The sequence below is a fragment of the Lycium barbarum genome, chromosome 6 (assembly GCF_019175385.1).
Source record: "Lycium barbarum isolate Lr01 chromosome 6, ASM1917538v2, whole genome shotgun sequence".
NCBI classification, from domain to species: Eukaryota; Viridiplantae; Streptophyta; class Magnoliopsida; order Solanales; family Solanaceae; genus Lycium; species Lycium barbarum.
In genome coordinates this window covers 130969946-131030168 of record NC_083342.1, presented here as the reverse complement: position 1 = coordinate 131030168, position 60223 = coordinate 130969946, and the positions used below count along the sequence as shown (strand labels likewise).

Genomic DNA, 60223 nt, shown 5'->3' with positions numbered 1-60223 from the left:
AGAGAGTAGAGGTGCCCACTCATGAAATTTGGACCGTTATCAATCGGCCTTGCTGAGGTGCTGATGTACAAATTGTACTTTTCAGCAGCACACTTTACAGCTGTGGATTTGGACTTTCAACGCTTCAGTGACCAGGACCTTTATCTAGAGGAACCTGGTCCCTCATATGTTCTTCGAACAAGTTGTAAGTGCTGGCTACACTGTCAGTAGCTTTATAGCTGCGCCGTTGGCTGAGCAGGCTGGAGACCTGATCTCATCTAGTCCTTCTGAATCAACATATCTGGTCTCTCACATATAAGTAAATCCCGCAGGCATCTGATCTTTTAAGAAGCATGTTAGAATTGCAACATATGAGATATCATAAGGTTATCCAAGTTCAAATACGTGAACCTAATTGTATCTGATTCCTTAGGGTTTGTCACGTCATCAAAACATAACATTTTTTATCAGAGTGTGAATAATGTTTCCTCAAACTGTAGTAAAATAGTTATCAAGTCACGGTCTTTTATCAATTATAGTACACGATCTCCTTATTTTTAAGATTATAAATATCAATTTATATAGAGGGTTACCAACCATGTCGAAGGAACTCGGCAAAATGACCCCGTAACTTCGGGAGAAGAGGTGCTCTCCTATCTTTTGATTAGGAAAGCAGCACATACCAGGGGGTAGCGACTGTTTATTAAAAACACAGGACTCTGCTAAGTGGTAACACGAGGTATAGAGTTTGACACCTGCCCGGGTACCTTTTTCACAATAATCACTAAAATTAGGAGAGTGTATTACACTCTCCGTGACGTGGCAACTTTGTCAAATGAAAACATGACACGTGGCGGTGGGGGGGGGGGGGGTCCATCATAATAATTAAAAAATAAATTATACAACCCCCAATTTTCATACCCTTGGCCGCCCCCTCCCCTCGAACTGCAACCAGCTTCGCCTCCCTCAACTGCAACCAGTCGCCGCACCACCACCCCCAACCGCCGTCCCCCCACCCCACCAATAATTTATTTCCTTTTTCTTTTCTTATTTAGGTCTATCAATGTTTTTATAAGACCCACCAACCTTTAATGAAAGGTGAGATGAAAAAAAAGAGTCATAGTAATGGTAAATCTCAATTTTTTCCGATGAACAAGATGGTAATGTTACTTTTCAGATCTAAAAAAGATAAAAAAAATGGTGGTAAGAAATAACATCCAATTCACAAATTAATTTTATATAAATAATTAAAAGAAATGAATTGTTATAATGAAGAGGAAGAAGAGAAAAAAAAAGGAAGAAGAAAATGAAGAGAACTGAACGCAATGAAGAAGAAGAGAAAAAAAAAAAAGAAGAAGAAGAAGAGTTAAACAGAACGTCACAGTGGAGAAAGGGAAGGGGTAGGGTGGGGTCAGACGGGTGGGGGTGAGGGTTGGGCAGGTGGGTTAATTTTTTATTAATTTATCTATTGAATTTTATTTAAAAGAGGTAAAATTTTAATAAAAAAAAAATTTAAGGATGAAAGGGCTGTCTACGCACCCAAGAAAAAGTGGAATCAATTACTGCGCCACGTAGGAGCCACATAGGCAAAAGGTACCTAATATGATTAATTTAGACTAATTTAAATACCCAACAAATACAACCCTCAATTTAAATAGCCAAAAAAAAAATAAAAAATTTAGGGGGCTATCTATGAATTTTGCCTTCTTTTTATCCATACAAGTAGACTCCCCCTTGTGCTATTTTAAACCATTCGAATACCAAGAAAGTGGAGAAAAGTAGAAAAAGAAAACCCAAAGCCACCAAACAAAAATCATCGAAATCTTCTCCTTTCAGTCCCAACCTCAAATCAAAATAAAATTACATATATTACTACATACACTATATAAAAAAAGGACAAGCGTGACATCCACTCTGATAAAATCTCTTTCTTTTTTTCTTTCTGTTTTTGAAAACCGAGTCTCTGTGTATAGTACTACTACTCCTATAGCTTTTCTTCACACAATCAGACAAACAAAGAGTGAGATAGAGATAAGAACAATGAAAATGTACATGATGAAAAACCTCTGTTTCCCTCTCTGTTTTGTATAATGAGCCTTAAAGAACAGATTTTTTTTTAGAAGGATGGCAATAGAACACAGTGAGCATCAAGAAGCGTCTCAATCTTTCCTTTTAGATGCACTTTACTGTGAAGAACAAGAAGAAAAATGGGGTGATTTGTTAGATGATGATGATGATGAAGAAAAATCTAGTTCTTTAATGCCTTTGCTTCTATTAGAACAAGATTTGTTTTGGGAAGATGAAGAGTTACTTTCACTTTTTTCTAAAGAAAAAGAAACCCAATGTTGCTTTGAAAGTTTACAAAATGACCCTTTTCTTTGTTCTGCTCGTGTAGATGCTGTTGGATGGATTTTAAATGTGAATGCTCATTATGGTTTCTCTGCATTGACTGCCATTTTAGCCATTAATTACCTAAACAGGTTTCTTTCAAGCCTTCAGTATCAGAAAGATAAACCATGGATGATTCAACTTGCTGCTGTTACTTGTCTTTCTTTAGCTGCTAAAGTTGAAGAAACTCAAGTTCCCCTTCTTTTAGACTTCCAAGTAAATACCTTTTTTTTTTTTTTTCTTGATTTACAAATTTCACTTAAAAAAGAGTATGATTTATTATTTTCTTGATTTTTTTTTTTCAGGTTGAGGATGCAAAATATGTGTTTCAAGCAAAGACAATTCAAAGAATGGAGCTTTTGATTTTGTCTTCACTAAAGTGGAGAATGAATCCAGTGACCCCACTTTCATTTCTTGATCATATTATAAGGAGGCTTGGGTTAAAGAACAATGCTCACTGGATATTTCTTAGAAGATGTGAAAGTTTACTTCTCTCTGTCATGGCTGGTAATTATTATTAAGCTCAGCAGTTTCTTTTTTTGTGGAATCTTATTTTGACTAAAGATTAGATTTTTCGATGATAACAAGAAAAAACAAAGTAACAGAAGAAACCCCTTTTGATTTTCCTTTTTGTTTTGTGCATAATAATAATAATACAGATTGTAGATTCGTACGTTATATGCCTTCTGTATTGGCCACTGCAATTATGCTTCACGTTATTCATCAAGTTGAGCCTTGCAATGCTGTTGACTACCAAAATCAACTTCTTGGGGTTCTCAAAATTAGCAAGGTAGGTCTAAAATTAATTTGGTCTTTGCCTTTTTCTTCATACTGTACTTTTTGTTCTTATTTCTTTTATGTTGTTTGTTGTTATTGCACCTAACATGGTGAAAAAGTCATTAAAACAGCCATTAAATGCTCTACTGTTTTGTACACAGGAGAAGGTGAATAATTGCTTTGAACTCATTTCTGAAGTGAACTCTAAGCCTATTATTTCACACAAGCGCAAATATGATGAAAATCCAACAAGTCCAAGTGATGTAATTGATCCATTTTACAGTTCAGAGAGCTCAAATGATTCATGGGGCTTGGATTCTTTTTCTTCATATTTGCCTGTGTTCAAGAAAAGCAGAGTCCAAGAACAACAGATGAAATTGGGATCATCATTGAGCAGAGTTTTTGTGGAAGCTGTTAGTAGCCCTCATTAAATATCAATGACCTTATTATCTCTTCTTTGTTGCCAGTAATATTTTATTCATATTCAGAAGTATTTCCTTTTATGTCATTTTCAAAATTTACATGAAAAAAAAAAGGAAAAAAAAGAAGGGCTTAGCTGGTGGTGGTTGCAGTTGGCAGAGAAGAGGACTGGCTTTTTTGGCAACAGTGTAAGCTAATACTGGAAAGCCAGAGAGAAAGAGAGGAGTTGAGGGGAAAAGACAGAATATCTGCGCACTTTGTTTTTCTCTCTATTCATGTCAAAATTTCTATCTTATGTGGACATTTATATTTCCTTACTATGTAAACATAAATTCATGAAGATTTTGTTTATTTCCTGTATGTACTCCCATTCCCCTTTTTATACCCTTCCATATACTCGTATGCTCGTACTCTTTTTTGTGGTTCTCTTTGCGGGGGAGGAGATAACCTCAAAAAATTCATATAATATGTACAAAATTTAGCGTCCAATAACTTCAAATTTTAAATCTACCTCAGTCTTTTCGAACATGTGAACTAGAATCCAAGAAATTGTCGATGTATAGGTAATAAAAGTAGAGTTTAACCTGTACTGTCAACCGTGTAAAAAATGAATTATGAAATAGGGTTATATACCCAAGTGTAGAAATTTTCAACTCTTATAAAGGAATGGACAAAGTATTTAAGTTACAGGCATTATATATTGGAGAATTCTACATGACTAGGCCAAGTTTATTGGTTATAGTATATTCGCACTGTATTTTTTATGGTAATGAGAACATAGAACAAAGAAATACAGAAAGGAATCACAACAGCAGACTTTTAGACTATTTTGCCTAGAGAATAAGAACTTGAAGTTGATTATACACAAGAACTCATGTAATGAGAACACAAGAGAACAGACTAAGGATCTAGGTGATTATATACATTGACTGTCTGAACACAATCAAAGTTGATATGAAGAGTTAAAGTATATACATAGGTCTATCATCAATGTCACTTGATAAAATTGAAGTTGTGCAGAATTTGAACTCATTGACAAAACTGACCTTATTCTGTGACAAAACATATACTACTATGTGATTCACAACAATTTAAACTCATTGACAAAAATGACGTTGCGCAGGTCTTAAGGTTCGGCCAACGAGGTTTATGCCAATACATGCTAAATTATGGTAACAACTTTTGAAGGTTGCTTATAAAAGTTAAATAAATCTCCTGTCACAAATTCATTCCAAATCCTCTAGTCTTTACTCTTATGTCTCATACTTTTGGTCCTTTTTTCTATTATTGTTATTATTAATTTTTTTTAAAAAAATATTTTGACTTAGAAGAAGTGTAATGTTGTCCTCGAATATTCACTAAAGACGATATTAAGGTAAATAAACTACGATAGCTTAGATGATCTTCGAATAAAAATATTGATATGTTATAAGTGATTAAGTTTAGACACTAAGAAAAATATGATAAATGGGAGATCACAATTTCAATTGATTACTTTGTACGTAAATCCAAGTGTTTAAATGGTGAAAGGCCGGGTAATTGTTTAATTTGGTAATGAGTTATGCAATTTTCAGAATAGAACTAGAAGAGCAATGATGTAAAGATATTGACATGCAATTTAAGGTATGTGGACTAACTTTGCATATTTCAGAATGTTAACAAGTTAAAATAACCATTGAAGGGCTTAGCTAAAAGAACTGAAAAAGTTAGGAGTAAGAGACTTTCAGAAGTCCTATAGCATAAATTCTTTCAAACTAAAAGTAAAAATTCATACCCACTCACTACCATATATATGGTAGACTGGGATTTGATGTTGCACTTTAGTGTAACTTCACCGTATATCACCTTAATAATTTAGGTGCAGAATCCCAATTTTAATAAGGATTTAACTTATATATTTTGGCAGTGTAATAATTTAAGCTGTTTTAACATATTGCTAAATTACTTATTAGCTAAAAGTTATGGAGTGTATGATAATGTAAGAATTATTTATATTTCTACGTATAAAATTAAACTCCCCATAAAATACTTCTCCTGCTATACCTTTCATTCACTATTCACAAGTTGGCTTCCATTTCCATTTTAAGCAAAAACTGGTATCATCATTGATGCAAGAAGAAGATTTTGTTAAGAACATCGGGTTAATTATGGTATAGGGGACAAGCAAGTAATGACAAGGAAATCACAGAATTAAGCCCAAAGTAAGACTACGACAGAGGGTTTGTTTTCCTTCGATGTTTGATCTGATTTGGATCTAGAGTCTAGACTCTAGACTAATCTACAATCTACATTGACTAATTTTCTTAATATCAAGAGGTAAAATGCTCATTTTCAAAGGAATAATGCCAGAGCATATAATTACGCTCATACGTAAAAGTCTCCTAGAGAGAATTTTCTTTATTTTTGATTTAGTGTTCGATATTCATTTTGAGTCACGACTAATTTGAATGTACATTGCAAATCTCATTTTCAGGAGTAAAATGCTTATTTATTTAAAAACTAGTTTCACCAGGTTCGTGCTAAGCCCGGGCCCAATTCTAAATATAAAAAGTAATATTTAGGGAAAATAAAGTGCAGCGGATGGGGTTGTTCCTCTCTTAATCAGGGGTTTTGGGGTCGAGCCTGGGTATGAAAAAATTCTTGGTAGGGAGCGCTCCCTCGACAGGGCCCTATGCTACACGAATCTAGATTAGGCGAGCTCCAATGGGTACCAGATACCTGATAGAAAACAGGTAAATAAGGCATAATGTTCGACAGCTTTTAAAAAGTCGACCATAAGAACAAAAAATAAATTTGACTTTAAAAAATAAGATTAGGACCTAAAAGTAATTAATTGAAAAACTTAATATTTTTTGGGAAAGTTTTGTGAGGACTACAAAAGTCCTTTTGTTCTCCCTTCTACTAGTGTCACTTGGCCTGTGCTAAGCCCAGACCCAAACCGACATTAAAAAAATTACATTCTTGCTTCTTTATTCTTGTAACATCAGTTTGACGTTTTCTAAAAGCTTCTAAAATATTAAAGTATAAAAACGCATGTTAACGGAAAATATTTTTCTTAGTTTATATATTAGATTTTTTTTAGGAAAAAAATCAATTACTGAAAGCTCTTATAATTTAAATTTTTTGAGATTAAGTCCCCGATGATTCAAATTGAGCTTTCATATGTTAAATTAATTTCATTTGAGTACTTTGAATTGAACTCATATTGGCTAACTTATTTTTTACCAAAAATATTTTGCAAAATATCGGATAATTAATATGTTATATAATTTAGGACAAAATAGTTAATTTTAACATGAAAAAAATTCTTACTCCTAGATTATATAAAATATATTATCTGGTTTTTTTACAAAATATTTTAATAGTAAAAGAAGTAAAAAATATATTTTTTGCAATTGTCTAGTATTATTACTGTATCGAAATTATATTTCTTTAAATACAATGTTTTTCAAATATTTTTAGAATATGTATAAAAATAATATAGTTCCTCTTTTAATATAGTAATTTATTAGATATTTCTATGTTAAGCGCATGTAAAATTTGATTAATTAACTACCATACTTCGAATTTCATTTTTCGATTGAAACGGAAGGGCTATTAGTTACATTTTTGATACATTTTAAAAGTATTTAACAATGATATATTGAAAAAGCTTAATAATATTTTCACATAAAAAACTCAAATGTGTATGAGTATGTTTTGTGGGGGCCACTATAACATTTTCCATGACATCATTTTTTTAGTGGCATAAAAAAAGCCCTAAAAGTTCTTAAAATTTACTAAAATGTGTGACAATTTATAAAGTTATAAAAATTTCAAGTAAGGGTAAAAAGGGATAAAAAATTCATGTGAGGACTATAAAAAACGGGATTCTCCCTTATATATAGTAGTAATATAATATAGGAAGCGAAATACAAAAACTCGGATTAAAAATGAATAGTAGCTGTGACGCTACCATAACATTTGGTGGTTATTGGAGGAGAAATATGTTTGGATGTGATTTTTATGTGAATGGGAGACAAAAGGGTTTTGTCGGACATCGGGGTTTTTACTTTTTTTTTTTTTTTTCTAGAACTAGAATGATGTGTGTCTGTCTCATTCGAAGGGAGCCTTTTGGGGATTTCATTTGTAGTTATCAAGGGCTTTGACTTTGACCTCATTACTTTATTTGCCAGTTGTTCCCACTCTCTCTCTTCCTTTGCTTTTGGGGTCTCCAAATTTTCTTCTCTCTAGCTCTTTTTGTTTTTTCTTTTTTTCTGTCAACGAATAATAAAAATGTAACATATGTAAATTATATAGTACTATTAGTACAAGGAATACCAATAAAAATATAAATAATTTGACAATTAGCGTAATTTAATTGGGTGTAACAGATTACTTTTCATATTTCTCAAATTGCCAATTTATTACTATATCAGATGCTTGTAATTAGCTTTTAATAGTCTTTGATTATGTAAATGTTTTAATTGTCAGTATTTAAAAGTTAATCTCTATCTTTATTACAAGTACTGCTTTTCCCTTGGTATCGTTAAAGAGGGTATCGCTAGTACACCATATTAGAATTCACAATTATTAAAACTGTTCTTCTTTTTAAGTACTCTCTTCTAATCAAGCTGAATAATGTATTAGGAGTAAGAGAGTTAAATTATCTGTATAACCTTAAATGAGTTCTTGATCTTTTTAAAGTATGCTTTACTTATTCAGCAAAAACTTAAAAAGAAGTATATATAAACCATACGTTTTAAAGTTTTAGAATATTTTTCTTGATTATCCATTAATTGTAAATAGAGTATAATTTTGATCCTTTTGAAAAAGGGAGATTCCACTCATCACCTTTTTTTGTTTATTTCAAGGGAAAAAGAAAGAAAAGCAAATAAAGGTTACTGATTAGAAAAAATAAAGTAGGGAGCAGAAAGAAGAATATTGAAACCTATTATCACATTAATTTTTTTCATTGCTCCTTCTAATAGTTTTTATATTACTGAGTAATTTTTAATAGAAGTATCTTTCTAAATTCTAATGGAGTTAACCTCTGATCGAATTTTCGCTAGCTTGTAGCAATAAATCTCGTGCAAGAGAAATGAAAATATCGATGTTAGCACTAAAAGCGAAAAAACGAAAAGAAAATTTGCAGATTTTTAGGAACCTGCCAGGATTAGAGATACAAAAAAATTGCAACCAATAATTTCTCATTGTCTCAAAAAAAGATAATGTCATTGTCATCTTAGATTTGCATGCTGGACAAAATCATCACTTGCAATCAAGTAATTTCTTTTTTTCTTTTCCCCTTCTGTTTAATTTCAGTTTGGTAAAAGAAAATTTAACTTTATATGATAACTAGACGGTGTATGCACGTGCTGCGCACGAACCCAACACTTTGAATTATAGTGTATCTATATGTATGTAGTTGTGTTTGAGTAGTAATAATATATATATATATATATATATATATATATATATATATATATATTATGTTCAAAACATGATTAGTATAATATTGTAGTTTGTGCTTCTTATCCAAAACTTTATTATATTCGTGTTTTCTACTAATAGAAAGTTGACAAAAATTTATTAATACTTTTTAAAAGAGAAGAATTGTTTAAAAGAAAACTATTTTCCTCTCTTTGAGATCAAACAATAGCAATATTTAAGTATCAGTTAATACTTTGAGTTTTAATTCGATTAATTTAAAGGTGTAAAATATTTTATTGTTAATGTATGTAGATTGGACCTAAACAATGCTTATTATTTTTATCAAATTTTAATTTGGATAATTCTAATTCAAATTATTAAATTAATTTTACATGTTTAAAACGAAACAAAATAGAAATTTGATTTTCTATTTAAACGAAGAACTACTATTTTTTAATTTTTGGTCAATATTCTTGGTTTAACTCATTTTACTTGTCATGTTGTTTTTTGCTCGGTATTTTAAGGAAACGTCAATTAGAATTAGAATTTTACTAATTTACCTTATTAATTATTTGATCTCAATTTAATATTATTTTTTCTTTTACGACACTAATCTCTTTTCACATTTATTAGAGTAAGGGAAAAATGAAAAAATAATTAAATTCTATCTTATTTTAAAATATAGATATTTTAAGTATATTTATTTTAGTAAACATAACAAATAAATGACATGGGGAATAACAAATACAACAGTTAAATATCTAGATTAGATCTCAGACTAATATAAGAAAAGAAAGGAAACTGTATGGTTTGGCTACTTAACCTCTTGAAGAAAAGCAATAATATGGGGTCTATATTTTTTGCTGTACAATAATTTCATTTGCTCCCACTAATGGAATGAATCCATCATTATTGACTTAATGGGGATACTTTGGGACTTACATGAATATTGTTTGATTTTTTAATATGAGGTGCACGTTTTTTTTTTGACATTGCTTGTTTTTTTAATATGGGTCCCCCCCCCCTTTTTTTTTTTTTGATATTGCTTGATTTTTTTAATATAGGGTCCACTTTTTTTTTTTTTTTAAATATTACTTGGTGTTTTTAGTAAGGGGCCCACTTTTTTATTTTTTATTTTTTTATTTTTTTAAGAGTGACTACATACTATGTTCAAAACACGATTAATATAACATTGTAGTTTGTGCTCCGTATCCAAAACTTTATTACATTAGTGTTTGCTACGAATACAGAGTTGACAAAAATTTATTAATACTTTTTAAAAGATAAGACTTGTTTAAAAAAAAAATTATTTTCCTCTCTTTGAGATAAAACAATATCAATATTTAAGCATCAGTTGATACTTTAAATTTTAATTCGATTAATTTAAAAGTGATAATATTCTATTGTAATGTACGTAGATTGGACCTAAACAATACTTATTATTTTTTATCAAATTTTGATTTGGATAATTCTAATTCAAATTATTAAATTAATTTTACATGTTTAAAACGAAAAAAAGTAGAAATTTGATTTTTCTATTTAAATGAAGAACTACTATTTTTTAAGTTTTGGTAAATATTCTTGGTAGCTCATTTTACTTGTCATGTTGTTTTTTGCTCGGTATTTTAAGGAAACATCAATTAGAATTAGAATTTGACTAATTTACCTTATTAATTATTTGATCTCAATTTAATATTATTTTTTCTTTTACGACATTAATCTCTTTTCACATTTATTAGAGTAAGAAAAAAAATAAAAAAGTAATTAAATTCTATCTTATTTTACTACTATTACTACATAGATAGAAGCATGGGTTTAATGGTGGGGTTCACTTTTTTCCCTTTTTTTAAAAAAAAAATATTGCTTGGTATTTTTAGTATGCGGCTCACCTTATTTTTTTCTTTTATATTATTTAGTGTTTTTAGTATGGGGCCCACTTTTTTTTTTTTTTTGGGAGAGACTGACGACGAAGGATGGGTTTAAACCCATGTTTCTATATAGTAGTAAAATGCTATTACCTAAAGCGTCAAACCATTTTTAGTTTGACACATTCTTTTGAAATTTATTAAATTTAAAAACGGGGAGTTGCAGTTCTTTCTCTGTGGGATTTCAAAATGAAGCTTTATTTGTTTTACAGAATTATCAATTTATTGTATTATTTCACATTGAAAATTATAAATTTTGTGGTATCTTCTTAATTACGGAGTAGTTTTTTAATTAAAAAGATTTCTCAACATTATGTTACGCAATCCTTTATTGATGTGTTATTGCAAAATTAGACTAGCATAATAGTGTTAATTGGTAAAAGTTTATACGTATTATGTATTTATTTAAATCAATAATATGCCTGACATAAGCTTGCACATAAAATTCTATTACCTAATCATTAATTAATTAATACTTTATTTATTTATTTATTTATTTATTACTTAATCACGGTGAATTGAATTAATTTGAGGTAAACACTGAGTACAAAATCAACTATCCACTCCACATTGAGCCAAGAACTTCTTTTTTCTTTTTGTGTTTCACCCGGTATTCAGTATCCACTTTGGGGCTCCAGCGAATTCGAATCAGCACTGCACATGGGTCCATTAAAAAAAGAAATGCTTCCTACCGAAATATTTTTCATTCTCAGAGCTCAAAGCCGAAGTCTCTAGTGAAGAGGGGAAAGTATCTACTCATCCCACCAAAACTCATAAGTGGTTGAGTCCAGAACTACTTCAACTATATATAAAACTACGAAATCTTTAATTTTCTACTGTAATTTTTCAACCAAAAACAAATCGTTAATTGAACATTACTAAAAGATTGTTTTGGACTTACCGTAACCTTTTGGATTAATTTTACGGACTGTCGTAAAACTAAACATCAATTGTAGTAAAGTCACAGAAATATTATACATCAATTATCTTTATATTAAGCTGTCATCAGCGCCGTCTCCACAAAATTTGAGGCCTGAAGCAAAATTTCAGAGAGAGGCCTTAATTAGGGTGGGCATTCGGAATGCGGTTCAATATTTTTAAAGTTCGGATTCGATAATTCGGTAATTGAAAGTAGATATCAAATACTGAACCGAAAAAGTTTGATTCGGTTCGGCAGATTCCGGTACGGTATTCGGGATTTACCATTCAAGAAAGCAAATATTAATAATAAGATATTATCATTTACTCCAGGGGCCATGAATGCAAACCCATCTTTCACCTATTGTGTATTTGAAATTAGGTGACAAACTAATGGAATTGCAAATTTTTGGGCAGCTAAAACATTATGTGGGCTAGATATAATTTTCTTAGAAAGCAAAAAAAAAAAAAAAAAAAAAAAAAAAAAAAAAAAAAACTGAAAAAGAAAAGAATAGAGAGAAATATTTATGGTTCATAGCTCTGAAAAAAGCAAATGCATATAATTCTAAATGTCAATCTTTTTCATATTTAAATTGAAGAAGTACAGTTTTGGGACAAGCAGAACAAAGGGAAAAAACAAGTGAAGAAGAGCAGGGAATAGGAGGAAAAAGATGAAGAAACCCCATAGTATTACTAAATAATTTGGTATTCGGGAAATACCAATATCAAACGGTATTAATATCTCGTACCGAATCCAAACCCGAATATCGTACTGAATATCGAATTATCGAAATAATCGATTTGGTTCGGTAATTCGGGTTTTGATAATTTATGCCTTGCCCTAGCCCTAACACATTTTTAAAGGAAAGATCGTCATAATATTTTTATTTAAAATCTAGTTTATAGTTTTTTAGAGGTCATTAAAAACTATGATATAATCGATTTGTTCTAACTTCTACCAATTCTTTTTCGATTGATAATATAGTTAATTCATTCAATCTCTCTTGAGACATTGTTGATCTTAGATAAAATCAATTTTAATTTTGAAAAACTTCTTTCGGCTGAAGCAACAATTATGAGCAATGTTAACATTATTCTATAAGCAATATATATATATATATATATATATATATATATATATATATCAAGTCTTTTTGTTTGATTGAGTATTTCAATTAGATCATTATCTCTTAACACTTTTAATTCAAAAAATATTTCTTCAAATTTAACAGTACACACATTTTTTAAAATATTTATAAAATACATCTTTACGGAAAAAATGGGGCCCCTACAAAATTGAGGCCCAAGCGATTGCTTTATGGGCTTTATAGTCGAGCCACCCCTAGCTGTCATATAAAATTAAAATCATTTTTTTTTGCGCGGATTGCCCTTCTTTTGGGGTGGTATTTAATTTTTGTCCCTGAAATTGGTGGTCTTTAATTTTTGACCTTAGCCTAATATCCCGAGGTTCTGGGTTCGAACCTCAGCTCAGTAAAAAAAGAAGTAATTTTGCAAGACTGAATTTTGCCTTCAAAACTTTAGGCAAAAGAAAAATTTTGCCCAAAATTCTACCTTAAGGTAGAGTTTGCTAAGGTATAGTTTGCCTGCAAAACTCTACCTTAAGGCATAGTTGCAGGCAAACTCTGCCCCATCAGGCATAATTTGCCTGCAAACACTGCCTTAAGGTAGAGTTTTGTAGGCAAACTATGTCTGATGGGGCAGAGTTTGTAGGCAACCTCTGCCTAGCGATTTTTTTTTTTAAATTTTCGCCTGAACAGAAGTTTGAATCCCGAACCCTGAAATTATAAGCGAAGGAAAAAAGTTAAATACTTTTATTTTGATAGGCAAAAATTAAAGACCACCCCAAAATAAGGGCATTATTGCGAATTGCCCAATTAAAATCGCCAATAAGCACTATCACATTGTCTTTCGCTTTTTTTTCTTCTTTCACGTGTTATACACATTAATAGCAGTTTCTTTAGTGAGCCAACGCGTTGAGCAATCGCACCAGTGCCAAGTGGCTTTGAATAATCATCATCAATCATTAAATAGAACACGTTTAACAACTTTGCCTTTGTTTAGTATATTTCTGTTGTATCTTGTGGAATTTTCGCGATGAAATCAACATTCAATCTAAATCTTTGACTTTCCATTTCCACAATATTAAACTATTGTAGGAACTTTGTCTCCTTATTCAAATATAAATTTTTTAAAAAGACGTTTATTACTACATGTCAAACAAGTGAAAGACATAAAAGCTAAGCGACCTTCATTTATTTGCTAGATTCAGCTACGGGTCAATCACAGTATATGAGTATCCTACCTATTCTTTTGTGTCGATCTCGAAAGTCAAAACATTCTATTTTTGGAGTAGTAGTAAGTTGCACTTGTAACTAATGATTAAAGTAGAGCGAGGTAATTAATCGACACTTAACTGTGGAAGTTTTAAAAGTATTACCTTGTCTACTAAGACAGAAGAATACCGCAACGTTAAAAGATAGTAAAATAATTTGACAGTCCATTTAAAACCATGAACAATAAAGTTGTTCGATATCTTTAAAACTTTTTAAGGTTGGTGCTGTATTATCAACTTTGTGTACAGATCTGGGAGAAGATGCAGGTGCTCTAGTGCGTGCTAGCACTGGATATCAAGAATCATAATATATGATCCATGATATGAGAAAAAAAATCCTTTTATTTTCATTCTTTTGTAGTTATTTTATTCATAGCAGGGATGACGCATTATATATGAACCTATAAAGTCATAATTTAATGTATATAGCAAATAAAACCCAACATACATCAACGAAATACATAAGTGCATCAAGGAAAATGATCACATTAGGACACCATGAACATTCTACCTTTTTAACTTAAATAACATGCATATAGTAGCTGCTTATACGGGAAAAACTTTATTATGTGCCTCAGACAATTAACACTTGCTGTGGGAGATTTCTTTTTTGTCTCACAAAAAAAAGAAACTAAATTTTATACTTTTAGGTCCACAAATTTGGATCCACTTTTTTGAGATAAAAGAATCCCCACACACTAATATAAATTTTGTGTGAGTCACAAAATAAAAAATTTCCTTGGTTACGGATTTGATATAGGTCAGTGAATTCTCCTAAAAATAAGACTTTAGTTTGTAGTGAATACTAAGATTAAGGTTCACGCCCCAAAAAAAAAAAAAAAAAAAATAAATTAAAATCTGGTAATTCAAAGGGCTTAACATATGTGGTTCAAAGTTATTGAAATTGAAACGACTTGTTTGCTTTATTCAAAAAAGTTTTTACTAGGGTATTTTTGATTGTCCACTACTTTTCAATTATTACTACTGGCTCGACCAACTACAATATGGATGAATGTCTGGTCACTGATTTCGGACAACCTGTTTTTTTTCACCATAATCAATACACTTTTCGGTAAAAAATACTAGTGATCTTGTCATCAAGTTGAGTCACTCGATCTTTGAGTATTTCCTTAACAAATAAGTAAGTCAATAATCGACACTAATACTAGTCGTTATGTACATGATACAATAAGGAGAGGATTAACAAAAATAAAAAGGTTTTACCCAAAATTTAGTTATGGACCAAACATATTCTCATAGATCTATTTTTGCGATTTGAGAATTTGCTGATTTTTATCCAAATAAAGAAAAATGCTCTAGTCCTTAATACTCCCTAAACTTTTCAAATGTCGATGAGATCAGTGTCGAGTCCCCCACCAATAATTGTTGAATAATACGATAAGGGGTACTAGCTACACTACACTGGTAGTGGAAAAAAACTTTGATCTTAGTTTTGATGATTTTGTCTCTACTCAAACCACCAGCTTTTTGACTTGGTCTGTTTTTTTTGTTCTGTCTTATAGTAGGAGTACTTGTTATTGTTTCATAAATAAAGTAAGGCAAAAATCTCTCCACACTATAATTAAAAGTAAAAGTAAAAACAAGCCTTCCTTCTCTTTGCCTTAATTTCCCTATTCCACATACTTTCTTTTTTGCTTACAGCTGTAAAGGAAAAATACAGCACAATAAAGGGACCCATTCTATGATCATCTTCTTTTACCAAGAAAAAAAAAAAAAGAGAGAGAAAAATGAATGTGCAAATTTGACCTTTAGTTGAATTCTTATGATATCTACTGCTCATGTAGAAAAGGTGATCTTCTAATTTGACCTTTGGAGTGAATTTGTAATACTATTATACTAACAACTCTTTTGTCCATGTCTATGTAATTCTGTACAAACAACTACTACTACTATTGTGTTTGTTTATTCGTTTTCTTGGCACATCACCAATACATGATTTGTTTCGCATACTATTTAATAGGAGTACTAGTTATGCATGAATATATACAACTGATATTCATGCGCAGTTTAATAATGTAGAGATTGTTATGTCGTGATTAATTTCTATTATATATAAGTGTGAAAGAGGGACCAACACAACATTGACTGTTTGTACCAAAAGCTTTATAAATTGTACACGCAATGAATGCTTGTATCAAAAGCTTTATAACTTGTACACTTTAACCAACTACTTTTTTATCCATCTGGACATATGCCATAATACTTAATATTTATTCTCTTCTCATGTATAAACATATGCACTTCAATTTTAATTCTCTGACACATTTATTTCCTCCGTGCACTTTTACTTGTTCACTTTTGACTTTCCACGTTCTTGCTGAATATTTATTCTCTTCTCATATATAGACGTGTGCAGTTCAATTTTAATTCTCCTACACAAATTTATTTCCTCCGTGCACTTTTACTTGTTCACTTTTGACTTTTCACGTTCTTTAAGAATTAATAAATCCCACGTGGACATATGTCATAGTACTGAATATTTATTCTCTTCTCATGTATACACGTATGCACTTCAATTTTAATTCTCCGACACATATTTATTTTCTCCGTGCACTTTTACTTGTTCACTTATGACTTTTCATGTTCTTGCTGAATATTTATTCTCCTCATGTATACATGTATGCACTTCAATTTTAATTCTCCAACACATATTTATTTTCTCCGTGCGCTTTTACTTGTTCACTTATGACTTTTCACGTTCTTGCTGAATATTTATTCTCCTCATGTATACATGTATGCACTTCAATTTTAATTCTTCGTCACATATTTATTTCCTCCGTGCACTTTTACTTGTTCACTTTTGACGTTTCACGTTTTTTAAGAATTAATAAATGAAGTACTCTCTCCTTCCCATATTAATTGGCCACATTACTTGACTTTTCACATTCTTTAAGAATTAATAAATGAAGTAATCCCTTCGTCTCATAGTACTTGGCCACATTACTATACTTGACTTTTCACGTTCTTTAAGAATTAATAAATGAAGTAATCCTTTCGTCCCATATTACTTGGCCACACTAATACTTGACTTTTCACATTCTTTGAGAATTAATAAATAAAGTACTCCCTTCGTCCCATATTACTTGGCCACATTCCTAAAAATATATGTCTATTTTTCTATTATATATTTTTCTTTCTATTATTATTATTATTATTATTATTATATATATATATATATATATATATATATATATATATATATATATGTGTGTGTGTGTGTGTGGGGGGGGGGGGGGGGGGGAAGAGGGACCAACACAACAACAATAAGTTGTACAAAAAGCAACTGAAATTGTACTCTAAGTAGGGACTAACATGTGTACATTTCAGAAGTTGAACATTAATTCTACCCCTTGTGTGTTTACTTTTTAAGTCCCCATGGGTCCGCAGTTTCTTAATTGTCCTTTCGTTTCCTTCATTTGGCATATACTCCCGCTGTCTCAATTTAAGTGTCTACGTTTGACTAGACACAAAATTTAAGAAATGAAGATAGGCTTTCAAATCTTGTGCTTCTAAATTAAAAATGTGTATAATATAATAAAATATCCTTTGAATCTTGTGATTATAAACTTGACATATAGAATATTTGAATTGTCAACTTACTAAATATAAAAATAAGCGGACATAACCAAAATAAGACAATTTTTTTTATTTAACAACAAACGCCCAAGGTGGATGAACACAACAACAATAAGTTTTACAAAAAGCAACTGAAATTGTACTATAAGCCGGGACTAACATGTGTACATTTCAGAAGTTTAACATTAATACTACCTCTTATGTGTTTACTTTTTAAGTCCGCATGTGTCCGCAGTGTCTCAATTGTCCTTTCATTTCCTTTATTTGGCATATACTCCCTCCGTCTCAATTTAAGTGTCTATGTTTGACTAGACACGGATTTTAAGAAATAACGATAGACTTTTGAATCTTGTGGTTCTAAATTAAAAATGTCTATAATATAATAAAATATCCTTTGAATCTTGTGATTATAAACTTGACATGTAGGATATTTGAATTGTCAACATACTAAATATAAAAAGAGGCGGGCATAACTAAAATAAGATAAATTTTAACAACAATTGAGAAATTAAGGGGAAAGATAAGAGGAAAAGAAAAAAAATATGGAGACTCACAAGGGAGAATCGCAATATCCTTTGCAAAATATACAAACCATAAAGACTAACTAAATTGAGTAACCAAATTAATTATGTTAGACCCCGTGCATCGCACGGGCATAGTTTGCTAGTAATATTACTATGCATGAATTAAGGGTACTTTTTGCTTTAAATAGGGGATCTGCCGTGATTAATAATATTACTATGCATGAATTAAGGTATTTCTCGCGTTAAATAGGTTGATCCCCTTGTTGCTAATTTAATTAGCTATTCTTGTTCTCTATTATATCCACACAACTTAATGCATGTATTAGTTAGTTCGATCAACCAAACGCAGCATTAGATATTCAACATTTTTTATTATGCTATCAATCCAATACTATCATATATTTTATACCGTATAGTTTATATTGAGATTAATTATTCCAAACCAACAACCAAATCACATCATTGTATCCATTGTATCCAGAGGCGAATTTATGTATGAAATTTGGGTCACGTGAACACACGGTCACTCGACTAAACTCGATATATCATATGTATAATTCTAAAAACATATCTAGTATTAACTAAAGGAATACATAATCAAACTAGGTCAAGTGGAACACTGATTAGGAGTTGTGTTTATCTCCTCAAGGTCTCAAGATCAAACCCAAGCTCTTGAACGTTTTATGCTTTTATTTTCTAAAATAACCTTTTAACTTTCCTTTTTATATTATTCTAAATCCTTTTTTCCCTATAATTACCCAAAAGTAAAAAATGTGTTTCTTTTTTATATTACATCTAATGAATTGTTTTCCCCTTTATTTCTAATTACTCAAGTCCCAAAAGGCAAAAGAAATCAAAAATCCCATAGGCGCTAAGTTGCAACGAACCAAAAGCAAAAGAAATAAAAAATCCCATAGCTAATGGTGAACCCATCCCGAATTCGCCTCTGATTGTATCACGTGTATAGTTATGTGTTTAGTACAGTCGTTTTGAGAAGCAGACATGCAACGTTAAAAGTATTTTCTTTTAAATCTTGGATACTAAAAAAATTCGCAAGAAAAAAAAAAAAAGTAAACAGAAAGAAGAAGAGAGAAGCAAACATTTATTACCCTTGGGTTTTCTATTTGTTTCATCTTGTGATTCAATTGAACATGAACAAACTCAGCAAGCCTGGCTTGAAGTTGATGTAAGGAAATGAGTTTCAAATTCTGCCTGCTTTTTCGAGACATCATAAATAATCTGCTGACATTAACAGGGACCTACATTCGTATAATTTAAAACAAATTCTGTTGATTTATTGTTACAATTTGACTTTTAAGTGATTTGTATCCCAGATTGTGATAGTTTTAAGCTATACTTTCTCTTCTAGCTTAACGTTTAAGTATTATTTACACGTATGAAATAAGAAAATTAATTCCACCTATGTGCGCTTACTCACATTATCAAAGTCCCAAGTCTGAATAAAGTAAATAGAAAAGAAAAATAACACAAAAATTTAACAAGATTCGGCTAAGCCAAATCCTCGAGGCAAAAGTAGAAGTGTAGACTTCTTTTCTTTCATAGTGGAAAACTCTATCTTCTTCTGTCCTCAGGATTAGGCATAGATGAACCTCGTTAAATCATTGTGTTATTTTTCTTCTCTATTTTTTTTTGTGTGATTGTGTGCTAGTTAACCCACGATCCTTCCGCAACAGTAATTTTAGTGAAATTATAATAAATCATTACAATTTAGAATATAAAGTTCAAATGGAGCGACATGATCGGTAAGAATCCATATTACCAATCCAACTTGTTTGTAATTGAGGCGTCATAATTATTTATGAGCAGCATGTCAGCATCATCATCGTCAATTCATCACCATTCGTCGCCATGGAAGGTCTCAAGAAGCAGAAGCTTTGGCTACAATGAATAACATTATCTGTGTCAGTGGGCCTTGTAGAACAATTAAACCAAAAGATGAAAATTAAAAAGAAAAAGGACCCCATATCTCAGAGAGAAAGAGTCCAACTTGCTTACATTGCATACCCTTCGCGTGAGTTAAATTATTGTCTCCATATGAATGTAAGTATTAATATGGTGCTCAAATATTTGTCCTTCCAGAACTGCAGTTTTCCATCTCTTTCTTCTGCTACTCTCAGTTATTGCTTCGCAGCTTCTATTATGATTCATCCCAAAAAGAATCCGAAGCAAAACCTCTGTATAATTTTATATGTACTTGTCCTAGCTAGGCGGCTAAGTCATACTATATGTTTAATGCTAATTCTAATATGTAGTTAAAATAACGGTAAAGATGTACACTGTAAAAACATGCTAACCCGTATATATCATTCGGTTTGATTATAATGCTAGAACCTACCAAAAAGATACGTGTTAATGTGCAGTACAAATCAAAACATATGCATGTGACATTTAAATTGCTCTAACAAGTTGATAATTTGATTTCACTTAATTCTTGTCATTGTGGAACAGCCCGTCGCACGTATGATGTTTTATTATCAGAGCAAACAGAAGTGTTGTGTTCGAGTCTTACCGCAAATAATTATCAAGAAAGGAACTTCCACATGCTTGCTTCATGGAAAGAATCTGGTCGCACGCGAGGGGCATGAAATACATAATTAATTAAATAAAAGCGTGTTCTATCTAACAGATTAAACTTTTAAATGAGATAATCACACACTTTCACATCCTTATGTCATGTTTACTCATTGTTTAAGGTTTTGGCGCAATCATTAAAAAAAAATTAATAGCATTAGTTACTTATTTGACGAAGTTAATCTGGCTGTTCATTTGCGCACATTGGGTACAACTAATGCATCCAAAGAGGGTTCATAATTAAAGCCTTTCTTTATGTGTGTGATTAAATTGTACAAGTAGTATATAAAATGCAGCCTTTTCTAAGACTTCTTCTCAATTGGATTTCAATTCATGTATATCAAGAACCCCTTGAATTTCAAGAATTTAGGTACCCATATGTTTTTACAAACAGGTTGACACACTTAATCAGACTTTCAAATCAAACAACAGAACATCCAATTGAATACCCAGACATAAATGGGTGCCCACAAATTCCCATATTGAGGTATATTTTGGATTTTAGAACAAGTAGACAAAATAACCAGTGTCTTGGATAGCGTGGTCCTATGATTTTGCAAAGTGAAGAGGATTCGTGTAGATAAAATTTCTCCACATATCTGTGGCCATATTTTAAAGAGTTTTGGCAATAGAAATTCAAAGGGTCACAAGAAAAAAACATTTTAGACATTGGACCCAACATCTGAGAAAACCTTTGCAGCCACATTGGAAGCATGTCTTGTTTTACAGACAAAGATCTGAGTATCTCTTTGACAGTGGCTATGCTGTGACTATGATTAATTGCCCTATCTATAAATGGTGACCACTTCCATATCCCACTACTCTAAATAAAAATATACATTTTTAAAAAGACATGGCTTTGGACATTTGGACTATGTAACCAATTATTATCTTGCAATGAAATAAAAAAAACTTCTTCTAAACCACCATTAATGCTTCATCTAGGGCATTTGGATCAATTAGAATTTTTTTTTAAAATTAAAATATTAAGCGAAGCATAAGGAGAAGAAGTATGTGTACATTAATCGAAAATTGAATATTTAGAAAGGATGGTGGTGTAAATTGACATTGTGTATTTCCCGTTATGTCTTTTGTGAGAATCCTTCCTTTTTCCGCCTACATATGTGGGATATTTTAAGCAGTGAACGTCCTTCTCAATAATAGGATCGGGAGGAAAATAAGAAAGATTATTTCACTATATTTTCTATGGATAAGGTTTTGATGGGCTTCTAACTATCACTTTTTTACAATATTCTCCCTTCCAAGAACACTACTCCGATGATTCAAATCATCTCGTATGCTCGTTTTTCGTGAAGATTTGAGTTTGATTATTTGTTATCAAAGACAAGAAGTCATCGTTTATATTCAACTTCACCCAAAAAAATCGAAATTAGTTCTTTTGAACTCATAAGAGTCGGAACTAGAGGTGGCAAAATGGGTAAAAAATATGGTTATCCGCCCGACCCAACTCATTTTAAGTGGGTTGGATACCCAACTCATTTAAAATGGGTCCAATATGAGTCAACCCATATTATCCACTTAAAATATGGGTAAATTAAAGGATAAAATGGATAAAACCCACAACATATAGAGTGTGTTTTGTATGGAGGAAATGTTTTCCAATTTTCTCATGTTTGGTTGGTCAAAATGTTTTGGAAAACATTTTCTCTAGCTCCTACCCCCCACCCCACCACCTAACCACCCCTACACCTTCACCACCCCCACCCTACCCCACCACTTAACCACCCCCTCCTACCCTCACCCCCACCAACCCCACTATCCCCAACCCTCACCCCTACCCCACCACCCCCACTACTTCCCTCCCCACCCCTATAACCACCTACCCCCAACCCCACCTCTCACCTCCCTACCACCACCCCCTATCTCTCAACTTTGCAAAACTAGACATTTTGTGAAAGTAGTAACTTTCGAAAATAGCAACTTTACAAAAGTAATCACATTACAAAAGTAGCCGCTTTTTCAAAATATTACTTGCGAAAAGTAGCTACTTTTCAAAAATAGTCGTTTTGCAAAAGTAGTCACTTAAGAAAATACTCACTTTTAGAAAATAGCCACATTGTCAAAGTAGATACTTTTTAAAAATAGTAACTTTTTGAAAGTAGTCAATTTTCATAAACAGTTATTTTGTGAAAGTAGTTACTTTAAAAACTAACTATTTTGCAAAAGTAGCCATTTTTAAAATAGCTTCTTTGTGAAAGTATTAAAATAAACATTTTTACAATGTGCCATTTCTAAGATAGTGGTCACTTTTGTAAGTAGCCATTTTTTTAAAGTGACACAAAAATGGCTACTTTTGTAAAGTGGCCATTTTTTGAAAAATGACAAAAAGAAGTTGCTATTTTTGCAAATTTGCATTTTCGGTCGTTTTGCAAGAAATATATTTTTGCAAAAATAACCATTTTTATGTCACCTTTCAAAAATGGTCAATTTACAAAAATAACTATTTTTTGTGTCACTTTTAAAAAATGGCTAGTTTACAAACATAGTCACTTTTTTGGGATTGTCTTCAAAGTGCAAAGTAGTCATTTATGAAAGAGACGCTTTGGGAGGGGGGTTGGTGAGGGTTGGGTGGAGCGGTGGTGTGCGATGGGGTAGAGTTGGGGTGGGTAGGTGAAGATGAAGTGTGTTCGAGGGTGGTCGTTGGGTGGGGTTGGGATATGGTTGGGGAGTGGGTGGTGGGGGGTGGGGTTGGATGGGTAGTTTCTAAAAAAGATTTTCTTGGAGGTCGTGTCATTGAAAAGTTTCGAAGTTCTATTCTTCCCACAAATGTTGAGGCGCAACTATGTACTAGGGATTGGATTTGTGGACAAAATGGTAAATTAATCTTCTCCATATTAGCTACATGTAGGGGCGGATCTAGTCATTGCCCAGGGTGTTCACCTGAACACCCCGGGCAAAAAATTACAGCATATATTTAGGGTAAATTTTTTATGTTCATGTACATATATTAACTTTTGAACACCCTCAACAAATGAAAAAAGCTAGCTCAAGTGATTCAATTACTTTTCCGAACACCCTGAGTGAAAATCCTGGATCCGCCACTGGCTACATGAAGCCAACATCTTTGAAGTAGTTTTGGATAATATGGATAAGATGGATATCCATATTATCCGTCGGGTAACCCATTTTTAACTGTGTTAAATATGAGCGGATCGGGTAATTGACCCGTTTTTTGTCAACCCATTTTCGAACCGGCCTATATCCGACTCGAGCCGCCCGTTTGCCACCCCTAGTCGGAACCATAGTCATGCCATATGGTTTTCCATACTGAATAAGACACTAAAAACTTAAGGCAAACAGTTTCTTGCTTCATTCATTATGCCCAAATGAAATAAAACACACAACATTGCCTTGATTTTATCTCAAAAAATACCATGTAAAGTTGTAAGGGCGTATTCTTTTTTTAACTTGAAAAACATTACAATTTGAAAAGCCAAAAAAATCTATGTAGCTGGTGGCGTAAAGTTAAAGACAGTCCGACCAACTGTGGAATAAAGATGAAAATGATAGTGACAACACGAAGACCTTGTCAATCTAGAATATTTTCCATAGTAAGGTAAAAACCACAAACAAGCATTTAAAAGTTGGAATGTGAAGATTTCCATAAATTGTTACCTAGACTTAGAAGATAATATTCCATCTCCCTTTACCTTATGGTACATGTCGAAATTTAGTGCCCGTGACACTGTCCTTTTGTGCCATGATTGAAAAAACACAAATTAAAGTTCAGTCTACTTTCAAACAAATTTGAAAGCTTCTTTCTTTGAAATTTTAATCTAGTATCATCTTTTGGAGGCTTCGCTATATATGTTTTCTCTTTAGGGCAACTTACAACTTACATAAATAACTATTAATGTTTTCTTTTTATCTTGTGTAGTTGAGTTTTACATGCAGTGCAGTGAAAAGAGACAGCAATTAGAAATGCAGTATTAGAAGTTCCATACTCAAGTGGGCTTTCGTTATCGTTATGCATTTATTTAAGTGATCTTAACATTTTAGTTAGTTAGTTAAAAAATATTTCAACAGCCTAGCCACAATAGTTTGTATCTATCGCTGATGTATATTCGGTGTATGTATAATATAATTAGTGTACAGACCGACAATATACATTATACACTGCATGCAGATTAAAGTTTGTAAAAAAGAAAGATTGGGAATTTTTTTTTTGTGGACTTTGTCGCACTACTGTGTAACATAAAAGTCCCTTATGTTAATTACTTGTAAAAACAATTAGTTTCAAATGTTTTTTTTTTTTTGGCTTCAAGCATCTGGTGTCCTGAATCCATCAGCCTAACTAATTTAGATTTGTGCCATTAAAAGTTGGTTGTGTGTCTCCCCTGTATTCAATTCAAGCTAAAAGTTGAAATCTCTGATCAAGGGTGAAGAACCTTTACCATTCCATAACACTATTTGATTAGTGATAAAGTGAAATATTTGAGTATGTAATATAAGTGCCCAAAGGCCTGAAATCAACACAACTAATAAGGGCAATTCGCATGAATGTCCTTATTTTGGGGGTGGTCTTTAATTTTTGCCCATTAAATTGGTGGTCTTTAATTTTTGCCTTCGTTAGAACCCTTTGGTTTCGGGTTCGAATCCCCACTCAGTCAAGAATTTTAAAAAAATTCTCAAGGCAGAGTTTGGTTTCGCAAAACAGAGTTTTGCATGATTCAGACAGAGTTTCAAACTCTAGAGAGTTTTGGGTAAAACTCTGCCTTACGAAATTCCTTCTTTTTTTTTACTGAGCTGGGGCTCGAACCCAGAACCTCGAAGTATAGGCGAAGGGCAAAAATTAAAGACTACCAATTTGAGGAAAAAAAATTAAAGACCACCCCAAAAGAAGAACAATCCGCGCAAAATAATGACATATTAAGCATATGTGGCCTTATACAGAGTAGTGTGGCCCATAACTCTGGGCTTACTTCTTCTTGGCCCGTTACAGGTCTTCCTAGCATGCTCTAAAGGAAGTTTGCCATTTCATCGAATATTTCATCACGTTCCCTACTTTAACTTTGAAAATCAGCAAACATGAAATCATAAGAGTAGTAAGCAAGACATTCTACTTTAACATGAAAAATAAATAGATAAAAAAATAAATGAAAGGAAAACTAAAAGGTTCCCTACTTTCTTTCAATGATTATCCTCCTGTCTAAATTATACAGATTGTGAATTTTCTATTCGCTAATATGGAAATCTTGAATTTGACCTATATTATTACATTTGGATTTACCGATAATACGTACTCATTTCTTGCATTAGGACCTCAAGTATGAATTAGTTCGTTCAGAGAATTTACCTTTTAAATTACATGCCAGATATTGTTTAAAGTCAAAGAATCTGATTAGATATGAAGCAGGGAAAACAACAGAGCACCATGGGGTGGTGGCGCAGTTGGCTAGCGCGTAGGTCTCATAGCTTCTGAGTTATCCTGAGGTCGAGAGTTCGAGCCTCTCTCACCCCATAAATTTTTCTTGCTTTTCCCCATGAATTTTAGAGTACAGCTTTCCCAAATAAAAGAAAAAACAGTGAGCTGATTTGATAAGAATGTTATAAGTGAGTAATTACTTTTGCCCAGCTTTAATACATATCCGTTGAACATAGTTTTTAATACATTTCTTTGGTTTCTAACCTTATTTTCCAATTAACTCTTTATTCGAGCAACAATTCATTAAATCTGTTAAGAAACTCTAACGCTTGCAGACAACTCCACGTCCATGAATTCCACTGTTGCATTTCAAGCTTGGCAGCTCCAAATTGTTCAACGAACCCACATTCTCATTTTCTGCTTGAAACTTAGCAACAGAGCAATCAGCATTAAAGAGTCCTGAAGCTAAAAATTCCTTGTCACCTCCCATTATAGGCATCAAAGCACCCATCTTCACTCTGCTCACATAGTTCCTTCTATAAGTTTGACCCAAAACACCACTCACTTCATCACTTAGTGACAAGAACTTGAATCCAAGTTCAAGATGAGCAAAACAATCGTCTTGTGTTATGTCATAGTTATGAACTCTAGATTCTTTCTCTGTAATAGGCACCACCTTTGCTATAATCTTGAAAATACTTTCAACTTCGATTACAATTTCATTGGTCTTGCCGGTTCGAGTGATGTATGTTGTTGGTCCAGATTCAGACATCCAGCTGTTAAAACATAATATGCAATTAAGTTACTAAAAAGTATACACTTTCTAACAACTTAAGTTTTTGGATGAGGTGGTTGTATAATTCAACATGATATCAAATCGCACAAGAGCTTCAAATCTATAAAATATAAACAATTATTTACAGGCCACTTTGTTGCTTTGTATTTAAAAGTTGTCACTTTTCTTTTTAACAATTAGACTCGTGATCTGAATTTTGGTTTTTGAATTTCAGTTTTCAGACCAAGTGGTCATGTTTGTACTTCAGCTTCGAAAAAGTAGCTGACTTCTAATACTGGGTCACTAAAGTCAATATTAGTGCAAATCAGTCAATTATGTTACATGTTTGAGTAAAAAAATAACAAGATTTACGCACACTTATTGGGATAAAATATAATTAAACACTACCTTTCGCCTTGGTTGTTGGGGAGAACAATAGTTTCACCATCGAAGTTGAGGGAGAGGCGGTCGATAGCATCATCCCATGTTGCTGTCTTCTGTGCTCCAATAGAAATATTGTGTGTACCATATAGAATACCGATGGCTTGAACCCAAGTGAAGTCTCTCCTCATATTCTCATTTCGTTTCCCTATGAAGTGGGCATTGATGTGGAGATTAGAATCTGAGACCAAGCAAAAATCTTTGTCCTTCTTGCCGTGGAAGTAAAAAGTGATTCCATCTGCACCAATGAAACGTGGATCTTGGCAAACTGCTCCAGGCTTGTCACAATCTGTGTTCAGATAAATTAATAGTCAATACAACTAAAAAGTCAGTTTGTCACCGATTTGTTATAGACTCCGACAACATATCAGTTAATCGTGCTTCAGCGTATATAAGTCAAATTCATTAAAAGAAAATATATGTGGAAGAGAAACTTACTGCAGACAGGTTTGCAAGAGACACAATCAACTTGACAAGTAGTAGGGCAAGAACTAGGGCAAGTATGTTCTTGATTATAACAACTTGGGTATTTCTTGTTCTTGCACTTATACTTCTTGGGAGATGTTGATGGAGGAGATGGAGGTGGAGGTGATGCTGATGGAGGAGGGGAATAGGGAGGTGGAGGTGGGCCATCAATGCAAATAGGCTTACAAGAACGACACTCAGTTATGCAGCCGTTAGGACAGAACTTGGGACAAACATGTGGAAGATTTTTACACTGTTTGATATCATCATCAGAGCAATGAGAATGACTTGGGTTGTTGGCTATTCCAGGAGGAGTGGCCTCTACTATAGCCACAAGCATTACCATGAAAATCCCAACACCCACAACATTGTGGGCATATGATCGAGCCATTCTCCTTTTGAATAATTGAAATGTGAATATGTTGTTGAAATAGCGGAATTGTATTGAGTTATGGGATTTCCTTAGGAACAACCCCCATTTTATAGGAGTTGGGAATGAGAAAAGTGAGACTATTGTTTCGTGTCTTAATGTTAATGTTTTTAGTATAATTGTATGTTTCTTGATAAATCATCTTGCACATGCTTCTTTTATAAAGTCAAACTCAATATTCTCTGTCAATTTCCCCATGGTACCTAGTTTGTCGCTACTCGTATGAGCATATGGCATCACTTCATCATAGAGTAACGAAACAATATTTTTCACATCTATACATTCCACGCATGCGTCTTTTCTTGAATGTTAGAGTAGGAGTAGCTTAAAAAGATAAAAGATAATTCGGCAGTCCATTTCTCTGCATTTAGCTAGGAGAAATAATAATTTTAGTTAATTTTTATACGCCGACAATACTATAAATGAACTTATAATGTCAAGTTACTCAAAAGATAACTACACGTAACTTTTCATAAAAAGACATGATTTGTAATTACGTAACCTTGAAAAATATAGTGATTACGTTCAACAAAAAGTTAGATACACTAATAGTATCAAAGTCGTTTACATTGTCATAGTAACTTAATTAAATCCATAACTAATGGAATACATATGTATGTGAACCTTACGATGCAATCAAACAAAGCGATATACAATATTCACGAATAGAACGGAGAGATATGTTAACTTGTGAAGAGCTTATAGTATTATTGAAGGGTGATGTTGAGGGTGGGTAAGATTGGTCCTTTTCTTCTAAATTAATCTGCTATATATGAGGGATTAGCGTCTGAAATGGTAGTGTATATCAAACTTAAAGCTGGTACTTCCTAATTACATTGAATCTAATAAATCAATTTTAGCCTAATGACTTCGAATTTGATATGGTTAGAATTATATTAATGGTAGACATTACTTCTGATATGATGGTTAAAGTGACTTCTATTCTATTAAATGTCGAACTCATACATTTTCCTTTCTTATCGTTACTTGGGGAGTATTAACTTTTGATTAGAGGCGAATTTTGAATTGCATGCCACAATAGTAATTGACCTTTTTGCATGTTTTGACAGAACTATACCCCCTTGTTTGTGTTCTTAATTAATATAACATGTTCTCTTTGACAAATTGACAGAGCTCCAGAGAGAAATGATAGGGGCTTCTAGCTGGCTTTGCTTTTATTTAAAACAGAACTTTTTTGCTTGAAATATAACAAGGCAGCAAAAAAAAAAAAAAAAAAAAAAAAAAAAGCAGCAGTGCTGACAAGATCTTGTTTCCTTTCAAATAGGCAGATCTTTTTATATCTAGATCCAGGGAGGAGTTGAATACGGATTATCAGTTTGCTGAATCTAGTAGCTTTGATTTAAATCGCATATTCATCTTTAAAATATCATATAATATGTATAAATTATTAATTTAGAACAACCACTACCTTAAAAGGACTGCCAAACTCTAAGCTTCAAATTCTGATTTCGCCTCAGTAGCATCTCTTCATAAAAAGACATTTCGACTAAATCTCTTTGCATGCAGCTCTTGCGGAGGCTTTATTATGAATAAAGATGATTTATATGGAAAACATTAACAACTGAAAAAAAGAGAGGAGGAAATTGTATGTTAGTTTTATGGATGGATTATATATCGTGCTTTTAAGAAAAACATTCAATATCTGAAGTAAGCCATTTTAATTAGGCTTCCTTTCAGCAAAAATATTTATCGGCATGTATAATACCTCAGCATACTCTGAACTTGGTGATAAGTTGGAATTTTACCAACTTATTTGCATCTTTATTACTTCCTCTGTCCCAATTTATGTGGCATTTTTCGCTTCCCGAGATTCAAACGGTATGAACTTTGACATTATTTTAAGATGTATTTTTTCATCAAATTGATATGAGAAAAGTTGTAATTTATAGTACTTTTCATGTAGTTTTAAAATATATAAATTTTAATGTTAAAATATTGAGTTAATTTAATCCAATTTAGCTTTAAAATTTAGTCAAATTGACTCACGAAAAGCGAAAAAGTGTCATATAAATTGGGACAGAGGGAGTTTTATTTGTCGTCTTTAAGCGATGAATATGACTAGATTCTTACAGAAGTTGCATGATTTAAGATTGCAGCTGTTGTTTAATTGAATACAAAAATTTAAGAATGAACAAAATGATCAAAAGAGCCACAATTATGCAACTTTAGACGTTAAGTGAGATGCGCCACGAAGATCCACTACTAAAAAGGGGAAAAACTGATGGTTTATTGAAGGCGTCGGTTTTTTAATAATTTTTAATTTTTTCTTTAAAGAAAACCGACATACTTCCGTCGTTTATTTTTCACGCAGAAATTATAATTATATTTTATAACATTTTCTAAAATAAACCGAAGGATTTCGTTGATTTTTAGAGCACAAAACTGCTAAGAGTATAAATTAAAACAATAGAAGTATTTGATCAATTTTTTTTTTTTTTACATACCCGAATTGGTTTTAACCGGCGGACTGCGTCGATTTTAAAAAAGTGACGCGACCTAAACCGAGGATCCGTAGTCTGTCGGTTTCAGTCCGTCTGTTTTGGCAGCTTTTTAGTAGTGATCGCTAATAGCAGTTTAAATCCCCAATAGCAGTTTATTAATGCCAAAAGCAAAATGGTGCAATGAGAAGCGAAAATTTGTCTAAGTAACGACTTTTAGAAGTGCAGAATCGCCCATGACAAAGGTCAAATCTCTAATAGCTACTATAAATCACCACTGACAGGATCAAAATCCCTAAAATTAAGCAATTCAAAATCGCTAATAGCGGTCTGGATTGCCTTTAGCGAAAAACTGACTTTCAGATGGAAGAAAGCAATTCGCTAACTACAAGGGATTGCTGATAGACACACGAGATGGTGGTGTAGTTGGTTAGTGCATGCTTGTTCATGAATTGAGAATACAACCATCTATGTCTATATATAAGGCTGGGCATTGGGAGAGGTGATTTGGCACTCTATAAAGCTAGCATTTCTATTTATCTTTTACCACAGATTTTTGCCTTTTCTTCCTTTTAATTTAATTTACGTAATATTTTAAAAGCTCATAACGTCAATTCATTAATTCTCTACTAATTGCACCTGCTCAGAATTCTAAAAGCCTCTCCGAACAGTCACGCCTAAAAGATAAATATGCGCCGCTTTATGCTGAGATGGGCACTTTCTCATGAATTCATAGGCAGCAATCCAAGGAGTCCCACTGTCCCACGATGCATGGATGCAGAATGAACACTTTTTACCGGACAGGATCGTTGAGGCCTTGCAATTGAACGGACGCTTATTTACGGTATACAAATGACCAAATATTAGTTACTACTATGTTCCTTCTTCATCTAGGTCGCATGGTTACTATAAAGAAAAGAATTCTTTAATGTTTTTGCATTCTTGGGTTTTCTCTTTTCCTTCTTTTTCCGGATCATGTCCCCGAAGAGATCTTGCCTGATTTTCTTTCAATTAGACCAAGTAAAGGAGAAAACCTTGAGTGGATTTCTCATGTAATTTTTCAAAAAATTGTAAGTACTTTTGTTTACTTTTAATGTTGATTATTACTAGAGTTAGTCTTAAATTTGATATCAATGGTAATGTGCATTTTCCTGGATACAAATCTTTAATACCACCATTTTATTGATTTTCCTTACAAAATTTGTTTACAATAATGATTATTTTATTCTTTTCACAACCGCGCGAAGCGCGGACAAATTAACTAGTTTGAAATAAAAGAGAAAAGCAATGATCTTATTATTTGAAAAGAAGTTAAATATAAGTAAATCTTTTTCGCCCAACTTTAATACACTTTTTTCATTGAGCATAGGTTTTAATACATTCCCTTGGTTTATAATTAACCTTATTTTCTAGTGAACTCTTTATTCACTTGTACAATTAATGTTTAATCAAGAAATTTTAACGTTTGCAGACAACTCCACGCCCAGAAATCCCACTTTTGCATCTCAAGCTAGGCAACTCCAAATTCAATGAACCCTCATTCTCTGATTTTGCTGTTTGAAACTTAGTGACTGAACAATCGGCATCAAAGAGTGCTGAAGCTGAAAATTCTTTGTCACCTCCCATTACAGGCATCAAAACACCCATCTTCGCTCTACTCACATAGTTCCTTCTATAAGTTTGGCCCAAAACACCACTTACTTCATCACTGAGTGAGAAAAATTTGAACCCAAGTTCAAGATGTGCAAAACAATCGTCTTGTGTTATGCCATAGTTATGAACTCTGGATTCTTTCTCTGTAATAGGCACCACCTTTGCTGTAATCTTGAAAATATTTTCAACTTCCATAATAACTTCATTGGTGGCGCTGGTTCGAGTGATGGAGGCTATTGGTCCAGTTTCAGACTGCCACCTGTTGAGACATAATATAATTAAGTAATTAAAAAATATACTCTCCTAAAAACTTAAACTTTTAGATGACACACAATTCAACATAGTATCAAGCAATCATGCAAGAGATTTTGGGTTCAAATCTACAGAAACAAAATTTATTTACACCAGGTTGCCACTTTTGTTGCTTTCTCACTTGTTCCGAATTAGACTCGTGATATAAATTTTAGTTTTTGAATTCTAAATTTCATATCAAGTAGCCATTTACGAACGTTAGACCACTAGGCACTAGTAGATTTGAACGAGCGGCTGACCTCCAATACAAGGCACTAAAATGGATATTTGTACAAATTCGTAAAAGAAAAAATTATATGCTTGGCTCATTAAAAAAAAATAAAAAATTAGTGCAAATGCGAGAAGAGGCATAATATAATTAAACAAGACCTTGCGCCTTCGTAGTCGGGGAGCGCAATAGTTTCACCATCAAAGTTGAGGAAAAGGCGGTCGATGGCATCATCCCATGTTGCTGTTTTTTGTGCTCCAACAGAGATCTTGTGAGTACCATAAAGGATACCGATGGCTTGAACCCAGGTGAAATCTCTTTTCATGTTCTCATTTCGTTTTCCTATAAAGTGGGCATTGATGTGGAAGTCGGAGTCTGAGACTAGGCAAAAATCTTTATCCTTCTTGCCGTGGAAGTAGAAGGTAATTCCATCTGCACCAATGAAACGTGGATCTTGGCAAACTGCTCCCGGCTTGTCACAACCTGTAATCCAATAGATTACAACATTCGGTAATTGTATATACTATAAGAAAAATGATTACTGAAATGAAAAAAGGTCCCTAAACATTCAATAAGGTCCTTAATAGTCAATAATGACTAGAAAAATCAGACTTTCACCGACTTATAATCTCCGACACTATAGGTCAATAACGATGAGATTTAATTACTTGACCTTAAAGAGGTTTAGCTACCAAAAAATTAATTATTAAGGTCCCTACAGCTCTTTCATAGCTAGGAATAGAAACTACTTTTACTTGTCCTAATAAAGTCTTTCGAGACCAAATTTGATCCTTAAAGAGTTTTTAGATTATAGGTTACTTAAAGAGATAACTATATGTTCATAATAAGTAAATTGATGACCTAGAAAATAAATCAAGCAACATGCATGCTATAACAATGTATCTAATTAAGCTCAATTTGACAAGAGACACAACTCGATTCACAATAGTCAATATATATTATATAAATCAAAATAATCAATTAAAGAGTAAATGTGGAAGAGAAACTTACTGCAAACAGGTTTGCAAGAGACACAATCAACTTGACAAGTACTAGGACAAGAACTAGGGCACGTATGTTCTTGATTATAACAACTCGGGTACTTCTTGTTCTTGCACTTGCTCTTCTTTGGAGATGTTGATGGAAGAGGGGAAGAGGGAGGGGGAGGTGATGTTGATGGAGGAGGGGAAGAAGGAGGGGGAGGTGATTTTGATGGAGGAGGGGAATATGGAGGTGGAGGTGGGCCATCAATGCAAATAGGCTTACAAGAACGACACTCAGTTATGCAACCATTGGGACAGAATTTGGGACAAACATGTGGAAGATTTTTGCATTGTTTGATCTCATCATCAGAGCAATGAGAATGGCTTGGATGGTAGGCTATTCCAGGAGGAGTGGCCTCTACTATTGCCACAAGCATTACCAAGAAAATCCCAAGTCCCACAACATTGTGGGCATATGACGCCATTTTCCTTTTTGAATAATTGAAATGTGAATATGTTGTTGAAATATTGGAATTGTATTGAGTTATGGAATTAGCTTAGGCATTTCCTCTTTTTATAGGAGTTGAGGATGAGAAAAGCAAGCATATTGTTTCGTATCATAACGTCAACGTATTATAATTTCATGTTTCTTGATAAATCATCTTGCCTGCACATGCTTATTTTATCAAGTCAACCCTCAATATTCTCTTTTCTTGAGTAGTTTGTCCCTATTTGTATTAGCGTATATGGCATCACTTGATTATAAAGTTAAGAAACATTTATTTCCACTTATTATTTGCATCTTTCTTAAATAGCTTAAGAACATAAAACTTAAAAAGAAGGGAAAGATAATTTGGCAGCCCATTCCTGTGGCCTGTGGGAGGAGAAATTAATGTGTCGCCCTGCGAAACAATCGGACAAAGGATATTAATAAAGGGATATCCTTAATAAAGGTGGCAACTGAGCGTGTTATGTCAAAGTTAGGTGACTGAAAAATAAAAAATGGGTTACATTAATAAACGTGTCATGATTTAACTCATACCAATAAAGTTTACCTGGGTCAAATTGGGTGAAGATGGATAAAATAAGGGCATTTTACATAAATAGCAAATATTTGGGGTTTAATCAAGCTGCATAGTTAATGTTTCAATATTTAGCAAATCAGCCCAGCTCTCACATGTGTATTCAAATTTTTTTTTTAGCTGTATTCATGAATACAACAATTTTTTTCCAACTGTATTCATAAATTGGCTTGTTGTATTCATGAATACAACGAGTAAAAACTGAATACATATACACCAATAATTACACAAATACATCATATTTTTCGGTATGTATACAACAGATACAGACGAAAAATACAGTATAAAACATTCATACACCAAAAAATTAACAAATATGCCATATTTTCCGGTATGTATACAACAAATACAAGCGAAAAATATTGTATACAATATAGATACACCAAAAAATTAACAGGTACGCCATATTTTCCGGTATGTATACAACAAATACAAGCGAAAAAAATTGTATACACAGTAAATATACAGCGAAAATCTAGATTTTTTCTAGATCTTACCGAAAAAAATTCCGGCTAATACAACGACGACATTTTTTTTCCGACGTAGATCTGAGTTTTTTTCTTCTTCTCCGGAGAAGCCACCGTCGGTTGCACTGCTCATATCCGTCATAGATCTGAGCTTTTTTTTCGTTTTTGCTTCCAACAATGCTCAGATCCGTCGCTATTGGCGCTTTTCCGGCGTAGATCTGAGTTTTTTTTTCCTTTTTGGCGCCGGAGAAGAAAGGAAAAAAGGGTACGGCCGGAGAAGAAAGGGAAACGGTGAAGGGGCTGGCAGTGACGGTGGTGAAAGGGCACGGCATTTCGCTGGAGCTCCAGCGGCGGTGGTGGCCGGCGGCGAAGCAGTGGGGAGAAGACGGGGGAGAAAGATGAGAGGGATGGGTTGGAAGTGAATAGTGGGATGAGTATTCTATTTTGTGTGTGTATATATATAGTTACTAAATGGTATTAATACACAAATGTTAGCTATGATAAGTGGTTAAGTTAAACTATAGCTACTAAATGTCAATACCCACTATATGTTTGTTATATCATGTAGTTCTTCCATAAAATAATGGGGCAATTAACAGGAATGCCCATATTACGGGGTGGTCTTTAAGTTTTGCCCTTCAAAATGGTGGTCTTTAAAGTTTACCCTTCGCTAGGGACCGCTTGGTCAGGGGTTCAAACGCCCGCTCAGGCGAAAATTAGCAAATTCTGCCCATTTCTGCCTTGCGAAAAAAAATTAAAATTTTCACTAAGCGAGGGTTCGAACCCGTGACCAAGGGGTCCCTAGCGAAGGGCAAACCTTAAAGACTACCAATTTGAAGGGCAAAACTTAAAGACCACCCCAAATGAAGGGCAATCCACGCAAAAAAAAAAGTAAAATAATGGGTTATCATTAGAGCTGTCGATATGGGCTTGGCTCGCAAGACCGGCCCAACCCAACCCTTTATTTAAGTAAGAGAAAATGACTTAATAATACTACTTAAGACATTATATTACAAAACATAAGGATACTTTTTCTTATTTACAAAATATAACAACTTAATTACAAAACATATCAAATCTGATAAAAATTAAAAGCCCACCCTTCTGTTTCCCTATTCCCATTCTCTGTTTCATCAGCCGCCCTACCTTTTCCATCCCCTTCTCCCAGTTCTCTGTTTATGGACCGACTCTTCCATTTTCTGCTCATTTGCTAGATCTGTTTACAATTCAATCTCCTCCGATAATTGTAGCAACTCTTCTTTATGGCGTGGTTATTTTACCTCCAATAATATCTTCGATTTGGGTTTTTCTTCAATCTCAAATCTATAAATACTGGAAAACAAGAGTATTTTTCATCTTGATTTTACTTGGTAAAAATGATGAAAATGAGCAATTTGATCTACTGTGGAAGAGGGAGTCGAAGAGAAAAAGAGAAAACTTTATTGGTTCAAACTATATGCAAACAAAATTCAATCTTCAGAGATCAATGTTCATAAGATCTCTAGGTGTTCGATGATTTGCTAAGCAGACCAACTCGAACTCCCGTGAATTTTAGATCTCAAGGTGTTGAATTAGGAGATTAGGTAGTGAATTGTATGAACAATGGTGGATTCGTGATTTATGTAAAACATAAAATTGTATGAATAATGGTAGGACCGTGACTTTTTACAGAAAATTGTATCTTAAATTTTATATGTCGTATTTGTATTAAATTTGTACGAATATTGTATGAAAGTTGTATACAATGTTGTTGTAGTTGTATTAAATTTCCAAAAATCTAATATGAACTTTATACAACTTTAATACATTTATATACATATTTCATATCATTTTTATACAGTTTTCATAGATGAAAAATGTGAGAATTCTAAGCTTTGAGCGAGATATACATATTTCATACAGTTTTCATACACAAAATATTGAGCAAAATTTTTAATATTTGAGCGACATATGCACATTTCATACACAAAGTTTTGAGCGAAAATTTTAAGCCTTGACCAAAAAATTTCGTATATGTTTTGTAAACTGAAAAGTATCGTCATATTTTGTAAATATACTCTATTTTTATGTATATATATGTCAATCTCCCTTTAAGTAAGGTTGGACTAAGATTTCTTTGGCCCATATAGAAGTGAGACTCAAAAGCCCAGCCTCTGTTGGCCCGTTGGCCTCAAGGGTTGGGCTGAGGCCAGCCCTTGAGGCCAGAAAAGAATAATAAATTAATTAATTTTTAAAAACATATAAGTAAAATAAACAAAAATATAAAAAGTAATGAGAAAAAAGAATGTACTTAGTACTAAGTAGTAATTAGAAATGGAGTAATACTTTTTAGTCTTAGAATTTATATTATGTTTAATTTCTTTTGAACGTGATCTGAATTAGTGATTAAAAATGATAATTTTTATTTGTTCTCTTGAATTTTTTCTTCTATGATATGGATTTGCGCAAGAATGGGTAGTCGAAGATTCTATTTCATATTGCAAAACTTTCTTCTATTTCATATTGCAAAAGGTTGATGTTCAAATTGTACCAAAAATCACTTAGAAAATATTATTTTGGGAGACGAAAAAACTTAAAGGGTTAGCCTGTCTTAGCCCGCGGCCCGTCTACGGCTGGGTTGGGCTGCCATGTTGCAGGCCCTTCAATTAAAAGGGTCAGCCCGTCCTAGCCTATTTAATTCTTTGGCCCTTTAGGACTAGGTTGGGTTGGGCTGGGCCAGCCTATTCTGACACCTCTAGTTATCATCCGTCCAACATGACTCAGCTCCCCTGCCCTTTTATACTACTACTTTGACTTATTTTGACCCAATAATTTGATGGGTCGTTTCGAGTTCAAAGGTTAAGTCTGCAAGGGTGATATTGTTGGGGTTGGTGGGGGGGGGGGGGGGGGGGGGGGTAGTATGAGGTTTTTGCGTAATTTCATCAGACTACACACAAAGTATGTGGTGTATATGTGGTAATTTCAGTTCATATTTAGAAAATTAACCTATTTAACTCACATTTTGGTGAGTTTTGGGTCTCTCATATTTTAGTTGGGTAAATATGAGCCTCAAGTCTCTTTTTAACCAATAGAAATATAGGCAAATATAGCTAAAATATGGGTATTCATTTATTAACTTACTAGACCCAATAACAACTCATTTAACTCAAAGTAGGCTTAAAAATTGAGGGAAAATATTTTTTGGATGGATCAAAAACATACCAACACACCCCCCACCCACCCCTATCCCTGCTCCCTACCAACCCCACCCACCTCTAAGGCACCCCTTACTCTCCCTCCCCCCTCCCAACCTTCCCCTAACCCTTCCCCCCATACACTCACCAATACCGCCCACCCTACTACCACCACCCTGTCCCACCCCTCCCCCCCCCTCCTGAATTTTCTAGTTCATATATTTATTTTATTTTTGAAAATTTATAAAAAATGAGAAATTTTTTCTTACCCCATTTTATTTTTCATATTTTTTATTTTATTTTTGTAAAATAATTATAAGAAATTAGAATTTTTTTTCTTACCACCCTCCCTCCCCCAACACACACATTTTTTATTTCATATATTTTATTTTACTTTTATAAAATAAAATAAAAAATGATAATTTTTCTTCTTACCTCTCACTCCGGCCATACCTCCGCGCACATTTTTTATTTCATATATTTTATTTTATTTTTATAAAAACTGAAAAAATAATTCTTACCTCCCACGCCGACCCTACCCCCCCCCCCCCACCCCCCCCACCCAAATTTTTTATTTTATATATTTTATCTTACTTTAATAATTTTTTTATAAAAAATGAGAAATTCACTTCCCACTCCGACCCCCCTCCCCACATTTTCTATTTCATGTATTTTATCTTACTTTTATAAAAAATTATAAAAGTGAGAATTTTTTTCTAATCCCCCCTCCCCCCACCACCACCACCCTGCCGTCACCCCCGAATTTCTATTTCAAAATATTTATTATAAATATATGAAAAAATTATAAGCATTACACTAGAAATAATATTACACTTATATAATATGGGCTAACCCATAATCAACTCACCCATTTATCACCCAACCCATATTTTGCACACATGAAATATGGGCGGGTTGAAACCCAACCCGTTTTTGCTCAAATCATTTTCAACCTGCTCAAATCCAACCAAACCCACCCGTTCGCCACCCCTAGTATGATGTATGTTTTTATTCCTTCAATCTGCATGTGAGCATCTTTAGCTAGCTATATCTGTAGTTAGCAGCAACACTTATAGTAACGATAACTATTATCACCAACGGAAGGCGTGTGGTCAGTGGCGGAGCCACTCATGGCCAAGGGTTGTCACCTGCATACCCTTGGCTGGAAAATGGTACTAATATATGGATTATATATTATAGTTAATTGGATATAAATTAAATTTTGAACACCCTTAAAATAATTGAGATAGATAACTTAGAGGTAAAGGGTGTTCAATTTTATCTAAAAGTCACGGTTTGAAGCTTGCGTCAAATGCTGGTCATCTTCTTTCTTTAAAAGAAAACATACAAATAATGTCTGAAGCTACTTGGTTGATTTGTATTTGCACTTATTTTCTTCCATGTTCCGACTAAACTTATTCGTATTTGAGTTATGATTTGCATTTGGTTTATTCCTATGTTGGTTTGGAGTTACGTTGGACTAATTTGTTGAAGCTCCTTTAGTCTTTCAACTTTCCTTGCTATTTCCTAGAAAAGAAGAAGATGCATTGTTAAAAAGAAGACGATGAGATCTAATAGCAAGTTAGCAACCACTTATTTTGTTCGCTTTTCTTTTGTAATTACTTCCGTGAACATTTTAATTATCCAACTTTGTTCTCTTTCCTTTTTTTTTCCAAAGAATATTAATTAGTCGTTATCTCTCGCTTTGTAACATTCTTGGAATGTCCCTTGTTGTTCTCCACTTGTGGGATTACGTACACTGGGTATGTTGTTGTTGTTGTCATTTGAAACTGTAATCGCCATAAGAATTTTCTAGCAATGAAATTTATCAAGAATAACTTATGAAATCAAATGGACCATAAATTTTTAGGCGAGTGTGCAGTGATGATATTAAAAAAAAATTGTTGCACTCATTCATTGGGAAAAAATTATATACTCGTCAACATTTGAACAACCTTACCAAAATTTCTGACTCCGCCACTGCGTGTGGTACGATTGATGAGATCCTTTTACCCTTAATTAAAGATTTCGGATTCGAGTTCGGAGAATGGAAAAATCCGTGGTAGGACTTTTCTCCCTTTTGATTGGTCTTACGCAACACAAATATGAATTTATAGGGCCGATGAGTACCGAATATCAGAGGCTATACCCAAAAAAAAAAAAAATGTTACACTGTCTTATCTTCTAGCTACAGCTTGTTGCGGGAAAACTGGTCAATGACGATATAGGAAAAAAATTATATACTCCGCATTAAATAAGAGTAATTAGCTGAAAATATTGTAGTGTATATCAAGCTTAAAGATTATTTTTTTTTTTGGTTAAATCAAGCTTAGAGTTAGCACTTCCTAGTTACGTTTAAATTAATTAATTTATCCTCCCTTCCAATTTGATATTGGTAGACACTTTACTTCCATATATAGTGACTTCTAATTGCTTCATATGTTGAATTTAGTTATTTTTAATTACATGCAGCGTTGCACAATTATATATACTGTGAAATCAAAAGTAGTAATAGGTGAGTAAACATTTGAGTGAATTTTCAAAAGCATGCCACAATAGTGACTGACCTTTCTGCATTAAGGGATCAATCAAACCCCTATAAACTGACTGCATATAAGCAGGGCCGGCCCAAGGCCAAAGCCACTAAGGCAATGATTTGGGCCCCCAAATATTTGGGGCCTCATTTTTTTATTAAGTTTCATGCTAATTTGTTTAAAAAATTATTGTGATTTATGGTACTTTTATGTAGCTTCTAAATATGTAAATTATTTTTCAAAAAATTTAAAGATTGTATGTCTGAATTCACGATAAAATAAAGAAATTGGACTATTGAAATCCAAATTGTGTCACATAAATTGAGACAAGAGGGGGTGCACAATATTTATAAAAGAAAAAAAGAGAAGAAATTTTTTTAGTCGCTTGATTGATTAGCTATATTGTCAATTGAATATTTTTCGAATTAATTAATTTGAATTTTTTTTTAGCAACTTTGCATTGTGCTTAGACGATTATAAACCAACAATTGATGACTTCGCATCTTAAAAAACTAGAAAAATAGACTTTAAATAAAAATATATGTCGATCTTTCTCTTTAAAAATAAAATAAAATTAGGGTCTCCCTCTGAAGTTTGGCTTTAGGCCTCCAATCTTGATGAGACGACCCTGCATATAAGATAGATATCACGTTAATCAAGTCAAATAATATAGTGGGTTCCATAAAAATTCTAATCAATTATTAAGTAAATTATGCCTCAATCTCGAATTAATTGACTTCGTTTTGAGAAGTTAAGTCCTTATTATTCAATCCTTCGCTGACAGGTAGTACTGCTATTCAAATTTTACAGAATCCGGTTCCAATAGTACTGGAAGACTTGTATGAATCTTCTATGAGCATTTGATTTATTCAAATATTTTTCGCTTTTCATAACTTCTTTGAATAATTTGAGTTGTATTCGTTTCTTAGAAGTTATATATGCCTAAATTTTAGCACTATAAAATCTCGGCCACCGTAGGAGGAAAACGTAAGTAGACAAGAATATGTTATTTATGTGCTTAATTCTAATATCGTGACTTACAGTGTAATTTTCTCTGTAACAATTAAATGGTTGTCCCAAAATCGGGAATAACAATTAAATTGTAATTTTCTCTATAATAATTAAAGGCCTGAACCGTCCAACATACGTGGCCTTAAACGAAGTACTCCGGCCTACGCTCTGTAATTTCTCCTTCTTGGTCTTTTTTCCGCTTAATTGCTTATTAAACAGTCACAAGTGATTTACAAGAATGGTTTTAGAGGTGACTTATAATGATTTATTTTCCCCACTTTTTCTGCGGGTAAAATTTTAAGTTTACAGATTTTGACTTTTGACTTTAAGAATTTGTTATGGGACAAATGAAATCAAAAGTTCAAAATCATTCATTTTAAGATCATTGAGTATAATTTCTTGACTCATCACATGTCTTTCTCAGCGCGCTAAAGGAAGTTTGATATTTCTATAGTCAAATACTCTATTATCCATCATGTTACCTACTTTAACTTTGAAAGTCAGCAAACATGTAATCATATTACTAAGCAAGGCATTCTAATTCAACATACAAAATAAATCAACAAAAAGAAAAGGTCGCTCCTTGGGATTCTAAACAAGAAGTCTGAGTGAACATTGCAAAATGTTTGGCTAAAATGGAATATAAGACGGTGAACGCTTTTTCAATAATTAACCACTTGACTGAACAATAGTGATTGTGAATACTTAACATTCGCGAATACGGGAATCTCAATTTTGATCCATATTATAATTTGGATTTTTCGAAGATTATGTACTCATTTTTTGCAATAGGAAAACCTCAAGTCTGAAATATTATTTCTTACTAGAATTTACTTTTTAGATTTGAAAAAAAAATACTGAACTAAATAAGAAATTATGTTTTCTAGAATTTAATTTTATATTTGAAAAAATACTGAACTAATGCAAATGTATTATATTTCCTAGATTTTACATTTTAGAGTTGAGAAAATGAAAACGTCAAGATTCTTGAAGTCTAGAATGATGAAAGACAAACACATGGGGTAGTTGGCTATCGCGTAGGTCTCATAGGTACTGAGTTATCCTGAGGTCGAGAGTTCGAGCCTCTCTCACCCCATCATTAGTTTTTTGCTCTTTCCCATGAATATAGAATGTAGCTTTCCCAAATAAAAAAAAAAAACAGTAATTATTTTTTGCCTAACTTTAATACATTTCCATTGAAGATTGAACATAATTTTTGATACATTTCTTTGGTTTCTTTATAGCTAACTATTCTTTCGCCTTTCACATTTATTTGGTTTCTAACCTTATTTTTCGATTAACTCTTTATTAGTTTTTTGCTCTTTCCCATGAATATAGAATGTAGCTTTCCCAAATAAAAGAAAAAAACAGTAATTATTTTTTGCCTAACTTTAATACATTTCCATTGAAGATTGAACATAATTTTTGATACATTTCTTTGGTTTCTTTATAGCTAACTATTATTTCGCCTTTCACATTTATTTGGTTTCTAACCTTATTTTTCGATTAACTCTTTATTAGTTTTTTGCTCTTTCCCATGAATATAGAATGTAGCTTTCCCAAATAAAAGAAAAAAACAGTAATTATTTTTTGCCTAACTTTAATACATTTCCATTGAAGATTGAACATAATTTTTGATACATTTCTTTGGTTTCTTTTTAGCTAACTATTCTTTCGCCTTTCACATTTATTTGGTTTCTAACCTTATTTTTCGATTAACTCTTTATTCGAACAACAATTAATGTTAAATCAAGAAACTTTAGCGCTTGCAGATAACTCCACGTCCATAAATTCCAGTATTGCACTTTAAGCTTGGCATCTCCAAATTATTCAGCGAACTCACACTCTCGTTTACTACTTGAAACTTAGCAACAGAGCAATTAGTATTAAAGAGTCTTGAAGCTGAAAACTCTTTGTCACCTCCCATTACTAGCATTAAAACACCCATCTTCACTCTGCTCACGTAGTTCCTTCTATAAGTTTGGCCCAAAACACCATTTACTTCATCGCTGAGTGAGAAAAAATTGAACCCAAGTTCAAGATGAGCAAAACAATCGTCTTGTGTTATGCCATAATTATGAACTCTAGATTCTTTCTCTATAATAGGCACCACCTTGGCTGTAATCTTGAAAATGTTCTCAACTTCAATTACAACTTCGTTAGTGTTGATGATTCGAGTAATGGAGGTTGTTGATCCAGTTTCACACATCCATCTATTGAGACATAATATAATTAAATAAATAGTGCGTTTTGTATAATAACTTAAGCTTTCAAACGAGATGATCACACAATTTAATATAGCATCAGATCACACTTGAATTCAAATTAAAAAAAAATGAGGGAGAATATAATTTATTAATAATAGGTGGCCACTTTAATTTTGTTGCCTTATTTAGAAGTTCTTCAATTTTCTTTTCTTTTTTCAAAATTAGGCCATGTTGCAAATTTATTTTTGAATTTTGAACTTCAGATCAAGTGGCTAACTTTTGAAGACGCTACCAATGTAAAAACTTGTGCAAATCAGTCAAAAGACTCATGCACACACGAGAGAACGTATTAAGACATAATATAATTAAACATTAATTACCTTTCTCCTTCGTTGTCGGGGAGTGCAATAGTTTCACCATCAAAGTTGATGGAGAGGCGGTCGATGGCATCATCCCATTGTTGCTGTCTTTTGTGCTCCAACAGAAATCTTGTGAGTACCATATAAGATGCCAATGAATTGAACCCAAGTGAAGTCTCTTTTCATGTTCTCATTTCGTTTTCCTATGAAGTGGGCGTTGATGTGGAGATTAGAATCTGAAACCAAGCAAAAATCTTTGTCCTTCTTGCCATGGAAGTAGAAAGTAATTCCATCTGCACCAATGAAACGTGGATCCCGGTAAACTGCTCCTGGCTTGTCACAACCTGTGTTCCAATAAATTAAAAGACTTTGTAATTGGATATACTATAAGAAAAATCACTTTTAGCAACATGAAAAATGATATCAAAAGTTCAAAATCTCATCCTTAAAAAGTAAATATTGCCGCAAGAAAAAAATTCTTGTCACAGACTCCACCATTAAAATTCAATAACAACGAGATTTAGTTACAATTGTCCTTAAAGAGTTTTAGTGATAAAGAAGAATTAGCTTTGGTCTCTCAACACGTTCATAGGGACATGAACGATCTTTACTATCATCTTTTAAGACCAAATTTTGATTCCTAAAGAGTTTTTAGACTATCAGGTTACTTAACTACTATACGTTCAGAATAAGTGAAATCGATAGCCCAGAAAATAAGTTAAAACAACAGTCGTGCCAAAACAACACATCATTGATCAATGTATATAAGTCGAATCCATTAAAAAGTATAAGTGGAAGAGAGAAACTTAATGCAAACAGGTTTGCAACAGACACAATCAACTTGACAAGTCGTAGTTCAAGAACTAGGGCAAGTATGTTCTTGATTATAACAACTCGGGTATTTCGTGTTCTTGCACTTACAATTCTTGGGAGATGTTGATGGAGGTGATGTTGATGGAGGAGGGGAATAGGCAGGTGGAGGTGGTGTTGATGGAGGAGGGGAATAGGGAGGTGGAGGTGGGCCATCAGTGCAAATAGGCTTGCAAGAACGACACTCAGTTATGCAACCGTTAGGACAGAACTTAGGACAAACATGTGGAAGATTTTTGCATTGTTTGATCTCATCATCAGAGCAATGAGAATGGCTTGGATGGTAGGCTATTCCAGGAGGAGTGGCCTCTACTATTGGCACAAGCATTACCAAGAAAATCCCACCTCCCACAACATTGTGGGCAAATGACCAAGACATTTGCTTTTGAATAATTAAACTGAGAATAATGTGTTGTTGAAATACTGGATCGAATGGTATTGAGCTATGGTATTTGATTAGCAACAACCCCTTTTTATAGGAGTTGAGAATGAGAAAAGTAAGCCCAGTGTTTCGAGTCATAATGTCAACGTTTTTACTATAATTTTATGTTTCTTGATAAGTCATTTTGCACATGCTTTTTTTTATCAAGTCAACCTCAATATTCTCTTCAATTTCTTTAGTATATTGTCGCTAGTTGTTTTCGCATATGGCATCACTTGATCATAACGTTGCGAAACCAATACCTTTCACATCTTATACATCCATAAGTCTTTCTTTTTTCGGAAGCTTAGAGTAACTTAGAAAAATAAAACTTAAAAAGAAATTAAATAGAATTCGGCAGTTTCGTGTGCTATATAATTGAAGTTCAATTAACTTCCATACGTTGACAGTAATGTACTGTCAAAGTCAAGGCGGAGCTAGAAGCCGATGATGGACGAGCTCGACCGAATTCAACAGCTTTAGTTCAAATTCTGTATTTGTATTAAGAAATTCACTAAATATGTACAAAAATTAAATTTGAAACCCAGTTAGTAACACCTATGATGTTGCTATCCTAGAAGTTATAAGAAACTATAAAAGTCAAATCTTGATTCCGCCTCTGATCGAAGTCATTTAAAAGATAACTACAGTCTACATGTAATGGTCCATAAAAAAGTGAGATTAGTAACCTGGAAACATAATAGATTACTTGCCACAAATATAGGTTAAAGTACGCATATAATATCAAAATAATTTATATTATCAGAGTATATATAACTTAATTAAATCCATAACTGACGGAATATATATGAACGTGAACCCTACCATGCAATCAGACAAAGCTATATACAATATTCATTGGTCCTTTGCTTTTCAATTAATCTGGTATATATGACGGGTTTACATAGTTTCATTACTACTCTGAAACGGTAGTGTATATCGAACTTAAAGCTAATTGGCACTTCTAGTTACATTGCTAGTTAACTCCGGCTTGGCGCTTAATTATTTAGAGAAGGGCTATATTGAAAACTTAACTGAAAAATGTATGGAAAATGTTTTATAAATTTCAAATAAGAGAACCTGGAAATGCAGTAGTTTAATTTCTTTAACACAACAATTTCAATAAATTTCCTTGTGTTTTTCTCGACAATTTACCAACCTAATTTCTTTCACCGCAACTTTCTATTAAATGGAAAAATGAAATGAAAAAAAAAAGTAAGCATAACATATCCAGTTTAACAATTTGAAATGTGTTAAAATTATTTATAATTAATAAGATAATTAATATATAAATATTGGGAAAAAGGAAAGTTAAGCATAACATATAAATATTGTGTTAAAAATGGAATACGCATCACGAAAAAGAGACCTTAATTACTACTTCTCTATCTCAGCAAAAGGCAAGGGAAGATCAATATCAAGGGTAAGCAGTAAGCTGCAACTCGATCTTGTACAATATTAATTAAAAAATTTGTTATATAAGTACAATGCTATTGTAAAAAGAAATGACATTTTATTGTGCAGTCTAATCGATTATAGCATGTTACTATTTTATCTTTCAGATTATTAATATCAGGTTTGTTACAAAGAGTCCTTATATTTTAAGTTAAGCCCGAAAGTATATTTTCGCGTTAAAAAGTAATTAAAATTTCCTTAATTAACGGTTCAAAAGGTGAGTATTTACCTATTTCTCACGATCTTTTGAGCATGTCTCAAAGAGAGTTTGATATTTCATAGTCAAATACTCTAATATTTTATCAAGTTCCCAACATTAACTTAGAAAAGCTGCAAACATGTAATCATATTACTAAGCAAGACATTCTACTTTAACATGCAAAATAAATGAAAGAAAAAGAGAAAGGTCCACTCTCCTTGGATTTATTAGCAAGAAGTCAGTGAACCATGATTGAGTTAAATGGAAGTTAAGTGGACACCTTTTTCCAATGATTATCCACCTGACTTGACTGTAAATTTTTTATTTACGCGAGATCATGGAAATTTCAAATTTGACCCAAATTATTATAATTTGGATTTACCGAGAATATGTTTAAAAAAAAAAACAAGTATTCATTAGTTTATATGTTTACTTGAATTTACATTTTAGATATGAATGCTAAACTAATTAAATGGTTGATTTTGTTTAAAATATAAGTTGATTAATGTTAGATACAGTAGACATAGCAGATGGAACACATGGGGTGGTGGCGCAGTTGGCTAGCGCGTAGGTCTCATAGCTTCTGAGTTATCCTGAGGTCGAGAGTTCGAGCCTCTCTCACCCCATTATTCCATTTCTTGCTCTTTCCCATGAATTTAGAGTACAACTTTCCAAATAAAAAAGAAAACATAATTATTTTTGCCCAACTTTAGTACATTTCCATTGAACATAGTTTTTGATACATTTCTTTGGTTTCTAACCTTATTTCTTTTCTTGCTCTTTCCCATAAATTTAGAGTACAACTTTCCAAATAAAAAAGAAAACATAATTATTTTTGCCCAACTTTAGTACATTTCCATTGAACGTAGTTTTTGATACATTTCTTTGGTTTCTAACCTTATTTTCCGGTTAACTCTTTATTCGAGCAACAATTAATCAAAAAAAAATTATTCAAGCAACAATTATATCAAGAAACTCTAGCGCTTGCAGACAACTCCACGTCCATGAATTCCACTGTTGCATTTTAAGCTTGGCAGCTCCAAATCGTTCAACGAACTTACATTCTCATTTACTGCTTGAAACTTAGCAACAGAGCAATCAGCATTAAAGAGTCCTGAAGTTGAAAACTCTTTGTCACCTCCCATGATAGGCATCAAAGCACCCATCTTCACTCTGCTCACGTAGTTCCTTCTATAAGTTTGCCCCAAAACACCACTCACTTCATCACTAAGTGACAAGAACTTGAATCCAAGTTCAAGATGAGCAAAGCAATCGTCTTGTGTTATGCCATAGTTATGAACTCTAGATTCTTTCTCCGTAATAGGCACCACCTTTGCTGTAATCTTGAAAATATTTTCAACTTCGATTACAATTTCATTGATCTTGCTGGTTCGAGTGATGTATGTTGTTGGTCCAGATACAGACATCCACCTGTTGAGACATAATGTATAATTAAATCAAAAACAACTTAAATTTTTGGATGAGGTGGTCATATAATTCTACATGATATCAGATCACACAAGAGCTTCAAATCTCGAAAAATAAAAAATGTATTTACGCCAGGTGGACACTTTGTTGATTTGTATTTAAAAGTTAATCACTTTTATCACAGTTAGAGTCGTGATCTGAATTTTAGTTTTGAATTCCAGTTTTCTGACCAAGTGGTCAGTTTTGTATTTTAGATCACTTATCGCTTTGAAAAAGTAGTTGACATGTTTATGCAAATCAATCAAATGTTTGACATGTTTGGCTAATTAAAAACAAGACTTATGCATACACCTATTGAAACATAATATAATTAAGCACTACCTTTCGCCTTGGTTGTTGGGGAGAACAACAGTTTCACCATCAAAGTTGAGGGAGAGGTGGTCGATGGCCTCATCCCATGTTGCTGTCTTCTGTGCTCCAATAGAAATATTGTGTGTACCATATAAAATACCGATGGCTTGAACCCAAGTGAAGTCTCTCTTCATATTCTCATTTCGCTTTCCTATGAAGTGGGCATTAATGTGGAGATTAGAATCTGAGACCAAGCAAAAATCTTTGTCCTTCTTGCCGTGGAAGTAAAAAGTAATTCCATCTGCACCAATGAAACGTGGATCTTGGCAAACTGCTCCCGGCTTGTCACAACCTGTATTCCAATAAATTAATAGTCAATACCAACTAAAAAAATCAAGTTGTCACCGATTTGTTATAGACTCCGACAACATATCAGTTAATCGTGCTTCAGCGTATATAAGTCAAATTCATTAAAAGAAAATATATGTGGAAGAGAAACTTACTGCAGACAGGTTTGCAAGAGACACAATCAACTTGACAAGTAGTAGGGCAAGAACTAGGGCAAGTATGTTCTTGATTATAACAACTTGGGTATTTCTTGTTCTTGCACTTACACTTCTTGGGAGATGTTGATGGAGGAGATGGAGGTGATGTTGATGGAGGTGATGTTGATGGAGGTGGAGGTGATGCTGATGGAGGTGGGGAATAGGGAGGTGAAGGTGAAGTTGATGGAGGAGGGGAATAGGGAGGTGGAGGTGGGCCATCAATGCAAATAGGCTTGCAAGAACGACACTCAGTTATGCAGCCATTGGGACAGAATTTGGGACAAACATGTGGAAGATTTTTGCATTGTTTGATCTCATCATCAGAGCAATGAGAATGACTTGGATTATTGGCTATTCCAGGAGGAGTGGCCTCTACTATTGCCACAAGCATTACCAAGAAAATCCCAACACCCACAACATTGTGAGCATATGATCGAGCCATTTGAATAATTGAGCTGTGAATATGAGAACCTTTTGGTAAATATGTTGTTGAAATACTAGTATTGTATTGAATTATGTGATTTGCTAAGGCGTACTGCCCCTTTTTATAGTAGTTGAGAATGAGACAAGTAAGCATATTGTTTCGTGTCATAATGTCAACGTATTTAGTATAATTGCATGTTTCTTGATATGTCATCATTCACATATTTCTTTTATCAAGTCAACCTCAATTTTTTTCACATCTTATACATTACATACATCTTTTCTTGAATCTTAATTTAGAGTAGCTTAAAAAGAAACTAAAGAGAATTCGGCAATCCGTTTATGTGCAATTAAGGAGAAATAATATGAGTTTAATTAACTTATGTACATTGACAGTGCTATAAAAGAATTTTTACACTATCTAGTCATTTAACCACAGATAACCATTCATAAAAAAAAGTGCGATAAGAACCTGGAAAATATAGCAGATTACCTGCCACAATGTTTAAATAAACTAATAGTGGTATAAAATTCATTTACACTGTCAATATATATATTACTTAGATCCATTACTAATACTCGTACATGTATGTGATCGACCCTACGAACGAAGCAATCAGAAGGAAAGAAATATGTTAACTTGTGAAGAGCTTATAGTGTTAATGAAGGGTGATTTTGGAGGGTGGCGAGGGTCGTCGGTACTTTTCTTCTCCATTAATCTGGTACGAGTGGTTTGCGTAAATTCATTAGTACGTAAAGAACATGACGAATAAGGTCAGAGTTCTGCATGGCTTTCAGTGTCGGCTCGTATGGGAAATTTTGGGGTTCTGGTTTTGAACCTATTTTGTCCTTCAATTTGGGCTATTAGGATCGGGTATGTGGGTTAAATGGATCTCATTTTTCTTTTTTTTTTTCTTTTTTTTTTTCAGTTAAAGCGGACCCCAAGACGAGTGATGTCGCATGCACTTAAGCAATGTGCAAAGGATTTTAACCGAATTTTTATTTTCCGATGAGAGTGACTTTCAATAGATTAGTGAATAGTTTAGTGATTTTTATGCGGCAAAACAAAAAGTAGTGACTTTCCAGCAGTAGACTAATGTTTGGTGGTTAAGCTTTATGTTACGTTAAGAATTTATATCTGGTGAAATTGTTACGAAGAGTCCCAAGAAACAAAGAAGAGAAGAGGAAAGATTTGATATAATTGAATGTTAACCCTTTAAGATTTCACCACAGGCCACAATTTAAGCTTTCATTCAAATAGCATAAAACTCAAGAAAAATTGTCTTTTCTCGCTCGAGAATAATTTTTTACCTCTCAAAGTGAATTTATTCGTAACTATTGGGTGGAGATAAAAATAGCAAGACTCCTCAGTAGTAGGATAAGGATGGAAAGGTAGAAAGCAATATGATGACCGTAATCATTTGCACCTTAAGACAAAAATAACTCTGATCTAAATATGTTGATCATTCTCCGTCAATCCATAAAACCATAAGACATACCATGAAATCTACATATTATTTGCTCATGCTATGTGTTTTCAGCCTAAAAGCTAATAATATTACAGCATAAACTACTCCGAGAATATGTCCTCCCTTGCAGCACTTTTTCTTATTCAACGCTATCTCCAGTGCTTCCTGCAGCAATTTATCCAAGCAAATAATAAGAAGAGGGTGTACCGCTGAACACACATAATCAAGAAGAGAAGAAAAGGCTATGAATTTCATGCCGTGAATTGTGTGGATGTCAAGTCAGCATTAGATCGAATGGATTCAAGTACATGCAAAACCAAGATCATATAAAATGTTTTTCACATTGAACAAGATAATATACAAGGTAACATGTTATTCATCAAAAAAAAAAAAACATACAAGCTAACATGTTTAAAAAGTACCTTATGGTTGAGGCGGAGACGAGGACAGTATTACTTAATCAGTATACATCTAATAGGCGATCCCTCCGCACCAAGCAACCTTAAGGGCAGACAGTGTACGGTGTATATGCCAGCTTCTATATCATCCAGCTTCAGCCCTTCTACAAGAATAATTTCCTGGAATATTTCAAACACCATAAGATTGGGAAGGGATTATTACTGGCATCAGAACAAATAAATGTCAATTAAGTGACTAATTCTACACATTCTAAATATCTTTTCAAAACAAGGAACAGAGATGACTACAATTATCTTCTTCTTCTTCTTCTTTTTTTTTCATTTTTGTTTAGAAAACAAATCATCCAACTTGCTTTCACTATCTAGAAAACTAAGTTCACATCATTGGTCAACCATCAAAAGGTTGAAATTTTTTCTAAGTTTATGTTCAGCTAACCTCCACTCTATTTCCAATTCAGATTTCATCTTTTGTGAGTTTCATAACTTGAAGCAACCATACAGGTAACTCTAAATTCTGACCACGTAGCAATTAGGAAATATTACATTGAATCATTTAGTTATCGGCCCTTCACCGTATTCGGTTGGACTAAGGTTAAACAAGGCTAACAAGTATCCTGGTAAACAAGTTGGGAAACTGATCTAAGCCTTGAAAATGGAATCACCCATATAGGAAAGCAGGGCTTTTCTATCTCAATGATATGCAATCATTTCTGTTTTTTTCTTTTTTCACCTTTAGAAAAAACAATGAGTTGGATCACCACATTTCTCGTGGAACTATGAAATACAAACTCAGCAGAAGTAGAAATTAGGCAATTCAGAATATCAGAATTTTGGGTAAGGCTAAGAATGTTCATTATATACATTTGAAACCACATCTCCCACCCCCACCCCACCCAGGGGCATCCACAATTTTCCCGTGATAGAGTATCGAATCATAGGGGGCACTAAAGGTTCAGTAATCCGAATATGACGACTTACCCTGCTTTTCAGGAAAACATGATGGGAAGGAAGCAAATCATCAAATGCAGCAACCGATAAGTAATCAATTCCTGGAAACAAAAGCAAATGTCAGTTATGAATCCTTCTAGCTGTCAATAATGCTTAAGGGTAAACCAGGAATTAGATTATCACTCATTTACTCTAGCTGAACTGCAACCGTAAGACAGTAAGACACCGAAGCCTCTCAGGACAAAGTCAAAGTACAGGAGTTCATAATTTGAGGGCAACAAATGGGAAAACTATGATGAATTATGGGCAATGAAATTTGTCAACAGAAGGCAGTAATGGACAAATAAATGAGGATAATAAAAATACGTGAACCATGATACACACGGACTAAAAATCAAGATAAAACAAGATAGTAGAATTAATCCAGGTTCCTTATATCAATAATAGAAAATTCGGATATTAGTCAGGGAGAAGATAATACAAATATATATATGCATCTGTATTAATTAGATACTCGTTCAAGCATTTATATGAATTGCTGCGTGATGTTCCACTTACTCATGACACAAAGCATAAAGTATTGATGAGATTCATGTAGAGTTATTTCTTGTAACTGACAAAGTATATGTACACCAAAGATCCGGTAAGGAGCACACAAGAAAGTGCAAGTTATGGGAAAATTTTCACTTATTACTCTAGATACCATAAAAGAGGAGGTAATAATGAGCTACGTGGATTATATGCAGAAACCAAATGTAGACACCAAGTCAGGACTAAGCAAAGAAGGTAGTAGTTGGAGATAGCAACCGTGTCAATCAAGCAAGGTGCCACAAGAAAATAAAATAAAAAAGAGGAATCCTCTGACCATAGAGGCGTAACAATACACGAAGTATACTGTTTATAGTTGAACACTACTGTAACCGACATTCTGTTTCGGTAAGTAACACTACTGTAACCAACATTCAAACATTCAAGCACACAGTAAACAAAAACGTCATAGATCATTGAGCAATATCTCACCAACAAGTTTGATGTCAGTGTTATCCACTAGCCACTGCGCTCCATCCTTCATGAAACCGACATAGCTTGTGTCAAATGCCTTTTTCCACATAAGACGCCTGAAATTCGATTAAGTTCAATCAAGACACTGTAAGACTGTAACTGTACATCCAAGTCAAATCATTAAAAATTCCATGTGAAGTGTTGCCTAAGGGAACCTGATAACATCCACGCTTCTTTCTATACCGAAGTGATTATTCATAGGTGAATTAGTTGAAATATGAGCAACAACTACATAAAGAACGAGTGTACCAAGACTTGTGAAGGAACATCTCATTCATTGCACTAAATGCCAAACCTTAATTGGTTATCATTCAATAGGGCTGCGAAAAATTTACCCAGAAAGAGAATTTACCACTAAAAGAACAAGAGAAAAGGTCGCAGGAGTTACAGACAGATATTTTGTATAATCCATCAACATTAGGTTAGGCTATGTAATGCATGAGTAACGCATGAGAAACAACAAATGGGCGCCACATGGATGTTTGGTCTGGAGAGTACGTGATTAAGATACTATTTGAAATGTTTAGCCATTCCAGTAACAACTTGATCATGGTATGACAGTAAACTAAAGAAGATACAAATAGATGTACAAAATGAACAGATAGAGAATGTGCTGTTAGTTTAATTTATTCTATTTTTTTGACAGGTATGCTGTGAGTTTCATTATATTTCTCGCAATTCATCAATCTATCTACTGGAGATTTTGGAAGAGTAATCCAAGATATACATTTTGTATACGCACATTGTCCAGGGTCAAAGGGCAATTTTTTGCTATGTTCTAGTTAGTTTTCAACTTCCACTTCCAACTTTCAGGATTTAATCAACAATCCAAACAATGCTCCAAGAAGCAGAAACTGATCACACCCCACACAAGCTTAACTCTTGCATTGGCCGACAATTTAGACTTGAACAAGAAGTAAAAGCGTGAACTTCGCTTAACATTTGACAACCCTCTTTGTACAATACCACAAAGAAAGAACAGTAACAAACATAAAGATGCGAAAACTCACAAAGAGCCAAATTTCCTTCAGAGTACTAAATCAGATGTAAGGATTAAAAAAATTAATAGATGTCTGTTGTTTATCTTTGTAATTATAAACAACCTGACCTGAAGGAAACTGCTCTAAGCGGCACTAATTTTGAAAAATGTGTCGACGCGTCACTTATCAAAGAGGTTAGTCTTGAGCAAGCCGCTAAAAGGGTATCTCAAGATCAAGCTTAACGATGTAGGGGTGTATTTGCAAAATAATAAAGGGTCTAGGTGATTTCTGATAATTAAAGTTGGACCCCCTAATGTAAGTTTTCTGGTTACCCGTCGAGCTACTTTGGTTATGGCGCTAGTGGAATACTTTTCATTCAAATGAAAAACCACAAACCAGATTCCTTGAGCATTTGGTAAAATCTGTAAATTCTGGAGATACTCCAAACCTATTAATAATGAGAAGAGCAAACAAAAACACAAAACATAACAGTGACACGTGACAAAACTTCCAACAACTTCACTATAATATACAGCAACCAAAAAAGAAAGGAGAAGCTACATATAACTTAGAGAAATCTTGAAGAATGGAACTTCGATCAACAACAAACATGAAACTTAAGCAAAGTTCTAAGATAAAAAAGGGCAGCCCGGTGCACTAAGCTCCCGCTATGCGCGGGGTCCGGGGAAGGGCCGGACCACAAGGGTCTATTGTACGCAGCCTTACCTTGCATTTCTGCAAGAGGCTGTTTCCACGGCTCGAACCCGTGACCTCCTGGTCACATGGCAGCAACTTTACCAGTTACGCCAAGGCTCCCCTTCAAGCAAAGTTCTAAGATACTGCTATAAATTACCTGTCAGTGTTTAGTGTCCTGAAAAGTACTCGTTTGACTCCCTTGGGGATATGTAAGGATTGCATAACATCGGCTGAATAAAAGAAAACAAAAGTATGATCATATATAGCCAATAAACTTATGCAAACAACTCTTGTCTGCCACTCAAATCTCAGAGAGTATTTCTTCCTCATAGTTGTTACATATCATATTGTATGCAAGGTAAAGACAGAGCATAAGTTTTAGCTCAACAATTTCAAGTCAACTGATATGATGGCAAATTGAGAACTACTTAAGACAATAAGGTGGAATAATTGATCCAATAATAGGAGAGTTTATCATCCTAGAGACATTCAGCATGAGTGGGGATGGGAGATTTACCAGTTAAGTTCTTGTCTCTCGGAACATCAACTAGCAATGCAGGACCTGTTAAAGCAAGTGAAGGACATCATCGTTAATGCATGAAAATGGGTAATACTGACTGTAAAAAGATAAAACACTAATACAAACTGCTAAAAAACTAACAAAGGGAGAAACATTAGCAGTATGGCAGTATGTAAAAGTGAAGAAATAATTTACTGTTAAAAAAAAAAAGTGAAGAAATAATTTTAATAAAAAATAGACAGGAAGCCATACTCTGAAAAGGAAAGAGAATCTAGATCAATAATAAACCCTTAAAAGGACTACAACCAGTCAAACGAAAAACAAAATGTTAAGGATCTTTGTAGGAGGTATCTTTCCAATAAAGAAGATAGCAAAGAAAGGAAATTTCTTTATTCCATGAAAAACATTAAAAAGAACAATATCATGTGAGTGTATCTCAGATGAATGGATCAACGTAAATACTGTCAGAGAAAATGCATCAAATTTGAGTACATATGCCTCGTGAAGCAAGAAAAGCTAGGTACTAACTGTATCTACTGAAGAATCAAAACGATTTACACGAATACCATAAATGTATGTAGCAGTAAGAATAAACTCCCAGCATGCAACCCACACAGACACTCTTCCTTTCCTTCTCTCCCTTTTCTCAGCAATGAGAAAAGCTTTGCCATAAATAAGGCCTATGGACTGTCACAGAAGAAACAGTTTTTTTTTTTTTGGAGGGTCAACGATTCACCAAAGAAACTGACTTTACGTTTCAGGGCTTCCTATGAGGTTGTTTACTAGCTTCTTCCTCTTTTTTTTAATTTGATTAGAACCAAATGTTTGCCAGATACAAAACTGGCCTATACTGCTACTCTTGGACATCTGGGAGGATATCAATACCTTAGACTCTAGAATCATAGTCATAAAATCTTTATCGAAAGAGGATAAAAGATACTCCCTCTATTTCAATTTATGTGACATAGTTTGACTCAGCACGGAATTTAAATAAAAAGAGGAGATTTTTTCAACTTGTGGTTATAAGACTATTGAAACTTGTGGTCTTAAACATGCAATAACATTTGTGTAGCTATAAAAGCTTCTCATTAAGAACAAAATGTGAAGTTCATCGTGAGATACAAAATGAGAAGTTCATAGTGAGATACAAAATGAGAAGTTTATAGTTAGATGTTTCCAAATATAGAAATGTGTCATTCTCTTTGGAAAGGAGAAATAAGGAAATTAGTATCTCATAAACTGGAGCAGAAGAAGTAATTAAGACTGAAAATAGATTTCAAAATGTTCTAATTCTTAGACCAGGTCTCAAACTGTTTCCAATGATTGTTTTTTTAAGACCTAATCTCCAGTCTCCAATATCTGATCAATTTGAAAGAGCAAGTAAAATCCATGCGGTGTAGAAATAATCAGAGACATGAGTAGAATTAATCAGAGCCATGAGTATTTAAAAATAAGCACATGAGTAATCATTTTTCTAAAGCACAAGAGCTATCATATAACTAGAAGTTTTTAATGCCATCAAAGGTAGAATTTCTGGGGCTAATACCATTTAGAACTCTAAGGTCAAGGGAATCAACATCAAACCCTGCATCATAGTAATCGGCAAACACATGTCCTGGTGCATCAACGTGAGTGCCAGCATGAACGCCTAATCTCAATTCGGAAAAGTTGTAATCAGAGCCATTCTTCATGCTCGACAAAAGAGTGAGAAACTGTCCAATTCCTTCGTCAGAATCTCCCACAGGAGTATTAGGATTGAACTGGTGTGTGATATCAAATATTTGTCCACCTTCATACACCTCTCTCCTCACAGGTCTCAAATCATCACTAGATCCAACACAAGAACCCGGTTCATCACCATATCCAGTTGGGTATGCATCATTAGGTGATGAAAAAGCAAGTGATATTGTACTTACAGCCAGCAACTCAGCTAATACGAGCAACTTACACACAGCCCTCATCTTACTTTCCAAAAAAGGCATGAACTTTAGCAATGAAAACTTCAATATGGTCAAGTATAGTAGATATAGCAGTTCTTGTGAAATTTTCGTTAGGTAAACATTGACTTCTCTTCAAGAAGATGCTTTTTTTAAAAGTTTTGGATAACATTCAATACCTTGGATGCCTCCAAAGATACCTTGACAGTTGGGTCCCTACAAATATTTAATAAGTACAAGTTGCGCTAAGAGCACCAATCTCCAGAAGGAGCTCACAACAAAACAAAGTTTTCAAACGTAGCTGCCCTAGCAGAGGTCAAGAATAACGTGCTGAATATCGCTATCTAAATTCATCAAACACGTAGCCCCATCAATTACAAGACACATATATGCAAGGTGCAACAATGTGCCTCAAATTGACCGTTACTAGACTAGAAGCTTACGTGAAGGAGACACCAAATCACAAGATAGTCAAGGAACCAAGAGATAACAGCTCACCAGTTAATCTAATACAATAAGTGGTCGTCTGCTATGCTAGACAAGCATAAATAGTCCTTATTTGGTTATCCATCCTGGAATAAGCGATGCCTGCCCGATGTTGGAATAATAATACCGGGAATAGTTATCCCGGATAAAATAAAGAAAATGACAAAAATACCCCTCAAATACTTTTTCTACTAAACAAGAAGGAAGTCAACTAATCCCACCAATAATTATCCTCAAACCAAACGACCCTAATAATACTACTACGAGTTATGTGCTTAAAAGAAACTAATGTGCGATTACTGGAGAAAAAAAGAGATGGAAATTAATTCTTACCATTAAGAACTTCGAGGTCAAGAGTGTCCACATCAAATCCAGCATCAAAATAATGATCATAAACATGACCAGGAGCATCAATATGAGTACCAGTGTGTGTGGGTAGTTTCATCTCAGAGTTATTAGCAAGTGACCCATTTTTCATACTATTAGGCAACCACAAGAATTGGCCAAGCCCATCTTCTAAACCCCATGAAGGCATATCAGGTGTCATTCGATGAGTAATGTCGAAAATCCGACCGTTACCATAAACTTCACGACGGACAGGAATTAGGTTGTCGGAATCTGTAGATTCATACGAGGTGGTCGTTTCGATACCGTAAGGTGAGGGATAAGCGGAATTAGCGAATGAAAGGATTGGATTTAGGATTAATTGTGAAAGAGTGATTAGTAGAAGAAAAGTAGGGATCTTCATCTTTGAAGACTGTGTTTACAATGTCAGATTAGTTTGTTGTAGTTTTGATTACTCAAGTCGCTGAGCAAAATAGAGATGGTAAAAGATTATGATTATATATAACTTTAAGATTGGATAAAATATCCGGGTTTTGGGGTGTTTAATTTGAAGCAAATTCTATTTTCTCAAGGGGTGGATAGTAGATTATAACAAAACAAGAAGTTTATAAGCGGATAAAGTTTCAGTGGGAAATAAACACTGTGATTGGATTATTATTTTTTTCCAATAAGATAAGTTCTCTTTCCATTAGGACCAAAAAAAAATTTATGGGAGTTTTTCAAAGGCAATAATCGAATCAAATTGAGATTTTTATGACCGTTTTCAGATTAGTATTTATAGTTTTGACTAGTCTCATACACGTATCTCATTTAACAACAAATACTAGAGAGGAAAAAAA

General features: G+C 33.4%; 5 protein-coding genes, 2 non-coding genes and 1 pseudogene across 10 annotated transcripts; 3 read left to right on the top strand and 5 right to left on the bottom strand.

Annotated features, from left to right (window-relative positions):
- The first annotated feature begins 1703 nt into the window (after positions 1-1703).
- LOC132599002 (cyclin-D3-1) lies at positions 1704-3867 on the top strand. Its single transcript, XM_060312204.1, has 4 exons — positions 1704-2583; positions 2673-2874; positions 3027-3157; positions 3306-3867. The coding sequence occupies exons 1-4, from the start codon at positions 2104-2106 to the stop codon at positions 3573-3575; spliced, it is 1083 nt and encodes a 360-aa protein (XP_060168187.1). The 5' UTR covers positions 1704-2103; the 3' UTR covers positions 3576-3867.
- Positions 3868-26282: 22415 nt separating this feature from the next.
- TRNAM-CAU (transfer RNA methionine (anticodon CAU)) lies at positions 26283-26367 on the top strand. Its single transcript is given in 2 exon segments — positions 26283-26320; positions 26332-26367. It is a non-coding gene; the product is annotated as a tRNA-Met (tRNA).
- A 75-nt stretch (positions 26368-26442) lies between these two features.
- On the bottom strand, positions 26443-28444 carry LOC132600225 (uncharacterized). The gene is made up of 3 exons (XM_060313311.1): positions 27926-28444; positions 27455-27776; positions 26443-27047 (listed from the first exon to the last, which is right to left on the bottom strand). The coding sequence occupies exons 1-3, from the start codon at positions 28341-28343 to the stop codon at positions 26594-26596; spliced, it is 1194 nt and encodes a 397-aa protein (XP_060169294.1). The 5' UTR covers positions 28344-28444; the 3' UTR covers positions 26443-26593.
- A 3680-nt stretch (positions 28445-32124) lies between these two features.
- On the bottom strand, positions 32125-34713 carry LOC132600224 (uncharacterized). The gene is made up of 3 exons (XM_060313310.1): positions 34026-34713; positions 33176-33497; positions 32125-32753 (listed from the first exon to the last, which is right to left on the bottom strand). The coding sequence occupies exons 1-3, from the start codon at positions 34480-34482 to the stop codon at positions 32300-32302; spliced, it is 1233 nt and encodes a 410-aa protein (XP_060169293.1). The 5' UTR covers positions 34483-34713; the 3' UTR covers positions 32125-32299.
- A 9310-nt stretch (positions 34714-44023) lies between these two features.
- LOC132644675 (uncharacterized) lies at positions 44024-46079 on the bottom strand (annotated as a pseudogene).
- Positions 46080-48316: 2237 nt separating this feature from the next.
- Positions 48317-48401, top strand: TRNAM-CAU (transfer RNA methionine (anticodon CAU)). Its single transcript is given in 2 exon segments — positions 48317-48354; positions 48366-48401. It is a non-coding gene; the product is annotated as a tRNA-Met (tRNA).
- A 268-nt stretch (positions 48402-48669) lies between these two features.
- Positions 48670-50897, bottom strand: LOC132644674 (uncharacterized). The gene is made up of 3 exons (XM_060361273.1): positions 50058-50897; positions 49585-49906; positions 48670-49206 (listed from the first exon to the last, which is right to left on the bottom strand). Exons 1-3 carry the CDS (start codon positions 50737-50739, stop codon positions 48753-48755), a joined length of 1458 nt encoding a protein of 485 aa, XP_060217256.1. The 5' UTR covers positions 50740-50897; the 3' UTR covers positions 48670-48752.
- Positions 50898-51915: 1018 nt separating this feature from the next.
- LOC132599001 (cyclase-like protein 2) lies at positions 51916-60032 on the bottom strand. 4 transcript variants are annotated; one of them, XM_060312203.1, is made up of 7 exons: positions 59373-60032; positions 56614-56658; positions 56254-56326; positions 54379-54476; positions 53389-53459; positions 52414-52569; positions 51916-52156 (listed from the first exon to the last, which is right to left on the bottom strand). In XM_060312203.1, exons 1-6 carry the CDS (start codon positions 59785-59787, stop codon positions 52444-52446), a joined length of 828 nt encoding a protein of 275 aa, XP_060168186.1. In that variant the 5' UTR covers positions 59788-60032; the 3' UTR covers positions 51916-52156; positions 52414-52443. The 4 variants fall into 4 exon arrangements, with proteins under 4 accessions (XP_060168186.1, XP_060168184.1, XP_060168185.1 ...); XM_060312201.1 differs by lacking the exon at positions 59373-60032 and adding an exon at positions 58163-59107 and having other exon boundaries at positions 51916-52233; XM_060312202.1 differs by lacking the exon at positions 59373-60032 and adding an exon at positions 58163-59107 and having other exon boundaries at positions 51916-52200.
- Positions 60033-60223: the final 191 nt, after the last annotated feature.

Bases quoted from the DNA above. Each gene is read 5' to 3' on its own strand.
- LOC132600224 (XM_060313310.1), bottom strand. From the start codon at position 34,482: ATGGCGTCATATGCCCACAATGTTGTGGGACTTGGGATTTTCTTGGTA. The intron at 33,498-34,025 runs GTAAGTTTCTCT...ATTGGATTACAG, and splicing joins CTCTTGCAAACCTGTTTGCA to GTTGTGACAAGCCGGGAGCA. The intron at 32,754-33,175 runs GTCTTGTTTAAT...ATGTCTCAACAG, and splicing joins CCCGACTACGAAGGCGCAAG to GTGGCAGTCTGAAACTGGAC.
- LOC132599001 (XM_060312201.1), bottom strand. From the start codon at position 58,598: ATGCCTTTTTTGGAAAGTAAGATGAGGGCTGTGTGTAAGTTGCTCGTA. The intron at 56,659-58,162 runs GTATTAGCCCCA...TTGCTTTAACAG, and splicing joins TGACCTTAGAGTTCTAAATG to GTCCTGCATTGCTAGTTGAT. The intron at 56,327-56,613 runs GTAAATCTCCCA...TCTTTTATTCAG, and splicing joins GAGAGACAAGAACTTAACTG to CCGATGTTATGCAATCCTTA.
- LOC132600225 (XM_060313311.1), bottom strand. From the start codon at position 28,343: ATGGCTCGATCATATGCCCACAATGTTGTGGGTGTTGGGATTTTCATG. The intron at 27,777-27,925 runs GTAAGTTTCTCT...ATCTGAACACAG, and splicing joins CTCTTGCAAACCTGTCTGCA to ATTGTGACAAGCCTGGAGCA. The intron at 27,048-27,454 runs GTAGTGTTTAAT...ATGTTTTAACAG, and splicing joins CCCAACAACCAAGGCGAAAG to CTGGATGTCTGAATCTGGAC.
- LOC132599002 (XM_060312204.1), top strand. From the start codon at position 2,104: ATGGCAATAGAACACAGTGAGCATCAAGAAGCGTCTCAATCTTTCCTT. The intron at 2,584-2,672 runs GTAAATACCTTT...TTTTTTTTTCAG, and splicing joins CCCTTCTTTTAGACTTCCAA to GTTGAGGATGCAAAATATGT. The intron at 2,875-3,026 runs GTAATTATTATT...ATAATAATACAG, and splicing joins ACTTCTCTCTGTCATGGCTG to ATTGTAGATTCGTACGTTAT.
- LOC132644674 (XM_060361273.1), bottom strand. From the start codon at position 50,739: ATGATGACATATCAAGAAACATGCAATTATACTAAATACGTTGACATT. The intron at 49,907-50,057 runs GTAAGTTTCTCT...ATTGGAATACAG, and splicing joins CTCTTGCAAACCTGTCTGCA to GTTGTGACAAGCCGGGAGCA. The intron at 49,207-49,584 runs GTAGTGCTTAAT...ATGTCTCAACAG, and splicing joins CCCAACAACCAAGGCGAAAG to GTGGATGTCTGTATCTGGAC.